Source organism: Vigna unguiculata, chromosome 5 (assembly GCF_004118075.2).
Source record: "Vigna unguiculata cultivar IT97K-499-35 chromosome 5, ASM411807v1, whole genome shotgun sequence".
NCBI lineage: Eukaryota > Viridiplantae > Streptophyta > Magnoliopsida > Fabales > Fabaceae > Vigna > Vigna unguiculata.
In genome coordinates, this window is record NC_040283.1 from 42,759,374 (window position 1) to 42,821,299 (window position 61,926).

The window sequence follows — 61,926 nt, forward strand, 5'->3', positions numbered from 1 at the left end:
AAATTTTTTTTTCTAGAAAATATTTATAAATTTTGTTGTGAAAAAAATTGCAATAAATTGTTATCAATTTTTTTCTCAAATATTTTGTATAAAACACTTTTCACAACAAATTTTGTAGGAAATACTTGTAAATTTTATAATTTTGTAAAAAATAATTACCTACAGAGGAATTACCTGTCAATTAAGATTCTTAGAAAAAATGATAGAAAAAAGTCTATTCTTATAAATTTTTTAAACAAATTTACAAGAAAAATTTTATATAATATGAAAATTTTTAGTAGTGTAAGGATGATTGAAATGATAAATTAAAAGTTGAGAAGAAATAATAGGTCAAAATATCATTATTTATGTTTTTAGGGAGTTTTAAAATTTTGATTCTTTACTGATTTTTGTTGTTGTTCCCCTGTTATGCCTTAAAATATCTTGATGACCACTAATTTCAAACTTTTAAAATATATTAAAATTATTTTTAAATTATCAACATAATATATTTTTAATAATATATTTTTAATGTTTAACAAATAATAACCCTAAAAATACAAAAACTCATAGAAAATTTAAACTCGAGTTTTTGTTTGTATTAATCATTACCTAGAAAGATGGGTTTGAATTTTCGTTATGCATTCATATTTATATATCTTCAACTAACAATCCAAAATTTACCATTGATATTATAATTTAAAAGCAATAACAATATAATAGGTTTCCACAAACTTTCTTATCGATTTCTAAATTATATTAAAAAATTATTAATGTATTGAAAATAGAGAAACATTTGAAAAGTGATCCGATTACGAGTTTCATTCAAAAGATAATAGTTCCACCAAAATTTAAATGCATTATATATTTAACAAATACATGTAACACTATAGTATAACATGAACTTTTTTATATTAATTATTTTAAACATTTTATATGTAGTATAAAGTGGAAAGTTTCAAGTATCATCTCATATCAAATTTAAAAAATAAACACAACACAATAGTTTATATTGAAAATTAATATAGTGTCTTTAGTTTACTCAAAATGATAAAAAAAAAAGGTGGCCCATTTTATAAATATTTTGTCCACAATTAATATATACAATAGACAAGCTACATTATTTGTGACTATATAATTGATGTAATGATTATATACTACTTTGTTTCTTAGTAACTATAGTATAATCTTGTTTTACAAACGATCTTATATTACGTTTTTGACATGATAGTAAACGCAAAACTGTCCCATAAATTTGTCAGAGAAAATAAGCTTAATTTTTCACACCAAATTAGGGTAAAGACTTTATATACAGTGATTTAATCTGAAATATAACTTTTAAATTAGTTATTATATAATATATTGTTGTAATATAGCTCACAAATTCACTCATCACACAAATGAAATCGAAAAACAGATATCAAACTCTCGTGATGATATAATCTACTGAATCTATAATTTACTCAGTTTTCTTACCTATATCAGTCATCTAGGAATTTTTTGGGTAAGATTATACTGAACCAATCTTCAAACACATATTAATAATATCAATATCAAATATCAATATGCTGATAAAAAAAAACTAATAATATCAATATTTAATATAAACCAACACAAAAATAGCTAATTTATATCTAACAATTAAGAAATCCATGTAAAAGATATCATTAATATATTATCATATTATTTAAATGAGTTGTAAAATGATTGGTTTATTTATTTTAAGACGGTCAAACTATTATTATTTTTGTTTTACTTTTTAATATGTTAGTCAAACAAGAAATCATTAATTAAGCAATAGTGGAAAGAAAAAGGACAAGAGTTATGGTGGTCTCACGTGTTCTACCGGCAAAATTGTTACCGGACTTGCATGCAATTCAATAGACAAAAGAAAAACTACAGTTCTACTCTGTGAGAAGAGACAACATTGTGATTCTCATTCACTTACGATCTTGTTTGTTATAAATAAATTGGACGAAAATAAATTAATAAAAATACATAACTAGAAAATAAAGTAGTACTTATAATTTTTTTAATTAAAAAAACAGGATGAAAAATAAAAGAATACAAAATGTAAAAGATAAATACACAGATTTTAACATTTTTTCTATTTCCACCAATATATTACATTATGGAAGGGAAAAAAATTATACCATTAATAAAGGAGATTTTTTTTTTGTAAACATCTTTTTTTTAATTTTATCCTCTCAGTAATTATTTTTTTATTCAAATAATTATTCAAAGTAAAAACTATTTATATAATAAAAAATTAGCTATAATGAAATAATAATAAAGACATTTAAACAAGAATAGAATTATTTATAATACTTTTTTGAAAGTTATTTATTTTTATAACTACTTTTTTCTGAAAATTATTTTATAATGTAATAAAAAAATTATATAATAAAAGAAAGTAAATATACATAAGCATATGTATTTCCTTTAATATAAAGAAAGAAAATAAGCAGACGAAAAGAAATAAAAATAATTTATTAATTATATGAAAAAATAATATAAAGGCAAAATTAACTTTTAAGATTATTTAATTTTAAAACTAAATATAATTTTCATTGGATTTTTTCATTTCTAATATATTTTTATTATGTATTATTAGCATATGTTTTATTATTAGTATTATTTATTATTTCAAAAAGAATACAGGGATGGGGTAGGTCAGTGTTAGAGAAGGAGTTTAATACAAACAGAAGAGAACATGAAGCTGTCTAATTTATTGAGCTTTATTCATATTCAATGATGACAGAACTTCTCCACACTTCCATGCTTAATATTTATATAATAATACCTCTCCTTTCTTTCTTTTTCTTTATTTATTCTCTGTGAAATAAATAATAAATATGTGTTTCCATGATAGTAAACAAAAATTATAAAATTACATTTATTTTTATACATTACTAAAACTTTTCATGATTTTTCTTTTTTAAAATCTACTAAAACAATTTGCAAAAAATTATTTTTTTGTGCTATTTTCTCTAAGAATCTTAGTTAACAGATAATTTCTTCATAAATAATTATTTCTTACAAAATTATAGAATGTTTAAATATTTTTTATAAAATTTGTTGTGAGAAGTGTTTTATACAGAATATTTTACAAAAATATTTACAACAATTTTTTATTTTTTTATATAACAAAGTTTATAAGTATTTTTTTAAAAAAATTAAAGTAAAATTGATATGAAATATGTAATTTTTTTAGTAATAATAGTTTATTGATTTAAGTATTAATAAATGAATTAGAATAAAGTTTTGTCTGAACGAGGTGAAAACTGAAAAATGAATGATAAAAGATATATAATAGTTTGAAGGAGGTAAAAGAAAGTGAAATGCTAAAAAAAGAAAAGAAAAATATTTACGGTGGAAAATGATGTTATTTAAAATAATATATTATTGGATTAGATAATAGAAAGTGATGAAAGAGAAAAAGAAAAGAAAAAATATAATAAAAATTTGTTTAATCGAAAGAAAATAAAATTGAACAAAAAATAAAATATTTGTTATTATTAATTATTAATTATTTTATTTTATTCATTATTATAATTTGTTTTATCATTTATTATCATTATTATAAACATAAACATAAAAAAAATACTTATGATATAATGAATTATATTAAGAAATTTAATTATGTGGACTTTTAATATATTTATTCCTAAAAGCTTGGGTTACGGATAGGTTGAGAAAGACAACTACTACAATACTGACTTGCAAATTTTTTTCTTCATTAGGGAATCTAACATTACTATTACTCTTTCTTTTTATTTTTGGTACTATGCAGACAGAAATGACAGAGAAAATCATGTTTTCATTTTACTTCATTTTCTACTTTTGTTTCTTTAATGCAAAAAAAAAATATTAATTTTCTATTGCATTCACTCGTTTCTAACATTTTTTTCACTGCTCCTATGCATTCCTGGAAACAAAACAAATGATAATAATCTCTGCAAAACTATCCATGTAAGATATCAAAGTGTGTACAAAACTTTCCTTATAAATATCTGTTACAGTATGTGATGAAAGTATGAAATTATAACCTTCTCTAATATTTCAAAAAAAGGAAAAAAGCATATCATGATAGAATATACAGTATTCACATGTACGTACATGGTGCTGTTCATCGCAGCACTGCCTTTGTTTTTTTCACCTGGCCAATCATCTATCTTTATATATTTTTTTAATTACATATTTTTTAATTTTTGAACTCAAAATTTAAAATTTAATTACATTTTAAATATATATCTTTTAATTTAATAGTATTTTCATATAACAGTTAAATAAAGGACAATGATATTTGACTACTAAATTTTGACAACTTTTTTTTATAATATAAAATGTTATTTTATAATAATTTTTAAATATTAAAAATAAAATAAAAATCATTTAAAAGATGAAGCCTAAAATTATAAAAAAAATTTAAAATTTAATAACAAAAAATTATTTCCATAAATAATATACACAGCTCAGCTTATGTTATTTAATATTAAAAATATTTTTAACTTTTTTTTTTCATTATATGTTATGTGTGTGGCTGTAAGGTGCTTCGGATTCAGGGCTTGCTGCCGCTTGTCCATCACCGTCACTTCAACTTAATTATGGTCATTAATATCACACTTCAACTTCGTACATCATGTCAAATAAATTACTCAAATACTGTTTGTTAGCTATTAATACACATAAATTTTAAATAGTAATTCAACAACTACCTCCATTTTTATTTTAAGTACTACATGCAATTGAAAACATTCACGTAAAAGGTTTATATTTTATGTCCTTATTTCTCTAAAAGTTATTCTAAATTACACTCATTTTTTTAATTTAATTTTTTTAATAGATTCATTCATTATTAAAAGATGAATTTTAAATTTCACACGATACCAAAGAATCAATTTATATAATGAAGTTTACATCACATATATAATCTAAATCGTTTATAATATAATATTTAAATTAATTTAATATTTAATCAATGTAAGATTTTTAACATATTTTTCCTCACGTGCACGATATATATATATATATATATATATATATTATATTATATTATGCGTGAGATAAGATATTAATAGATAATTTGATAATTACTCGATAACAAGTAAAATAATAACAAATTTTGTTTGAATAAGCTTTGATCATGACTCATATATTATGTTAAGAAATGAACTTTAAATTTAACTCAATCTTATAAAAATTGAAATTTATACCCATTTATATATTACAACAAATACTAAATTTTATTAAGATAAAATATAACTCATGATTATAATATTATATTCAAAATAAAATTTAAATCTAATTTAATCTTTATAAAATCGTGATATAAAATAAGATAAGATAAAATAAAATTAGCCCCAAATGTATATAAAAATTTTAACAATGTTTCTTCGGTTTTTATAATTCCCTTGGGAAATGGTCTATTTTTTTACTTTTTAAAAAAAAAAACAATTCTTATCGTCCGTACTTTCTTGTATATACTTTTGTATCGCTGGTTGGACATTGGTGATTTGGCTGTAAGTTTGTCCTTCATATTCACGAGTCATCACACCGAAACTTATGTTTTGACGTGTATGAGTAGTCCTAACAGTCTGTCCAATCTATTATTGGTTTTAACACCAGTACGGATTATTTGTTTTTGTTTACTTTTTTAATAATTTTTTTCGTATTTTTCTTCATTTAAGAATGTGATCGGTATTTGACATGTGTTTATAAATTTTAAATTAAATTTTCATCATTAAAATAATTCATTTAATTTTAAATTTTAAAAAAATATTTGTATTTATTATTATAGTCACTTTATTAATTAATGTAATGATACTTTTATGTAATTTGAGAAATAAAAGTTAAGAAATGTACCAATAACTTGAATAAAAAATAATAAGGAGATTCCATATATAAATAAACACGACTTGAAACTAAAATTGCTTATTGTTTTTTATGGGCATTTTTTCTTCTATATTATTCTCTCTTATAATAAGAACACATTTTTTATTTATTTTGAAGAATGAAATCGACTTTTGTAAACCTCTTGTAAAATATACAATCTTAAATTTCATTTTTAACCCTCACATATACACTAGATGAACAATAAAGATTACTAAAGATTACTTGTCTCCATAACGAAACGGGGATAGTTCAAAATAAGCTAAAACATTGTCCATTAAGATAATAAACAATTATAATTTCAAATTTTCATATGTTGTGCTGGATCTTCTTCTTATTATTTATTGAATGTATGGTTCTTAATCATCGTTATTTCTCAAATTATTCAAGTATCATCACTGTTAATAAAGTAATTATAATAACGAATCATCTTCAACTGCACAGTTTGAACATACATGGTCCACAGTTGTCTTTTTCTTTTTTAATTATGTTTGGATTAATTTTGAAGCGAAGTAAAGTAATATAGAGAAAGTGAAAGATAGATTTTGCTGAGAAGAAAAGTTGTTGAAGTGAGTATAAGCAGAGAAGTGGCATAAGCAGAGAAGAAAAAGAAAGACATGCATGCAGAAGAGTGGTGGTGATGGTTTCGAATACGACAAAGACCGCTTAGTTGACTTGACTGTTCCAAAAAGCCATATTTGGTACTACGTGGTCCCTCAAAATGTTGGCAGAGGTCATGTGAGCTTGGTGGGGGCGGTGGTAATTCAGTGCCACAGTGGTTTGGTTTGATATATCATTCATGAATTCAAACGACTCAGTAATGTGGGTCATTAGGGTTCTTAGTGAAGCTTCAAAACTTGCTCTTTCTCTTCTTCTTTTTATGGATGAATCACTTCACCCTCTCATCCTACAACAAGGGTAACCAAAAGTTAAAAAACCACTCAAATTGTGTACAATACCTGCTGCAAAATTGCAAAAACACTTCTTCAGTATGCACCAGAAATTGGAGCAGTAAACACAGGCCTGGGAATTGGACAATTTCTTTTTCAAACATGTCTATCCTCCAACAAAGATTATCTGTTTTAGTTCTATCACATCATTTATATATATTATGACAACTATTAAACTTCGTCCATGATTCAAACTTCGTTACATTTCGATCTTTTTTTATCTCTGTTATTTTTTTTTTCGACGAGTCAAATGCATGAATATAAGAAGGATCTGAAAACCAGATTAATCCAAATCTAAATCGTGATAGACTCTAAATAGCTTCAATACAATTTTAGGATAGTGAAAATTAATACTCATTCAACCATACTTACATAACTTGTTTCATAAAGTAATGTGAGATTTGTTCCACACCACCTCACGCCGCCTTATCTCTAGTCAAGATCTAGTTCGTTAGGATAAGTTCTAATTTGACTTTAATATTATGTTAAAAGTGAACTTTAAGTCTAATTCAATCTCACAAAATCGGTTTGTAAAGTGAGATTTACACCTCACTTATATATTATAAAATTATTTTATCTCTGGTCGATGTGAGATTTCCGACACACTTACATATTATTTTTTGGCCTAATATGTGACAACCCTCTAAGATTTGTTTCCCATGTATATTTGGTTTTTTCAACTTCACTTCTCCTAAAATAAGGTAACAGCTTGTTTTACAGTTTGATCCACATAATGTAGCTTCTTCTACAAATATATCTATTTCAGCAGACATTCAAGTACCCTTTGCTACATTTTTCTACTAAACCCTTCTGGGTCAAAAACAAAACTTCATTTCACAGTACATTCGTACAAATCAACACAATTGTCGTTAACAAACATATTCGTATGGTGATGAAGAACATACGAGGAACATATGGATCATGGACCAAAGTTATATATATATATATATATATATATATATATATATATATATATATATATATATATATTTGAGTCAAATATTAATCAATTTTCAAGTCAGTGATGAAGTTTTTATTTAGAATTGAGGGAGACCTTGACCCAATGTCTTTATTTAAATTAAAATTAGTATATAAATAAAACGAAATATTTATAATTATAGTATATTTGGTTTTTTAAATTTATATGTACTTATAAATAAAAAAAAATTTCATCCGTGACTATTTCAAGTTATAAATTACAATGACATATTTTAAGAAAGAAATCAAATTGACAATCTTTTCAAATATCTAAAGTTTAAAACCGTTTACAAATAAAAGTAATTTTAGAATTCAAATAATTTTTATTTGTTCATGATGTGTGCTATTTTCTTGCATGAAATTACTCTTGTTATTTCATTTATTGCGCATGAATAGCTACGTAGTGTATTTGGTAAAAAGAGTCAAGTAGTATATTCATCGCAAATGTGTTTATATACTACATTATATAGATTTATTTAAATATTCACAATTTATTACGAAATCATAGAAAAATAAATGAAGATATGAATTGAAATTCGTGCCAAAAATATACGTTGAATAAATTGGCGTTGTCAGTAACGTAATATTTTGTGCAGCTTTTGCAAAGTTAATTATTTGGTTGAAAGTCAGTATTTGGTGGTTTTTGAGGTGTACTGTTCCTCAATTGAATTGCAAGAAAAGATAGACGGTTTGATAGCATTTATGTGTATGGGGTCCTTTCTTTGTCTTTGGTATCAGTTGTCCATATTCTATAATGCAATTGATGCCGTTTGGTGTCTTTACGTTTCTGTATTTAATACATGCGAGGAGAGCTTTGTGTTTTCACCAATGTTCCTCTCACAATTCTACAGCTTTTATGGAAGAAAAACAAATAAAATTTTATATTACAAGGAAAAAAATCTGTTTCTTATAAGTTTTTTTTATTTATATATTTGTCTATCTTATTCTTTTATTTCTATTAAATGTGAAATTTTTTACTTATCTTGGATTTCTAATATTATATTCAATAATATAAATAATATAATAAATGTTGATTTTAATTAGTTACTTTGAGATCTATAAAACACTTATATTTCAATTTGAGTCATGCATTTGTATCTAACATGTATTTGTGTTTTGATACATTACCGATATTTACCAATGAAGTATATAATCTATAAAATAATAATACTTATGATGATAATAATTTATAATTTTTTATTGTTAAAAATGTATAAGCCATGAGAGAAAGAAGAAAGAATGTGTACAAAAAACGCACAAGAAAAGTTTGGTTAAAAATCAACTCAAGAGAGTTTGCTTGCTCACTGATTTATTAGGACCTTTTGTTCAATATATAGAGTACAATGTCCCATCATATAGAGGGAAAAGTAAAAAAAAAATAAAATAAAAAAGAATATTTGATAATAATAAAAGAGAATCAAATATATGATATCTCTATCAATATAAATAAATCAGGAGATATATAATACCTTTTGTTCAATATATGAAGATTGTAAAGGCCTAACTTGGAAGTAGCAACCCGGAAAGTAGAAGGATGTAAGGACTTAGTAAACATATCAGCAAGTTGACTTCTAGAAGGAACATGGAGAAGGTGAATAAGACCATCAACAAGCTTTTGTCGAATAATGTGGCAATCAAGTTCTATGTGCTTGGTTCTCTCATGAAAAGTGGAATTCTTGGCAATGTGAATAGCAGAATTGTTGTCACAAAAGGCGATGTAGGGAGTGGGAACAGAAAAATGCAAATCCTGAAAAAGGTATTGAATCCATTGCAGTTCACATGCCAGGGATGCCAAGGCGCGATACTCAGCCTCAGAAGAAGACCGTGAAAGAATGGTTTGTTTCTTAGACTTCCAAGCAACCAAAGAGGTGCCTAAGAAAACACAATATCCAGAAACAGAGCGTCGGGTAGTGACACATGTTACCCAATCAGAATCAGAAAACGCCTGAATTTTAAAAGAGGTGTTGGATTTATACAAAAGGTCATATCCAGGAGCATTGTTCAAGTACCGAATGATCCGTAAAGCCTGCTACATATGTGGTTCACGCGGAGAAGAAACAAACTGACTGAGTTGTTGGACAGCAAAACTAATATCAGGCCTGGTATTAGTCAAGTAAAGTAATCGTCCAATCAGATGCCGAAAGGAAGAAGGATCTGGTAGAAGAGCTCCCTCGTCGGCATGAAGTTTGATAGAAGGATCAGATGGTGTTAGTGCAGATTTACATCCAAGCATCCTTGTCTCTGAAATGAGGTCCAAACAGTATTTTCTTTGATTCAAAACTAATCCATCAAGAGAACGAGAGACTTCAAGACCCAAAATATACTTGATAGGGCCAAGATCTTTAATATGAAATCTTGAATGAAGATGAGCTTTTACAACATTAATTTCAGCAATGTTATTGCCAGTGAGAACCACATCATCGACATAAACCAATAAAGTAGTAATATCAGAGGCAAATTCTTCACAAAGAGAGTGATCAACAGAGCTTTGTGTGTAACCAAGAAGAAGTAGCTCTGAAGTTAATTTTTGATTCTAATTACGACTGGCTTGTTTCAAACCATATAGAGACTTGTTAAGCTTACAAACAAGATTTGGTTGGGGATGTGAAAGACCAGGTGGAGGCATCATATAGATCTCTTCATGTAAGTCTCCATGGAGGAAAGCATTGTCAACATCCAATTGATGAATAAACCAATCACTAGCAGAGGCCAAGACTAAAAGGATGCGGATAATAATAAGTTTAACAACAGGAGAGAAAGTTTCGAAATAATCAATCCCCTCGGTTTGAGTAAAACCCTTAGCCACCAATCGTGCTTTAAACCTATCGATTGTGCCATCTGGTTTATGTTTGAGTTTGTAAACCCAGCGGCAACCAATAAGCTTGATGTTAGAAGGAGGAGGAACTAAAGTCCAAGTCTGGTTTCTGTCAAGAGCATGTAACTCAGCATCCATAGCCTGTTTCCAACAGTCATGTTGAGCAGCTTCTTTAAAGGAGAAAGGTTCAGCTTGGGCATAAATATTATGACAGAAAGCAGTATGGTCAGAAGAACAATTATCATAAGAAACAAAAGAATGCATTGGATAAGGTGTGGAAAAAGTAGAGCATGAAGTGGAAGCAACACCACAATAATATTGATCTAAGTATCGAGGCCTGTTTTGCACTCTATGAGATGTTCTAAGATCAAGACCAGTAACTTCAGCATTATCAGAAACAATACTAGTAACATGGTCCGTAGTAAGGTCATTGGCATGTGAAACAGGTAAAGCTAGAAAATCATACATGCTAATATTACAATTAGGAGAATCATCAATTGAAGCAATAGAGTTATCAGAAGGCAAAAAGAATGAGTAAGGAAAAATATTTTCATGAAAGATAACATTCCTAGTCACAAAAATAGACTTGGAGTGAAGATCATACAAAACATATCCCTTTGTTCCACATTTATAACCAAGGAAAACACATTTTAAGCTTCGAGAATCCAATTTAGTTCTTCTAGTATTAGCAGAACTAGCGTAAGCCAGACAACCAAAAACTTTTAAATTAGAAAAATCGGGTTTAGTAGAATAGACCAATTCATAAGGAGATTGATTACTGAGAAAAGGAGTGGGTAACCTATTAATTAGATGAACAACCAATTTAAGGGAATATGACCAGAAAATGTTGGGTATTTTTTCTTGAAAAAGAAGAGCACGACACACATTAAGAAGATGTTGATGCTTCCTCTCAACAATCCCGTTTTGTTGAGTAGTTGCAACACAAGAAGTTTCATGAAAAATACCCTTGCTATTATAAAAATCATTAAGAAGAAACTCTTTGCCATTATCGGAACATATAATAAAGTCTTGAAGAAGAGATATGACTTCTGTTTTATTTTTAAGAAAAAGAATCTAAGTAAATCTGCTATAATCATCAACTATAGTCAAAAAATACTTGTGTCCATCAATGGAAGAGACGGAAATCGGGCCCCAAATATTAACATGGATAAGTTCAAAAAATTGAAGAGATTTACTCGTGTTGGAAGAATATTTCAGACGTTTTTGTTTCACAAAAGCACAAGCATCACAAGCAATAATAGAAGGAGAACAAACATCAGAATGATCAGAAACAAGAAGCTGTAAAATTTTATCAGATGGATGACCAAGTTTCATATGCCACAAGTTACAAGGACTAGCATTATTAATAAGAGTAGAATGTGGTAAAGAAATATTTGTGTTAGATATACTCAAGTTACGTCTGTCTTGATAAATATCTAAGAGATAAAACAGGCCTTGATGTTTCCTAGCTGCTCCAATTGTTTGGAAGGTATTTGTCTGCATAATAAGACAAGTATCTTGGGAGAAAACCTTAAGACAAATAGTAGAATTAAGCAATTTTGGAATAGAGATGAGTTAAACAGAAAATTCAGGGACAAAAAGAGTGTTATGAAGGATAAGATTGCCCAAGACAATGGTACCCGAGAATTTAGCAATGAGAGAGTTTTGGTTGGGTAATTGTATAGAACTAGGAGAAATTGGTTTGAGATTTTGAAATAAAGATTTAAAAGGACAAATATGGTCAGTAGCACCACTATCTAAAATCCAAGAAGAAGAGGAAAAAACAAAACATGTGGGTTTGGTAGTACATTGATGAACAACAATAGCTGTGGAAGAAGAATCACTGGGAGACTGCTGAATCAAGGCGAGAAGAGCTTCAGACTGCTCTCTAGAGAAACCAAACTGAGCTTCAGCTTTGTCATCCTTCCCAGCACGAAGATCAGCAGTAGAGGAGACGATATCAACCATACTAGCATGAGCAGAGGGCTTCGAAGGAGGAGGTTGGACTTTAGTGTGTAGGTTAGAGCCTTGAGGCACACCATGCTTAATCCAACAAGAATCAGATAAATGTATGATTGGTTCAGTGACAATGGTCACAATATCTAGGATTGTGACCACCAGACCAAGGAAAGCGGCCTCGTCCACGATTGCTAGAGCTGGAAATCAACAATAAAGGAAAAAAATGCGGAAGGCGATTTAAATCTGATACCATGTTAGAAATGTATATGCCATGGGAGAAAGAAGAAAGGATGCGTACAAAAAACGCACAAGAAAAGTTTGGGTAAAAATCAACTCAAGAGAGTTTGCTTGCTCACTAATTTATTAGAATATATAGAGTACAATGTCCCATCATATAGAGGGAAAAGTAAAAAAAATAAAAAAATAAAAAAGAATATTTGATAATAATAAAAGAGAATCAAATATATGATATCTCTATCAATATAAATAAAATCAGGAGATATATAATATCTTTATTATTTATGTTGATAAATTTAATACATATGATTTTAATTTAGATTTACATGATAACAATTAGAGATGGCAAATAAACCCGTCTCCATAGGTATTGCCTGAACTTGTCCCCGTTTTGACAGGGAATCCCCACATTGACTGAGTATAGATATGGGTATGGGGAATCCCCGACTTGTTCAATTGGGCATGGGGATGGGTATGGGGATGTACATATCCCCGCCATAATACCCATCCCCACCATATCTCCATTCTCATTTAAATTTTTAAAATATTCACAATTAATTAAGTAATCATATATATATATATATATATATATATATATATATATTATTTCTTCTAATCATTTGGTTTGTCATGAAACTCATTCGCATCTCCAATATATTTTTCATCTTATCAATACGTTTATGTAATTATGATGTATGCCAATTAAAATTTTATTATTATGTTTATTATGTGTTCTTTGTGTCATTTTAATCAAGTAATATATTATAACTTTTATTCGTATATAAAAAAAGAGATTCATTAGAATTTAAAAAATTGAAGTAAACACATTTAAAATATATTTTAATTTGAATATTTTTTTCCTTTTATATTTTTTAAAATATTTTTTAATTTTATCAACTAAGTTTCATTAATGTTTGTAGTTTGCAAATTTAATAAATATTTTGGTTCTCATGAAATTTTATTTAGTATTCTAATCTAAACAATTATAATTTATTTCAAAGTATTTGATATGGAAGAAACAATCATCCTCCTAATATTGAATATTTGATAATATTATGTTTCCTTTACCGTATTTTTTTTTATAAAAATTAATATTGAAGTAGTTAGAAAATGGGTACGGGTATGGGTACGAGATTATACCCGTTAACAATCATGTATTTATCATGTTTTCAAGAATTATTGTACATTTTTTAATATGCATATATCACATATCGTATCCTATTTTCAAAATAAACATAAACATATTTAGGGTATCAGATACAACGTATTGTATCGGTGCATCATAGCTTAAGATAAATAATGTAATAAACAATAACAAAAAAATATTTATTTTGTCACTTAATTTACATCATACTCATAACAACAAACATAAAAAGGTGTAGTAATATTTTTGTAGAAAAGGGTAAAGAAATTTATAGTGGACTTATCATAGTTAGATATAAAACAATTCTTTCATGTCAAGACCCACACTAGTTCGACATAAAATAGCTTCTTTCTTTTTACATCCGACCATGATAGGTTCCACGTAACTTTTTTTTTACTTTCAAAACCACCCTTATCATATTTCTACCTAGTCGAAAAAACTTGTGTTGTATGTCTTCTTCTTTTGCAACAAAGTTGTGTGAGGTGAGGGTTGCATTGTTGACCAAAATAAGGGTTTCTTCCATCTTTTGTGGTCAGTTTCCCCTGGAGCAACTTTTTGTCTGATTGGTTTTTGCATTAAAGTTAATTGTTAAACCTTTCATTCCCATTGTGACTGAGACTATTTTTGAGAAACTTAGTCATGATTATACACGAATGTAATTCTCACACATGCTCAAGGTACTTATGCTATGTTATCAGGTTGGACTACAAGTAAAAAATTGGCATGTCTTGTATGTAACTACCGCACATGCTTAAGGTACATAACAATAGTAAGAAGATATGTTAAATGTGTCAATGATGATGACTAGACTCAAAACATAGGTGGCGAAAGGATAGGAAATGTTTTGATGGTATCCAAGAATTGAGAGGAGCTCCTACTCCATTAACATGTACTAACATATTGGATATATTAGGTGATAGAAAACATTGCTTTGCAATGCTAAAAAAAGAAAAGAAAGAAGGGTGATTCTTGGTCGAAATTAAGTATATTCTTTAAGATGGATATAAGGAAAGACCTTCATCCTATAAATATAGGACCAAATAAAGTATTTCTTCCACATGCAGGATTTTCACTTTCATTAAAAGAAAAAGATATCTTCTATCATGTTTTAAAAGAAGTGAAAGTTCCAAAAAGTTATGGTTCCAATGTTTGTTGGACTAAAAAGTCATGATTTTCATATATTGATGCAAGACTTGCTAAAAGTAGCTATTCGAAAAGTGTTGCCAAAGGAAGTTACAAGAGTTCTATTGAAGTTAAGTTCTTTCTTCAAAATGTTATGTTCTAAAGTCATCATAATCGAAGATTTTGAATCATTGGACATACAAATTACATTAATTATGTGTGAATTAGAGATGATTTTTCCTCCATCTTTTTTGTCATAATGGTTCATCTATCCATATATCTAGCATATGAGCCTAGAATTTGTCGAGCCTGTACATAACCGGTGGATATATCCAATTGAAAGGTAATTATTTTTCTAAATAAATCTTTTTTTGTAAATTTATTTCCTCCACTTGTATTCCTAATCATAGTTTTATATTATTATAGATTTCTTAATAGGTTAAAGTCTTATGTGCATAATAGAAATTATCCAATAGGTTCAATTGCAGAGGGATATTTAAAGGATGACTCAAGATATTTGAACGATAATGTACAAACAAAGTTCAACACCCCACCAAGGAATTTAGATGGTCCAATAGGGAATGGAGTGATTACTACTTTGAAACCTTTTAAGTAGGAGCAAACTCATCATTTTGTCTTGTTTAATTATGAGCTCACCAAGTCATTTGTCATGTAAGACAATATTCATATTTTCGTCTTTTGTGTGAGATTTTAAATTCTATGAGCTTATATATTCAATTTTTTTTTTGTAGATAACATGAGGAATTTCTCTCTAGTAATGCTTAAGAAAAATCAACAAGAAATTGGAATATGGAAAAAGATCAATGTCTTATATTTCACAAGTGGTTTAAATACCATGTCAAAAATTTGGTTGAGTGAAGAGGTTCAATGGTTGGTTAAAAGGCCTAATACTATTGCTAGAAGATTTTCAACTATGTGATAAATGGTTACAGGTTTATTATTGAGAGTTGTAGACAAGAAGAAAATGTTACCTACCATGGAGTTTCAAAAGATATAATACAATTAGATTATTATTGACACTATGAATTTGTGTTATTTAAATGTGATTGGTTTGAAAGTAAGCAAGATTATTTTAGGTTAACATTTGTAAATTTTGGGAAGTTGATTTACAAAAGTGACCATTTCATACGTGGAACTTAAGTAAAGCAAGTATATTATATAGAAGATCCAGTTGATAATTAGTAAGTTATTACTAAAACCATCCCTAGAGATTTGTTTGATGTATATGAAGATTTAGAGAATAATGATTTGGAAAACTACTTGGGAAATGAATTATTAAAGAGTCCATTTTTGTATCAATCTATGATTGATGAAGATGAATGTGAGGATGTTAGTTGGTTTAGGGATGATGTGCCTGGAACAACAATTGATACAGGTACCGGATAATCATTGAACATAATATTAATGTTTCTATGTGCATAATTTTTGTTGTGTTGTTTTTAATGTACCAATTTCTATGTATATTCTTCTTTGTTTGTTGGTTATTTGAACATAAAATTTCAAAGTCAAGTAGATTTATGGCTAGTGGTTAGAAAGAAAAACCACTCTTGTTGGCCAAGAATGTTAAAGTGTCATTTTCAAGTGGTTCTACCATTGAAATCCTTGATGAGTTGGAAGAAATTGCATCAAGACCTAGTCAAACTCCACCACATTGGTTAATTTATATTTGTTCAATAATAAATGTAGTAATTTATTATATATGTAATAAGATATTATTTCCTAATTTTATACTTAATTAATAGGTTCTACTAGTAAGAGAAGAAGAGGTCCTACCAAAATTCTCAAGACTCATGGCTTGAGGTATGAAGAACGTTTACTGGCTCCTTGGCCTACCTGTTAAGCACTTATCAAGTACATTGAACAATTATTTGGGGACATAAGCTAGGAATGCACATTTAACTCCTCTAACTTTTACTAATTGGAACAAATTGAAAGAACATTGGGATGACATGAGGAAAACAATCTTGGTAATTCATTTCACTAACCTTTATCTTTGATTATATATATTACCTAAATTTTAATACTTATTAATTAATTATGATATGCAGTCAAAATTTGATATTGAAGAACATGTTAAAAGGTGGGATTTATGAAGCATATGCTAAAGTTGGAAGAACCATAAATGTCGATTAAAGATAAAATATTTTTTTCCAAATATGCCAGATGATTACAACTTCAAAAATTGACCCCAAGTGTTCCACTTGAGCAATGGAAATTTCTTGTTAAATTTTGGAAATCTGACATAGCTAAGGTCATTTGATTATTTAAATTTTATTATATGTGTACTTGTACTCGTATACCTTTGTTGCTTATAACTTCTGTCATTTCATATTTTTATTATAAAGGTTCGTTGTGAGAAGAACAAAACAAGTAGATCAAAATTTACTAATGTACATACCACAGGAACAAAAACCTTTGTTGAAATACAATACGAAGAGGTTAGACTAATTGCATAACTAATGTATTAAGGGTTGTACTTTTTTTACACAAATAATTTTTTCTTTTATATGGTAGGTGATGAAAAATATTGATGGAAAAGAGCCATCTCGTGCAGAAATGTTCATCATGATACATAAGCCTTGATCTCATTCATTATATGTATTTTTATAATTAATAGTTTTGTTTGAATAATAAGTTTAACTTTGATTCTTTTTCCTTTTTTAGTCGAAGCTTGAGGATGTAATTTCTTCTCATTCAACATGGCCAAAGAAAAACTCAACCCTAGATGATGTATTTTCTCAATTCTTTGGAAAAGATCGACATGACTATGTGTGCACATATGAAAAAGGGATTGCACTTTCAGATCTTTGGGGATCTAACTCTCAAGTTAGAATACAAAAATTAATTGATGAAGTTTGAATAAATGTTTAAGTTGAACTACAAAGCATGAAAAATAGAATGTAAGAGAAAATAGAACTAAAGCTAAAAGATCGAGTGAAGGAACAACTAAAAACCAAGCTGAAAGAGTTGGAACTAATGAAAATTGAGCTTCTAAACAACTTCAAACTCGCTTTTACTTAAATACCAAGCTATCCTCCAGAAGTAATGGTTTCAAATCAAATTTGAGAATGATTCGAGATCTAGAAGAGAGGAGGTGGTTGTTTAGGTAGTACATTTCTCTCTATCTAATTTTCTGTCAGTTGTACGGAATTGATGATCTAATTATTGATGCTTACATTGATTTTTACTATTCATTGGACATTTTAATGGATTGAGGACCACCCTTACACCTTGATTTGCCTCTATTATGTTATATGAATAAGTTAAACACAAACTTCTAAGAAATCAAATATCCTTTTTGCTGTGTCACACTCTAAGTGGCATGATTGGAAGAGAATGTGATAAATTTGATAATTGTATTATGCTAGTTATGGAGGGTTTTCTTTTTATCCTTTTGATAGTTCTTGATAGAGATATTATATTTTTTATTCTCTTTTATTATTTTTAAATATTATATTTTTATGATGATACATATTAGATTTTCCTTTTCCCCTTATATCAAGGGATTTTGTACTCTATATATTGGAGAAGTTTCTAATAAATCAGGAGACAAACTCTTTGAGTTATTTTTCACCAAACACCTCTTGTGCGTATTTGTACGCATTATTCCTTCTCGTGGCTTATACATATCTAACAATTCTTTTAAGATTACTATCAAAGTATAATGCTAATATCAAATGGGTTATGAAAAGGTTGAAGCATGTATAAAAAGTTATAAAAAATTGACTTATTCCCTAACTTAGGAATAAGAATACATTGTAAAACTAAAATGTGTATGTGTTAGAATGAGTACGATTGAATTTTCCAGGAACAAGTTTCAGATCATGTAGTGAGGTCATCTCACTTAATTGCCTTATGTTTCGTTATATGATTCGACATTGAAAATGATGGACAACGATGACAACATCTTTCATAACATGTTTATTTTCTTCATAACAATAATTATTGATGTAGCAGTAAATGTTTTTATTTTTTATCTTTGCATTGTTACTTTGCTTTTGTAGCTATTCTAAGTGAACTTTTTGAGAAAAATGCACATGCCTTGAATAACATCTCTTCTAATCTTGTTTCTCTTTACGTGAGTTTTATAAATAGACAACTTTAAATTATATTTTTATGTAAGAATTTAGTGGTTACAATGATTATTTTATTTCTTGTATTTATTGTAAGAAAAATATTTATTGTATTTGGGAAAATTTTCTTGTTTTTCCTAACACTTGGAAACCTTTTTGTTTTTTCTAACACTTAGAAAATCTCCATTTACTCATGCTAGTCCTAGGAGAAAAAAAAAGAGAAATGGAGAAAACTAACACAAAGTTAACTAAGATGTAATTAGCAAATTTTTCTTTATTTTTTTTATTTTATCTATCAATTGATTTTGTTAATAATATTTTGGAATATTTTTTTCTATTTCTTTTATCCAGGAAATTAGAAGATAATGTTGAAGTGGTCACCTTTGAAAAAAATCTTAACATTCTCAAATATCCATCCAATCTCTTTGAGCCTTTCTTGTAAGTCTTAATTCTCTAAAGTATGCTTATAATTATGTTCTTTTGGTTTATTGAGTTATAAACAGGAAAGGATTTGCAAACAATTATAAAGATATAAAAATTAATTCAGATAATTTTGAAAGGGTATATGAAGTTCAATACATTAATAAAGCTTAATCATTTAAATCGTTTATTAATTAACATTTCTTTTAAAAAATAGGTCCAGGAAAAAGTTGTTAAAGCATGGAACTCTACGACAAATAATGTAAGTCGCTTTTTATTCATTCTTAAAAAATTTAATATTAATTGAGCTTCTTATTTATGACATTTGAATCAGGAATTAGAGTCTTAGTTCCATACATTAACTAAACTCAAAAGAAAACTATATTTGAGTACATTAAAAGAAAGGTTATTGGTGTAATTTCTCATTTTATTTATATTTTTGTTGGTTCTATATAAGTATTTTTTTTTTGTTTCGTTATATTGATTGTTTGTTGATGAACTTTATCTAAGTGTTGTTGTTCAAGGAAATTGAAATAGGAGAAAGAGAACGTAAACCCAAAGTTCATTTTGACGGACTGACTTGAATATGGTGTGAATGTTTATGTATTTGTTAGACCAATTTATCAATGTTAACTATCTTTATTTACACTTGTTAGATAGTGCACATATATTGTTACATGCAAATGAGTGAAAAAAAATGACTTAAATAAGGTGTGAATGTTTTCTATTAGATACAACAAATTATCATAGCATTATATTTCAAAAGACGTTTTGCAAAACAATTTGATTTTGAGTATACAAGAAGAAAAAAAAAAGAGATTTAAAGTCAGTTATATGAATTTCTTCATACTTCATTTTTACATTCTGATAAACACATTGCATTTTTTGGTTGTAAGAAAGAACTAGATTGTATTATACTAACTGAATTTTTAGATATCTTATATGGTTGGTTGTTTTGAAAATAGGAAAATGATATGTTAACAAATTTTTTCTTAAAACTTTTTGACAAACTACTAATTTGGATAAAAAAGATGAGTTATCATCAAGTTTGAGGAATAAATATGTATATTTGTTTAGTCTGAGATAATTTGTAAGAAACATGGTATACTATTTAATTTTTACTCCTTTTGTTCTTTTGAATTATCATTAAGTAACATAGTATATTATAATAAGGTGAAATATTTTTCTGATGTTTCTTATGGTTCAGAAAATGAGTTCTTGTTTGCTAACACTAATGAAGATAATCCACCAACCCATCCATACAGTTTTCTTTGATTATTTGCAAGAACAACTAAAAATAACGAGATAAGTGATACAAATAGTTGTAGAGATTCAAAAGAATTGATCTATAAAAACTAAAATCAATTTTTTTATGATTTTAAAAGATCAATTGGTCACAAAAAAATGTTGGTGTGACTATTTATATTAGTGGCATTTTTATAATGTTGCCTTAATAAAAAAAACTATCACTCAATTTTTTTAGTAACAATTTTAAAATGTCCCTTTATTTCAAAAAAAAATATGTTACCAAAGGTTTATAGTAACATTTTTGTAATGTTACTTATTTATAAAATAAATTATTATACTAAAAGAGTTTGGTAACATTTTTTAAAATGATACATTTTCATTAAATAAATGTTACTAAAGGTATCTTGTAACATTTTTATAAATGTCTCAATTGATATCTAAAAATGTCACTGATGGTTATTAGTAACATAAGATATACATAACACGTGGTATATTGTTATTAAATCATATTAGTAACATTTTTTAAATGTTACTAATATATTTTTGTTTGTGTGTGTGCATACGTTTGTGTGTGTGTGGATTCTTCGTCAAAACGAGAATGGATTCCAACAATACACACGGAGACATGTTTATTTCGTCAAAACAAGAATGGATTCCAACAATACCCAGGGAGACATGTTTATTGTGTCATCCCTAAATACAATGAAGGACTAAAATTTTAGTTTTAGTAACCTAACAATATTTTTACGTAGACTTTTCGGTCCACTAGTGCAAAATTATGTTTTACAACAACGTTAGATAATTAACTAACCTTGCGAATTTAATGTATTTATTTTACAAAGTGATTGTTTCTATCTACTTTATATGAAACCAGATACAAAAAATTCATTTGTTAAAAGTTTTGTGTGTCAATATGGGGATTCTTCGTCAAAATGGGAATGGATTCCAACAATACCCACGAAGACATAGTTATTGTGTCATCCCTAAATGCAGTGAAGGACTAAAATTTTAGTAACCCAACAATATTTTTATGTAGGTTTTTCAGTCCACTAGTGAAAAAATATATTTTTACAACAACATTAGATAATCAATGAACCTTGCGAATTTAATGTATTTATTTTACAAAGTGATTGCTTCTATCTACTTTATATGAAACCAGATACAAAAAATTCATTTGTTAAAAGCTTTGTATGTGTGTCAATGTGGGAATTCTTCGTCAAAATGGGAATGGATTCAAACAATATCCACGGAAACATATTTATTGTGTCATCCCTAGATGCAATGAAGGACTAAAATTTTATAATAACCCAACAATATTTTTATGTAGGCTTTTCGATCCACTAGTGCAAAAATACATTTTTAAAACATTTAGATCATTAATGAACCTTGCGAATGTAATGTATTTATTTTACAAAGTGATTGTTTCTATCTACTTTATATGAAACCAGATACAAAAAATTCATTTGTTAAAAACTTTGTGTGAGTGTCAATATGTGAATTCTTCGTCAAAACGGTAATGGATTCCAACAATATCCACGGAGACATGTTGATTGTGTCATCTCAAAATGCAATGAAGGACTAAAATTTTAGTAACCCAACAATATTTTTATGTAGGCTTTTCAGTCCACTAGTGCAAAAATATATTTTTACAACATTAGATAATAAATGAACCTTGCGAATTTAATGTATTTATTTTACGAAGTGACTGTTTCTATCTACTCTATATGAAATCAGATACAGAAAATTCATTTGTTAATAGCTTTCAAGAAATATAGTTGAATATTTAGAGAAACAGAAAACAACCATTTGAAAGTTAAAAATGATAGTAACTATAATGTCCCTTAAATTTCATTTAGACATCTATACAAAACTCTGAAACTTATTTAATACGCTACCCTACAAAGAAAATTACATGGAACCATGTAAACAAGCAGTATTATTGAAATCCTAAACATGCGTAAGGAATTTTATTTTTACATGTAATTTTCTTCTATAACAGAACAAAACAAATCTTATATGTATGTTGTATGTATTTAACCACCCTCACTAGCTAGAACTTGGTGGTTGTTTGGTTGGTGTTTTGGTTGTTATTAAGAAAATGAAGCAACACAGTACTCTTGCACCTGGGGCATTTGGGGTTGGGGTCATCCTTTGAGAACAAAACATACATGAGGCATCGAAGACAACCTACAAGGAGCATCGATCTTATCTCTTCATTAGTCTCTGAAGACACGCATGACTCAGGATCCGATGAATACAAACACAATGGTGACGATGATGACGGGTTCGCTAATGATGAGTTTGCAGTTGTTGGTGGGGACAAGCTCAGCTCAAATTCCAGCTTAGCACTCCTTCCTCTTTCATTACTCATCTCTGTCCTTTCTTAACAAACAAATCTCCAAATAGATCTATAACAACATAGAAGTGTAAGAGATGAAAGTTTTATTCATATGAAAGTACAATATAGAAGTTCTAGATTCACTTACAATAAGATAATTAAAATAAATTGGTATGATGATGATGAGTCTGAAATAATGATTGAAAAGAAGCACAGGACAAGCCCAGAAGAATCAGACAGCTAGGTTTATTGTGTTTGATATAACATGTCCAAAACAGCCATGCATATATATATATATATTGCAGCAAGCAGCAAAAGGGTTGGTTTTTCTAGAGGATGTGTTTGACCTGAAATGTCAAATTTAATTATTGTGGTTAGTGAAGGAGCCAACCGTAAGATAGAAAATTATAACAACGAAGGTTGCAGGAACATGAACAGGATTAAAAACAGGTCTGGTATATCATGTGAATTCAATGGAATTTGGCTGCGAAAGATACTGTTCCATCGATGTGAAAGCTGCATGTTTATCCTCTTACTATTCCTCTTCTTTGATCCAATTAACACACGAGAAAAAAAGGGATTTCTTACACGCCTGTTTGTTTAATTATGAGGATAGATTGAAAAGTCTCCGATTCGTATTTATTCATTTCATTGAATAAAGATTGGTTTGGGCACATTGAATCAGAAAAGCTGTTTGGTCCATACAATCCACAGGATATTTTCGTTTGGTGAAGCCGATTGGATCCATAAATTGCCAAATTTGACTATTCCTTGCGTATAGTTGAACAGTTGAACAAACTATAAACATCGTCAGATCCAAATTTAATATTACATTTTAATTCAATCATGTGTGGGAGCTGTCAGGTTACAAACACTTACAGTAACGTCCAGGTCTCATTTGCAGTTCATATTCCCTACTGAGTTTTTAGTCTAATGCTTATTTATTGGTTCAACAATCATTTTTTTTTACTTACCGTTCAAATTTCTATCTATCATTGTATTCTTACTTTTCAAAAAACAAAACTTGTATTAATCTCTGCAGAGGTTAAGTTTTTGTTTTGTGTTGTTTCCATATGAATGTTTTAATGATCAACTACTGCTACGTACAGAACATAAATATTGGTGTCAGTTTTCGATTACTCCATCTGTCCGAATCGTAGACCATTTATAGATTGGGTTGGTGTGGCACTTGATGCCTCTTATCTTGCTCTTTCTCTTTGTCTTACCTTTGTTAGGGTTTTCCCTGTCTCTCTTCTTAAATGCATTTTCTTTCACTGTCAAAACAGCAAATGAATCCCCAAGCTTGTAAGCACATATATTTACCACAACTACTGTTTATTTGATTAAGTATTTGCAAATTTCATTTAGTTATCATTTGAATTGTGTTAGAAAATGCTGCAGTTTATGACTTTTTTTCAATATTAAAAGCAAGTTAATGTCAATGAATACAAGATTTTGTGGCAAACATTGTATCTTTGACCAAAGAAACACAGACATAGATGGATATAAAGAATCTAATCACGGGATATTTCTCTCTTTCGGCGCAGATTAATTTCCTTCATGTGATTAAGCGTTTTCCTAATTTTTAATCAATAAAATGAAACCATAGTTATTTTCCGTGGGAAAACTCTCATACCATTAAAAACTGTTGATACCAAGAATCATTAAAAATCTCAAAGCAAATTATGGTTTGAAACTTGAATTGGTCGATATAACAGCTTGGAGGAAGTAGAAAGCATAAAGTCTAAAGAAACCAGACTCAGTTGTTATATATAAATAGAAAAATAATTTTTTGACTACTAAATTTTAATAACTTTTTCTTATAACTTTTGAATAATATTTTTTAAGTAATTTTTCATTTTTTTATTTTTTTATTCTCGATATTTTAAAATCACTTAAAATATGATATCTCATATTGTAAAAAAAAAATTATCAACATTTAATAGTCAAAATATCATTGTGAATGTAAATAACATGTCAGATACGTCTCTTTGTCAAACTAATAGAAATCGTTGAGTTTTATTTACTTTGTTTGTTCACACTGTTCTCTGTATTTCAACTAATGCTTGTGTGATTATAACTGGTCGAAAGGTGGTTGAATGTTTGACTTTTAGTATTTTTCAAGTAGAAATCTGATTTGAAAAAAACAACTTTGTTCTGGTTTTCATGACACTGTTATGCATTGCGATTTCTCACTGTTTCCCTTAAAACTTTGATTTATGTTATCTTAATAGGTTTGAAGATTCAAGCTTGGAAGAAAATCTCTCAGTATTCAATGCAGTCACTGTCATCATTATCATATTTTATGTTTTGTACAATATTTTGCTCGAGGATGCCCAATTGGGCTTTCCTAGCCCAACCTAGCCCGTTTAGAAGTAACAGAAAACCATTAGACCAAATAGATGTAATTATATTTGGGCCTACATTTTCTGGAATTAATCTAACCCATCATGGTAGACTAATACTTCTTAATACATAAATTTCTTAATGGGAATTAAGCGAATTAAGAATTAATACATAAGTCATTATTAATGGGAAACTAAATAAACTCAAAGTTTAGCTAGTTTGACGACTTAGATATTTATGATACATTTATTTCATATTGTGCTTACAAATGTCAATAGCTATTAACTATACATAGCTTTCTCAATAATTTCAGGCCATAAATAATTGACATATTTGCTTTATGAATATACAATCATATGTAAGCAATAAATAATAATTATTTGGTCATAAAACCATTTCTATTTTGTTGATATTTAAGAATAATTAAAACTTCACACGTCAGGTTAAAAAGGAGATTTGGAATCCAAAAGCACATACTGATTCTTTCCTTTCCCTTTGGATAACATACTTTTTCCAATTATATTATTATACCAAACTTTCAGACTCCGCACATGAACTTGTAATACAAAATCAATTAAATGACCAAAGTACAAGAACTTTTGATGGTCCATGTTCAGTGAAAAAAAAAAAATATGCATACATTTATGGTCCAATATATGATGACGTGAGTTTCAAGATAACTTTCGCAATTCGAAATCAATTCTTTTTCATACACGAAATACAGAACATTAATAATGGCAACAAAATATAAAATCTATACATTTCATAATTAATTAAACATATTCAGTGCAAAATATCATATAATAAAGGATATTTAATTTACAGCGAGAACAGTACAAACTTAACAATACCGAGAATAGAAATGGTCTCCAACATATCAGTTTGGGAAAGTGAGTGAATCGATCTGAAAATATTTAAATATGAAGTTTGGGTTATTTGTTCTAAAAGATGAAAATAGAGAATTGTAAAAATAAAATTTCTGAATGATTTAATTGATAAAAAAATATTTTAATAGATTAAAAGTGTAATTTATATTTTTATTCTTATGGTTAAATTTAATATAAAATAAAATACATTTTCTTAAAACCAATTGAAAATTAAATCTGAATGATAAATTTATAAAATATATATTTAATAAGTGTAATTAATTTAAAATATATTTAATTGATTGAAAATAATTTTAATTAAATATTACATGGTAAAGAAACGAACCACCACGCCATGGTCAAAAGCACACACGAGCCACAATAAAAAAAGGTCAATGTTGTAAAACGAAAATTTGAGCTGGCTTCTTCACTCTCTAATCTTCTCCCTCAGAGGATGGACGGTGGATAAACTTTCGCAAATCATTGCTCTAACATCCTCTATTAGATCTCTTTCGAGTTTAAATATCGTAGATAAAATACTACTACACTCAAATTTGCTAAAGAAATATGAATTTAAATCTTATACATGAAACAAACATGTTGAAAATGATATCCCGTTTAAGACAGTCATTAAATTTATCAGTAAGCAGGAGGAACCAGTCATCACATCTAAAATATCACAAAAAAAGATTGACAAACCAACAATTTTGATTTCATTTTTTGGATGGGTTAAATGGGTCAAATAAGTCCGTCTGATTGATTTAACCGGTATTTCCACCCATACTTGTTAATAAGAAACGAGCAAACCAGTATACGATGATCATATTTCTATACCATTCAACAACTTTTAGAACAATATTCGAACACTACACTTTTCATTTATATAGAGTTAAAAATCGTTATTCAAACGAGGACCAAATCTTCTACAACGTTCCCTTCAAATGAATTCGGGAACAACTTCACAGGTTGAGCATAATGAAGAACATCATTGCCGCACTTGCTGCGTTTGCTTAATCCTCTAAAATTTGCTGTCGCTCAAGCTCCAGAATCCGATCAGCTAGAGGGCTTACAGTGCCATTTATAGTTCCATTGCGTCCTCTACACTGTTGCAGTTGTTCCTGGAGATGCCGCACTAGCTCATTCAATCTTTGAATATTCTTCTCTTGAACTAAAATAATCTGCGGCCAAGAACACCAAATTCAAGAAAAACATCAGTAAATATCCTATTAAAATAGTATAAGACAATTCTGTCGTGATTTTTGGGAGCTCGGGATAGGCACGTAATTCATGTTATAAATGGTAATATTGGTTCAGAGGTAGACTTGGGGAATGTGGAAGATGAAGAGGATAACAGAAACGAGAAAATGGGAACACAATTAGTACAAACAGGGAGGAATTGAATCACAACTGAATGGGACAGGTGACATTCAGGATAAAAGAAGACTGAGATTGGATGGGGAAGTAGAATATTTTTGTGCAAGGGTAAGACGGGTGGAGTGCACCGCTGAGTGGCAAGACAATAGCTGAAATTTGTTCTTTCCTGGTTTCTAGTTGATTTTCACCTGTGTAAGGAATTTGGCTCCGTTTATGAAAATACATAATGCTGATCACTTCTTAATCTCTATTGAGTTTGATGTCAGAGCTCCTAGTCCTAAGAGCTGAATGGTATCTATAAGGATGAGAGGTCAAGTTTGAAGCTTTGAAACGAATGATGACATGTACAAGGTAAGTGGCAGGGCTTGAGGTACCTTATTTCACCCATAAGATCCACATTGATATACTAGGCTGAGTGATACAGAGATTAATCAAATTTCAATCGATGACTAAGAGGTGCTTACTGACGTCCAGGTTGTCTGGATGACAAACAACTATATGAATCTGAAACGTAGTTCAGCAGACCGGGGGACACTGATGAAGCTGTATCAACTGGGGCAAGATTGAAGTTGGGTATCGGGGAGGTTTTTTCAGTGCGAAGAACAGATTTTCCAGTACATGTGTCAGAGTAAGCAACTACGTATACCATTGTTGGAATTTATTCTTTCCTAGTTTCTAGTTTATTTTCTATGCTGTGAGGAGCTTAGCTCCGTTTATCTCAGTAAATAATACTCATCACTTCTTAATCTCAATTATAGAGAAATTATAACATCATAAATGGGGTAAGACAAAGGTATGTGAATATAATACTAGTTACGCACAATGAAGATAAGCCACAATAAAACTACCTAATTTTGTGTCTCGTTAAATGTTACAGTTTCAAATTTACTATATAATAATCTTTCACATAACAATTGATCAACATACATTGGAATACCCAATGGAATGGTTGCAACATTATAACGAATGGATGCTCCATAAGCCAATAACAACTAATAAATCTCCTAAATGTGCACCAGTGAGTTTTAAAAATGAGACATTCAAAACTATGCCCATACATGTATCGCCGTACCACTCTTCCCCCAGTGAGTTTTTAATTGGCATATTGTTTCCAGTTATAATTGTATGAAGTACAAACATGAAGTCTTTAACACAGAATGATAACTTTGGAAGTTGGGAACCTCCAACAAACCACAGAAAGGGCATAAAACTTTCTGTCACACAAAGATGACTTGTATTTTTTTGAAAAAAAATTATATGGAACAGAAGCTGAGCACTCCAGATGAATCCAAACCAAACATATGCAGGAATTTACCAAAACTTCCTTAGCCATATGCAGAAGATGACAGATGCCACAACAAAGCACATCAACAATCAGGGGTGGTTAGAAAGGAAAAACCGGTGATTCATGGCTGCAGATCCAAGATTGAAAAAGAGCTAACAAAGGAAAGCAACTAACACTAGCTTGAGGGATTTTGAGTGAAGCAATAAGGGTTAAATCACTATATGAATGGAAGTGAGAGAGTGCCCATAGAAAGTATTCCACTATCCCTTCTTCCTTCCCGCCAATTCCTTTCTGCATCTTCTTTATACACACTTAGCTTCCAAATCTCTACAACTGGAAAGCACTCCTTCATTGATATTTTATCAGTAATATAAGTGCAGATAAGAATTGTACATATTTATGTTTTTTTATTTACAGGTTCCTTACATGCTGCTAAGCTCAGATCACTCATCTTGATTTCATGAAATTTATAAAATTCTGGAAACATACAGTCTCAACTGATTTTGCAGGGTGTTATTTTATTCTTCTTCCTAAATGGCCACAAGACTACATAAAACGATTCTTGAAAAGTCAACACTAAACTCCCCTTCATCCCTCGCAAAAAACCACCAAAATATTCTATAAAAAAAATGAGTGAACCAAAAATGGAACATGGTTGAGCACCTTGAACCCACCCACAATGCCAAATTCATGTACAGCATAATGACACGAATAGATCCAACCTAACACAACGAAGTACACAAACACTCATCCAAACAAATATATTACCGTAGCAACAGTAACCATCTGTGTTACAATCTCAACACCTCTCAGTGGGAAAATTTTCCTCACTCGACTTTTATAATTGAAATGTACCTCATGCAACTTCAGCGCAAAAAGAGCACAAATCAAAAAACTGTAGGCAGATGAGTAAAATAAGCACACCACACGAAACAGATGCTACATCAAACAACACAAGTTACTAGTTATATCAACATAGAAATGCAATTTAAAGCATAAGACCTTCTCCTTGACGGTTTCCTCAGCCTTAGAAATTTGATGCTGCTTCTGAGACACGTTGGGGTTGGAGTCAACATCGGCCACAAGCTGCTGCTTCCACTCGAACTGCGAGGTGATTATGAGTATAATCAGCAAGAAGACAAGCAACATGGGCCTCGACATGGTTCCTGATTACAGACCTAGCACCTGGTCAACATTCAAAGTCAATTACCCACAAAATATACTCAATTAGTTGAATTCGTGCTTCCAAAAGCTAGCATCGAAATTAGGGTTACTGGGATCGAGGAATCGCACAGAAATCATGATCAGCAAAGAAGAGGAAGAAGAAGAAGTGGAAGACTTACAGATGGATGTGAGGGAAGAAACCCTAAATTCATTATCGGTTGGTAACGGTTGGGAGTGCAGGGTTAGGGGAAATGGAAAAAGCAATTTGTCGAGTGAATTGGGAACAGAGGGAGTGATGCAGTAAGCAAATCAAATTTGGAAGTTAAGAGATTCTTTACCGGCAACGGCAAGAGGGTACCATAAACTGCACTGCACCTCGATCTTTCTCTCTCTTTCAACTTTCCACTTTTCTTCTTTCTCTCAACCATTTACGGAAGTAATTTCCAAGATAAAAGCCCTGATTCGTTGCGGTTGGGAACACCTAATTCTACCCTATACCGCACTTCTCAATATTCATTATGTATGTTCACACGTAACAAATCATTGAAGTTGAAAGAGGTGTGTCGATTATAATTTTAAGATATCAAGGAGTTGGATAAAAATGTGATTTTTGTTGGTGTGATTATAGAAAAAAAAAATGTTTATGTCAAGAATAAATTTAGTGTTTTTTATTTTTGGATTATCTTTTGAAAGAAGATAATTACAATTACAATCAATAAGAGTTAAAGAGACAAGAGTTAGACTTTTATTTGTTATATTTATTATTGACATATGGTCAAGAGTATGATATTGTTTTTTCAGTCAAAATAAAGAAAGTACTGAAAATTATAATTCTGGATGAAAATGAAAATGTTAATACCACAATTGAAAATATTGTGTATAAAAAAATCTTCAAAATTATTTTAAAAAAAAAACATAAAACATTTTACAATAAATAGATTTAAGGTATATATATCTTCTTATTTTGTTGCTTTATTTCAATTATAAGGTATTTTTATTAAAGTTACATTTTAAGTTCCTTAATGAATTAATAACAGATAAAAGATTTCGATAAAAGCTCTCGTTACTAATAAAAGCCTTCTTAACATTCAGATTTATAACCAATTATGTGTATTTTAATTTGGACATATAATATGAATGATTGTATAATTATGTTATTAAAATATAATATTGCATATTTATCATGTACTTACAAAATATTATAATTTAAGTTATCCCGACATTCACGCGGGTAAAAAAGAAGTAAAAAAAGAGTTTATATTTCATGGTATTCTCTTTTCTATCAAGAATTCGATGCAATGAAAGTATATAATTTTACTTTTCTGAAAAATCTCATCCGCTAAGTTTCTTGCCACGTGTGTAATATTTTTATGTACTGAAAAAAAGTCCTTATCTTTTCCAAATTCCCAATCCTCATCCACTACAAACCCCATCATTCATTTGTACACGAAATCTACAAGACTACGCTAATGCAACATGCTATTACGAAATAAGCGGTTTAACAAATTGCCTAAACTTGCGTAGCACTAATCATAGCTTACAACCCCTTAACATTTCGCTTGTCTGACTCCACCCAACAAACACCAAAAATATGAGAGTGAAAACCAAGAAAAGAAGCGCCACCAAACTGTTGCTTATTCCGGCGAAGAAGCTACTCTTTGACGACTGCATTATTGTGCTTCGGAAACCAACCACTGCAGGAGAAGAACGCTTTGAATTCCCAACCCTTAATCTTATTCTCCGTTGTGCTGTGCCTTGCGCAGGATGCATTTGTGCAGCTTCATTTGCTCCTGTGTGACCCTCTGCTGAGATTGATGATTCGTCTAGTTTTATGATATCATCCTTCAGTATCTCTGCATAACAATCCTCTTCATACACCTCCTGCAACATAACAGGTCAAAAAAATGGATAAATTTCTCCATGAATGTAAAACCAATTAAGTTTTCTATTAATATGTGTATACCTTTGCTTGATCTGAAGATTCTGTCAGCGTAGCTTCGTTAACTGGTCGAGGATTGGATTCTGAGACAGAATCAATTTGCTCATTGGAAGGAGAACCGTAACTGCTACTGCTCCTCTTGGAGCTACATCCTACCTCTTTGTCCTGCTCACAAACATCCCTTTGATCTATACCACCACCTTCTGAAATGGCACAACCACTTTCGTGTGAATTCACGGGATGCCTTTGACTTGAAGAAGCTCTATTCGAATGATCACTCAAACGGAACTCTGTGTTCCTCTTCAGCCGACAAATAACCAAAGAATCCTGCAGATACATAGTACAACAAACATACAACTAAGAATCCATGAATCTGAGTCATGTCATGTGACTTTTTCTGTCTTCACAGCTAGTTTTCTATAAATTCCAATCCTTAAAGGAATACGTTACTAACATTTCTCTTGGAATATTGCAACAATTATTCACCTGAGACTTGTCATTGATGCAGTACTCGTGCATAATCCATTCAGTCCTCTCCCCTTTAGGTGCACGCCCCAAGTGAAACACCAATGTCCTCTTTGTTCCTATAACGTTGGAACCTGACTTTACATTACGCTCTTTGCCGGTGGCCTTCCAATATCCACATTCAGTTGCCCTTTTACTTTGTGAACCATTTGGGTACTTTCTTCCACGGGGAGAGAAGAAGAACCATTCGTTATCTGATTGAATGAACGATTTGGCTGGTTTCAAACCAGTACTATATCAGCAAGTCAAATCCATTGGTGGCAGATTTAAACATGCTTAACAATTTTAAACTTTTACATGCTGTTTTTTAAATTTACTTAGAACATGAATATTGATTGCAAACAGACAAACTCAATCTACATATCTTGGTTTCTTTCTGGTTGTTCTGTTTTCACTTCAGCATGAAAGTAGACAATGACGGAGGAGACACATGTTTTTCATTGTTCAACCAAACACACGACATTATGCATCAAACACTATCAAAACCAAATCAAATTCTACAATGAGGCCAAAGTGCAGAAAATTAACAGTTGGTAGAATAACTAGGACTTTACAACAGAATATCGTTGTTGTTTTAACTATTTATACAAAAGAAAAAACGCGTTGCTGAATAACTTTTACATAGGGGTTTTTAACAATTTCAACACAGCAAGCAAATTAATTCATGTCGAATATGTGTGGGTTTTACATAGGGGTTCAACACAATGTATGACTTCAATTCCAATTCACGCAATGCAAAAATTAGGTGGAATGCCCCTCCTTGCATAAGAAAGATGTTTGTATTAGTATATAAAGTTGACAAATTTCGATGTACTTGCCACTGTCCTACTTACACACAACATAAACTACAAGTTTCACCCACCCCACATGGATCATTTTGATTTTCTATTTTTCAGCATCACCTGTGATTAGTCAACAATTGAAAAACTCAGCTTTCAATTATACCAAAACTAACTTACTCGCACGGAAATCTCCAACCTTATAACTCAGTTTTTCAAAACGAGACATGTTTAAAATCTAAAACGGTATCAAATCATCTACCAACTAAACCTAACAGGGTTGTCTTGTCTTGGACCCCATACGTCCATAACTATGACCAATACGCGTATGGAACTATATCCGACTTGTTACATGTGACATGGATATAGACATTAGTTAATTAGTTAAGACTAAAATTACACAACTAATTCTCCACCTAAGAAGAAGAAGTATTGAAAAAACAAGACAATAATCTAAGACACATGCAATCAGACAAAAAGCTTTGATTCAGAGAGAGAGAAAAAGTATTAACCTGGTAAATCCCAAGGCTCGTATTTACAGAGCTCAACCTCAGAAATGACTTGAACACTCTCTTCATGGCCATCCAACTTCTTCCTAAGGTAGTAAGAAATCAACTCCTCATCGGTGGGGCAGAATCTGAAGCCAGGAAACATGGAAGAAGCAGCGATGGACATCTGGGCTTCCCTGGAAACCCCTTCCATGATCCAGTGCTCTGTTTGTGGTGAAGCAATCGGCGAGAAAAGAACAAAGAAAGGGAAGCTAGGGTTTAAGGTGAAGGTTGTGCATGGTTATAAAGGAACAGGGTTGGTGGTGGAGGAGTTATTCCTTGGGGGAGGAGTGGCTCTGTTTGGGAGGTTGAATGCTTTGCTTGGTTGTGTGTGGCACGCAAACTGCCACGGGTTCTGGCGTGGTCGTAGAGCTTTTGAGAGAGTCGGCCAAGAATGTATGAAATGGAGAGGTGAGGTAACCAAGGTTCGCTTCCATTTCCTTCTTGTCACGTGGCCTCACATCATCATCTCCTTCTTTCTCTCTTCAAACTCTTCCACCGTTTCTTGCAATCAACACACTCACTTCTTGTTGCTTCTAGCACTCCTCTTTCAGACACTTCTTTTTATATTTTATTCTTTCTTCTCTCCTTCCTTTTCTTTACCCTTCATGTGTATTCAAACCTTCGCATTCCAAAACTTACTTTTCATACAAAAAAGTTAACCTCAAACAAAGGTTACTCTTTGCTTGCGTACCAGGTTTAAAATGAACAATTTCAACTTGGTAAATATGTCTCTCTCTTTTTCTGTGTCTGTCTTCAGAAAATACTGAATACACGTAACGTGACTCGTGAAGCCAAAAGTTATCAGCTTCTGTAATCATGCAGTGAATGACCGTACACTAGATAAATCCTAACCAAAATATGTATGGAACAGTTTTATGTTGTAGAAGAGGGACATTTTTTTGAGAGATTACGAAAATGTTTGGGCGGTGAGAACAACAAACATGGAGTGTGAATAGCAGGCCCAAATCCAGAGTAAAGCTCTGTTTTTTAGTTGGACACGTGATGTAGGTCCAGAACATATATAAAGAAATGTTGAAGGAGACTAAAGAGAAAAGAAAGAGAACAAATATAAAGTCAAACAAAAAAGGGTCAAATCTGATTCAGAAAAAAAAAAGTGAATACTTAGAAGAGAAAGGAGACACGTAATACAAAAAGCAGAAGAGAAAAAAGAGACACGTAATAGAAAAAAAATAAGAGAAAATTGTGATTCATTTTATGCTGTACGTACAGTTGTATGTCAGAAGTGCGTACGGAATGTTTTGACGAAGCCAAAGCGCGGGACCACAAGGTATGGGAGAACAAAATTTTTATCATTCTCTTCTTTTTTATTTTCTATTTCAAGTAATATTTAATTTCTAAAGATGCTTTAAAACATTTAGTTTATAAAAATTAATACGTGGATTTGTGTAGTGGATTCGCCAAAATTGAGATTCCTGAAGTATAATGATATTTTTAAAACCTTACAATTCAATCTTTTTCATCCTTTCTATGTTTATGATGTCCAACCCAACACATAACATAAAATATCTTTAAGAATTTCTCTCTTTTCTGTATGCACATCAATTGAATTTTTTTCTTCATACCTTAATTATTGACACTCTTCATCCTTCCCAAATCTTAATATTATAGGTATATGTATCTTCATTTAAGGCTTGACTTTTTCCCCTCACAAAACACATTTTTTTCTTCTCTCAATTTATTTCTTATTTTTGTTTTCCAAGTCAATAGTACTGTGAACAAGATGATTTAAATCTATCTCAGAAACTTATATCACTTTCGCATGTGACATTTATTTTTCCATTATAAACTCCTTTTTTTATAAAAGTTATTATTTTTGAATCACATAGCAATAACTTGATACAATATTATACATATTGTATCGAATGGGTCGGTTGTGTCCTAGTCAACTTGTCAACCATCGTGATGGTAAGATTAATTCAAAAAAGATTTGCAAGTTACGTGTAATGTCAATTAGTCAACCAGATGAAATTATTTCAAAAAAGATACACAATTATGCATTTTACAACGAGTGTGTGCCAATTGGATTCTTACTTAGTGTCAACAATTGAATTGTCCTCATAATTCCACCCTAAACTCCATTTATGTAAGTTATGTGTAACAAGTAATAGCCGAGCGATCCCCTTACAGGATCAGCAGTTGGATTATCCTCAAGATTTTATAAATAATTTGAATTGTGTTAAGACAAAATATATTGTTTAGAAAGGGGATTTTAAAAGAAATTGAAATTCTAAGAATTTACAAAAGTAACGTAAAAATTCTTCGTACTTTTTCCTCTTTCAAATTTATGTCTTTTCTTTTGTTCCTATTATCTCTATGAATTCATCTCAATTAGGATATTATTGGCCCGACTTTGGTTGAAACATCATCAACTTGGCTAAAGTGAAGACATTATTGATTCAACATCGTTTTTTCACCTAATGTCAACAAATGTTTCTTGTAGTTTAAAGTCAACTTGAATTATTTTTCGGCTGTAATTGTTAAAGTATATTTCTGTTGTTATATGCTAGTGTTATTTCTCAACTTATGTTAACAATTTTTTTTTACTAATATCAAATATGATTTCTTCTATTAATTTGATGTCATGTTGGGTTGTTTTTGAACAATGTTGATTACAACATAACTCAATGTTAGATCTCGACTAACATTGACAAACTATATTTTATTAATTCAAGCAGAAAAATAGTTAACATTGATATAAACACTAGTGCAGATTTGACATTTTACTTCGTCTTATAGGTCTCGGTTATAGCGGAACCAAAGCCTATAAGGAGGCGGTGGCATTTTTGCAATTTCGTCCAACTATATTGTTTCGGGTGTGTGCAAAACCGGTGCAGTAAGAGGTTTTAGGCCTCGGTTGCAAAAGAACCGAAGCTTATAAGGCAACCCAGTAACCAAAATTTCAAAAATGCCATCAGCGTCAACACTTTTGGCTTCGGGTGTTTCTGGACCGATGCAATATGAAGAGGTTTTTGGCCTCGGTTAAAAAAGAACCGAGGCCTATAAGTCAGCCAGTAACCCTAATTTCAAAAATGTCACCAGTGCCGTCACAATTGGCTTTGGGTCTTTATTGACCGAGGCCATAAAGGGACTTTAGGCCTCGGTTATTAATTGAGCCGAGGCCATATGCCCTATTTAGGTTTCCAAATTCGCTACTTCGCATTGTTCACCTTTGTCCCTGAGCGAACACTTTGCGCGCGGTGGAGGCATTCTCGTCTTCGTTTTCTCGTGCGGTGGTGTTTGGTTCGTCATTGGCGAAGGAGGCGTGCTCGCGGCTCACGACAAAGGCGTGATTTGGTGGTCACTCTCTTCCTTTGTCTACGATGGTGATGGCGGCACAGTGGTAGGGTTGCCCGCAACAGTGGCTTGAAGTTCAAGAGGTGTTGAATCTCTAGATCTCTTAGTTCTACTGGTTCGTGGTGGTTTGTCATTGTCGCATTCAGACCGTGCAGTGGTAGCATGGGTTGCTCGTTCAGTGTTGTTGAAGGTCTGGCCGCGACAGCGTTTGCCGACGATCTCGGTGGTGAGGACGAGCGCAACAGTGCTAATGGTGGTGTGAGCAAAGTACCCCTATGACTTCGGGTCCTCAGAGAACCGAGGCAGAAAAGTATCCCCTATGGCTTCGATTGACACCCGAGGCCAAAAACCACCATTTTTTGCCTTACCCCAATATGTCTCAGTTCTGGAACCGGGACAGAATATTAAAAACAACCGGGGTCAAAAGCCCTTACTGCACTAGTGAAATTAATTTCTAGTTGGTATTCTTGATTTATTTCTCTGTGAATTGCAAGATTGAAAATAGTAACTTTGTATATTGTCATAATTAAAGTGTTTTATTAAAAAAATTTAAAATTAAACCATTTGAACAAAAAAATAATTCAAATGCACATATTTAAATTTTTTACAATAGTAATTCCTTTTGTCCAAATACAAAATCATTGTCGAACCTAAAGTGAGACATATAAAAGTGTGACAGAAATGACATAGTCTATATTGTTGTTGTGATCCACCACTCAATAATATATATGTTTCACGTTCTAGTTTTCCCATATTTTTTCAAACTTCACACCCCATAGACAATACAATTTATTCATCACCAACTTGTAGAGAGTCTAAAAGTCAGAGCTTCAACCATAAATATCGTGATCAGCATAAAGTACAGGAAAAAATTTCTTAGTTACTGGCACATCAGTTCACGACTTGTCAACAGGCCCAATCCTAGTTGATCGAGTTGATCGAGGAGAAATTTTGCTCAACAGTCAAGAGTGACGCGTAACACGACAACATCATAATTTTGACCAATCCAACACACACTTACATGTGTTTTATCTGAATCATGAAATCATCATTTAGGAATATGCATAGGTTATTATATTGTTAACCGACATAAAAATACTAATCGATAAACATGAAAACCGTTAACTAGCCAGGATACATGGAAGGTAAAAAAATATGTATAAATTTATTTATAAAACGAATTAGGTGACATGGTATTGGTCAAAAGAAAAAATGAATTAACTAACCGGAATAAAATACACACGTTGTTATGTCGTATATGCTGTATATCTTCTCCCTATAACGTTTCTATTCAACTGTCTCTTTTTTCTTTTCCTTTTCCGTCCAAGCTTGCGTAGGTGGAACCGACCAAACTCAAAGAACAAACTCAAGAACTGTTTTTTTTTTTTTTTTGGGTCAAAAACCAAAGACCATGAACCAAAAGAGGGAAACGAAAATGGTGAAAGAGACCAACATGGCAACCATGTCCATTGCACTGTCTCTCCGTAGTTTTCTCTCTCTGATCTCTCTCTTCAAGCGGCAGAATTTATCGAACCTTGCTTTGGCTTCTTCGGGATCGGGTTTTCGTCGCGCGCCGTTCTCCATGGCGTCTTGCAAAATCACGAAGCTGTCCCTGCCGGTCACGTGTCTCCCCTCCGTGTCCTCCATCGTCAGACTCGCCTCCCTCACGTGCACAGCGCCCCCGGCCTTCCCGCAGCACGTGACCCTGATAACCCACTGGACCGTATCCATGGTCACCGCGAACAAAACCTCCAGATCCCCCGTCAGCCAGTGCCGCCGGGCCGCCACCGGCCGCCGGCTCGAGACGTTCGCCGCGCGCTTCCGGGTCGGGTCGATGACGATCCAGCTCATCCCCAGATTCTCCTCCAGGTGGGCCAGCCACGAAGATTCCTCATCGCACTTCGCGAATATCAAGGGAGTGGGGACCACCTCGTTGGGGTCGAGGAGGTCCACCCAGAGCGGGGAGGAGAGGAACCATCCCTTGTGGGTTTCGGTTGTGATGACGCGCGAAAAGACGGGTCTGCCCTTGTAGTAAAGGTCCACGGCGGATACAAACTCCGGCGGCAACCGCGTTGGGGTGGGGTGGGGAGGAGGGGAGTATTGGATGGAGGGAAAGGAGTCGGAAAAGACAGAGCGGTGGGCGGCGGGGAAGGTTTCGATGAGGGCAGCCGCGTGGGGTTGGTTGAGAGAGGGCCATGTGGCGGCGCAGATGCTCCGCCAGAGGCTGTGATCGGTGCAGAGACGGCGGAGGTGGTGGGTGGCGGAGGATGCGGAGGCGAGAGTGGGACCGTCGAGGCGATTAAGGATGTGGGATTGAATGATGTCGGGGTGGAGGATGGTGATGTCGGAAGAAGAAGAAGAAGTGGCGTCCATGGGTGGCATGAGAAGAGACTAAGAATAGTGAGTTTGAAATACTTAGTTGGTTGGTTGTAGTGAGAAGGATAAGGATGATGGATACGATGGTTTTGTTATATAGGTTGATGATTGATGATTCAATAAAGCGTGTTTGCAATGTGTGCATGTGAAGGATTAGGATTGGGATAGGTCATATATAGACTTGTTTTTAAGACTTTTTTTAGCAAAACAACAAGTTGAGATGAGAGTAGGGTCAAGCACTCTCATTAAACAAACTATCTCCATATTTCGCTTCTAGATTTCTTATTTTTTATAATTTACATACTCTTCAAATTCCAACTAAGGGGTCTCCACTCTCTAACACTTCCCTTATTAACATCTAGTTTACAATAAATTATACATTTTATCAACCAATTCCATTCGACTTATTCGTATAAACAATTACTTTATGCTTTACAGCGTGCCTGTTCTTTCTCTCTATATATATTTTAATTAAGTTGCGTGTTTTCTTTGTGCAGAGTAATTATGTTTGACTCATACCCAAAATATAAATATGAGATTATTTGCTTTATTGCGTATATTTTTATTAAAAATTGGAATTGTTTGAGTTAATTTTACGCCTCCCGTGCACAGAGTTAGCGCATAATCTGTAACGAATAACTTTTTAGCAGATTAGGTTCACAACTTGACAGAAATGAGATGGAACAAAAATATCCTGTTAATGATACAAATGTTTGTTTGTTCCTGCAACACATGCATCATGGTCCATCCAACAACCTGCTCCATCATTTCCCAAAAAAAAAAAAAAACCAACCTTATCCAATCTCACTTTCCGCCATCCAACTTTTTCCATTCTTTTTCAATTATATATATATATATATATATATATATATATATATATATATATACTTCATTTTATTTGTATTGTTTGTAGTATTTCGTTTTCGCTAATAATAATATATTTGAAAAAATATATATTTAGTTTATGTTCATAATGATAATATTTTAAAAACAACAAAAGTAAACAGTAGAGTTATTTGTCAATTTTTTTAACTAGAAAAATAAATATGTTAACAAATTTATCATTACTATTTTCTAGCGATTGACTATTTATTAGGGTAACTGAATTACTAATTGGCAACATAATATCACTGACTGTAAAATTGTTGGATATTAGTAACTGATTTGATTTCAGCGACCCGAAAATGGTAACTGATTTAAAATGCGGTAACATTTTGATGCGGATGGGATTTTAGGTGTTAAATAAATGAATCAGCAACTGAATTGGTGTGGTGTATATAACGAGTGCCATTTTTTAGTCTTTATTCGTAATTTGTGTGTAGTATGTATCTTAGTCAATTTTGTGACCATTAGTATTCATCGAGTTACTTGAAGACTCAATCGGTGTATAGTACATACAATTAACAAATTTAATCCATATTAATTATGCTAGAAGATAGAAGTTTTAAACCTTCTTAATTATCATACAAATTCCACTACTTTTCCATTTACACTTCTTTAACGACGGGGTCATTATAGGTTTAAATTATAATTATATTGTTTTAGATATGAGTAACTTATATTTAATCTATTTAATTAATGAAACCGTATTTTTCATAAATATATATATATATATATATATATATATATATATATATATATATATATATATATATATATATATATATATTATTCTTCTTTTTATTCAATGTATACAAACATCATAACACAAATTTCTTTGAGATTTACTTACTATATTTACTAAAAGAGCACTTACTAGTTTATTGTCTCATTATCAACATTTGTAGCATTTTTTGGAAAATTTGTCAATAGCATATACTTCAAATAAAACTTAATAGTTTCTTGATCAATGTATATTTCGATCACGGACGGAACTAAAAGAAAAAATTGAGGGGTGCCAAATTAAATTTTATACAAAAGTGTAACATAAAGTTTATCATCAAAATAATATAGAAAAAAAAAGTCACTCTTAGTCAAAGTGATACTCTAAACTCTTTCGGTGACTTGAAATTTTCAATCATTCAATAATTATCGTACTACTTGCTAAATATTTTTAGATCACGCTCTAAAGAATTTTTAAATTCATTACATATAACTCTAGAAATTTTATAGAGATCTTTGTTTTTTATTTTATTCAATTCTTGGACTCATGTAATTTCTCAAATTTAGTTGACGTAAATGCATTTTTTTCATTTTTATCACAAGTCTTTCCCTTGAAAAAAGATTAATATTTTTATTCTTTATCATAACTTTTCTATTATAAATTTATCACTCCTCACCTATTTACAAAAATATAAATTTATCATTTAATATAGATTTATTATCTTTCACCTATTTATAAAAATATAAGTTTATCATCGTAGTATACAATAGACAATTTTATCACAAGAATAAAACAAATTGCTTAAATAAGAAAGAAATAAAAAATGAACTTACTCAAAAGAAAAAATTGATATCCAAAATGTTTCATAACTCTTCAATTTTACGGTATTCTAATTTAATTTTGAAAAGGATGAGAGATTAATGATAAAATTTGGGATAGAAATAAAGTGTAAAAAAAAGATAAAGGTACATGGAAAGGGAAAGAAAGAAAAAAAATAGGGAAAGAAAGAGAAATTAAGAAAGAGGGAGAGAGAGATAAACTAAATAAAGAAGAAAAAAAGGGGAAAACGTTTAGAGAAATAAAACAAGTTTTGAAAAATATTTTCTAAAATTTATATAAATAATATATATATATATATATATATATATATATATATATATATATATATATATATATAAACTACACGACAAAACAATAGTAGGAAATTTGTACTTCAAGTTCTTGATCAATGTATCTTTCAATAACATGTTTTTTACTATGATCTTACTTTTGAAAATCAATAATATTAAATTAAAAATGAACATAATTGAATACAATATTACACTTTTTCACAAGATTATACGAATGACTACAAATAATATTTGTTGTATAAAGACGTAACAATTATGATACTTTAGACCATTAATGTTGAATAAACACAAAACTATTAACATTTGAAAAGCTAATAACTTTAAGACAAAAACTTGTTTTCTCTTTTTAGACCAAGTATCCCAAATTGGAGGAAAATATATATGCTTATCCATTTCCCTTTTTCGTCTCAATTAAATCCATACTAGCATTCACACCATTCTTTACCTTGTTTATGAAGTTGGTAAATGTTCTAATTAAGTTGCAACACATCCCGTGAACAATAATTTTTCAATCAACAAACCAAGATAAATGTTTAATTTTAAAATCTAAAAAGTAAGGAGTGGAGGCCCAAAATAATCTCATTGTTTCCTGATATGATCTTTAAAAAATGGATTTAGTACTATACTGTATACGTGGACCACATGATTTGGCCGTAATGGAAGAAAGTGAAAGCAATATGATTTTATAGAATATTGTAATGAAAAAGAAAATAAATCACATGTCAAACTTCACTTCGTACACGCTCTATCACTAAGATGTTTTAAAAAAATTACATAAATAAAATATATGGTATGGTACCTCAAAAAATTAAAAAGTTGCACATAAAAAGTTAATATATTGAATTTAATATCAGTGTCCAAGTTTCATCTTAGAAACTAGTTAATCATGTTCATGAAAATGATAAACTGCATCACTAAAACCAGTTTCATTTAAAAAGGATCGCAAAGTCAAGTATTCCTTTATACTCTTTCGTCCTTTCACTTTAGTTTAGTTTGGTCTACACGATTTTTTTGAAGTATAACACTTCGACGGTCAAATTAATTTCTGTTTCAATTAATGTTATAGTAAATGTTTATGAAAAAAATTCCAACTATTTTATCTAGGGCATCTATTTATACTATCTATAATAATGGACTTTTTCCTTTTCACTAGGAGCTTAATCATTCAATAATTAACATAGTATAAATTAATCGAGATTAATAATTTAATTAAGATATTTGTTAATTTGTTGACTATGGTAGTCAGTTCCGGTTAATACACTGTCTAAATGAATGTTAGAGACAGTATATAAAAAAATTATATTAAGATTTTGAATCATAATTTTCATGTCTCATGTAATTTTGGTTAACGTTTCATTATTGCTGAATCTATCTGGTCAGTTCAAATTTTATTATTTTTAATTCTCTCGAAAGAACCATCGTATTTTAATTTATTTTTTAGTGTTTTTGTTTTGAAATATAGGATTTTGTTCACTGAGAGAATTATTGTTTGAGGAGACTGATCGACGGGTAAGCACCTCGTTAGGAATTTGTGTGTGAATGTGAGCACGAATATGTATGATATCGAAAATCCATAATCCAGTTACTCACCAAGAGATTTGCAGGTAAATAATATAGTATTTTTGTAATTTTACAAGAATAACACTATCATATGTGGTGGGGAATGACGTGAGTGAAGGATTCTATCCTAGCAAAGTTGGAACGGATCCACGACATGGCTTAAGAGAAGGGATTTGATTCCACATCACTTGGATCCAATCCCACATTATTTGTTTTTTTTTTCAATTTTAGTGGTTAAAAAATAATAACAAAATAAATTTACTCATACAAATATCAAATTATATTACTTTTTTTACATAAAAGACAAAATAGTAATATAATCAATATTTATATTAAAATATATTTTTAATTTATCACATCAATTAAATTTTTCATTAATTTTTATAAAATTTATTTTTAAATCTACTCATAACCACCTCTAAATTCTTTAAAAAAAAATAACATATAATCAACTCTCGAATTCACTGAAACTCGTTTACTTTCTTACTTTCAAATCCTCTTTCAAGTGAACACGGGTAAGTGAATAAAGTTGACGAATAACGATAAGATGAGAAACAGTTAAATGTGTGGTTGCAGTGTTTGTGAAGTTTGGTAAATGTGAATGTTAGCAGTCACAGGCTGAGGCCGGAGGTTAAGGTTTGTTTGGACCAATCAAAAGTCAAAAACGTAAGATAAGTAAATTTGTGTGGGTCGGCCAAACTGATTCCATTAGTAGTAATTAATGAAGAATCACCATTTTCAAAATCTAATTAACCAATACTAAGCCGTCCCTCACAACATTACATTTACATATTTCCAACATAATCTCAACTAACAAACTTACTTAACCAGTTTGGTTTTTGGATCATAAATCAAATCAATCAGAATTATCCCTTAATCACTCACTACGCTAGTATAGGTTTTTTTTTTTTCTTAAACACTGGTTCTGATACCATGTTAGGAGTGTACTTTAAGTCTAACTCAATTTCATAAAAATCGATTTTTAAGATGAAAATTGCACCCACTTATATACTATGAATTGTCATTATCTCTAGTCGATGTGAAACTTTCAACAACAACACCACCCAATAAATTGAACCTGTCTCTTTCAACATTTAAGATTTGAATATGTGTTCAAGATTTTCGATAGCTGTTCTGATAAAAGCTTTAATATTTTTTTGTCAATTACACCATTGTTGATGCAACTAGCTGTTGTGCTGTGTCACTGCAAAAGGTTAGAAGGAGTTAGAACAAAATAGGAACAACTAGGAATGCAAATTGGTGATGGTGGTTCATTTGTAGTTGACACCATTTTTTCCCTTGTCAACTGTTTGCAATTTGCATACCATTTTTTCTTCCACCAAACACATACTAAACCTTTGAACTGTGCATTTTGGTGCTGAAAAATTTGCAGTTACCAATACTGTCTCAACTCAAATTTGAATTTTTTAGCAACATGTGCATTTTGTGCTGAAAAGTCTTGGCACTAATGAATGAATGAATTTTGAGCAGGGGTGAGTTTCAACTCAAGACTTTTGAAATGTGAGGGCAAATTAATGCATTGTGGTATTTTATGGACTAAACTCTGTTTTTTCTTTTCTTTTAAATATTAAATTAAGTAATTGCCGGCTCAAACTGGTCCAGCTTTTTATACATGGATAATCATTTGACCAACTGAGTCATTCTTTGAATTAATTGAAAAAGTGTTCATTTAGTATTGAAAAAGAGCTTTTTGGTTGGGAGATGGTTTAATATAAATGATTATAGTTACGTTTTTATTTTTCATATCTTTACTTTAGAATAGATTGATAAATTAGAATTTTAGAAATTAATTAGACGATCACGGTAACATCAAATTAAAAAAACATATGGGTAAATTAAATTTCCATCTGGTGATGAGAGTTTTGGGTTGGTTTATAAGAGTGATTCTTGGAAAAATTTTCAAAAGTAACTGAAAAATTTATGTTTAAAAAAGTTAATTGTTCAAGAATTTATATTTAAGACTCATTTGATTATGTGTCAAACTTAAGAGGGAGTCTCGTAGGAGTGAGAGATGTGTCATTATAGTATTTTAACGTAAACGTAGACTTCTGTTAAAGAGTTTCAGAGAAAAATGAAAAAGAGAAAAAAGAAACCTTGCCAAAATGGAAATTATTCAAGAACCTATCAATCAACATCTAATATTTATAGGACCAATTTGAGTATTTATTAATTAAGAGACAAGCACCAAAAATACCTTTCAATTTAAATGGTTATCAAAATATCATTTAATATGCGATTATGTGTATCCTAATATCTTACATTTGTTAATGAATTCAATGAAAGTTTAAACACAAATTTTAGTTACAATATATATGTGAATAGAATAATGTCTATAATAACTTGGACAGTCAATTTCTAATATAATATTTGTCACTGTCTAATTTATAAAAATTAATAACTAGTATTTACTTATAAATAAATTATAATCAAATCAATATAAATGGAATGCTAATAAATTCTTTTATTAGAAAACCAATCATTGATATTGTTGATGGGTGGACCAGCCCACCAGCTCACTAGCCCACCAGCCCACCAGCCCACCAAGGACAGGCCCACTTATATCGGACTATAGGGGCACGCTTTGCCAGTTTTCTCTGCAAGATAAAATAGCAATTGCTAACTGCATTTCTCACTGAAAATGCTAAAAGGGAAAAGGGAATATCAATGGCAGATCAAGAAAACTTCTTTAACTGGTACAAATTCAGATTAACAACAAAATCACGAACTAAAAGCATAGCAAAAGTACCCTGGATTTCAGAAGCAGAAAATAGCTGAGATGCAATGAGAAATCTGACAGCAGAGTCAAACTAAAAAATAGTCTTCAACTTCTTGAGGACAAGTTTTCATGCATCAACATATTTCCACATGTTATCATCACTCATCACCCCATGTTGATGGCCCTCCATTTCCAAAATCTACTACTGGAAATGAAAATGAAAGAGACTCCATATTCTGCATTTTAGCATTCTTAGGTTTGGTAAATGAAGTTACTGTGATTCCTGCAAATTTCACATCCTTAGACACTTTCTCCTGTGTTTTCATTTCATCACCATGATTCTGATTTTGAACATCATTGATTTTAAAAAGCTCTGCAAATGAAGCCTCTGCATCGTCAATTATGTCAAGTTCACTTTGTTCCTCATTCTTACGTTTCTTCTTCAGCTTCTTTCCAACCTTGGAAACATTCTCCTCAGAAGCAAAACCCTTGTTGTCCAAGGGCTTGTCATCCTTTTTCACCTTTTTCTTGGTTGATTTGTTCTCCATGTCAGGATCAACAGTAACTATAAGATTGTCTTTCTTTCTATCTGCCTTATCCTTTTTCCGAGCTTTACTTCCCTCAGCAATCACCACCATGTCTTCCTTCTTGGATACATCATCAGTTTTCTTCCTTTTCTTACTTGATTTTCTCTCCGAGTCAAGATCATCTGTGGCTTCAAGGTGATCATACTTCTTTTTATCTTTTGTATGAAATCTTGCACTCTTTTCTTCGCTGCTGTCTTTCAAATTTTGACCTGTCTGGTCTACTGAAAAATCAGGAGTTCCATCAACTACGCCACCTTGCTTATTCTCAGTATCTTTATCTACTGGTCTAGCATTGAATATCTGTAGTTTTGGCAGTGCCTTCTTAATCTGTACCATTACACATAGTAAGAACGAAATTCAATAATCATGTGCGACTTCACATAGAATAAGAAGCACAATGAGATCACCTTTCTCGTAATTTTATCAACTGTGGCAACAGGATTTCCTTGAAGATTAAGATTTCTCAAATTTGTGAGCAATTTGACCACCTATAAATGTAACATGATGAATGAACATGGTAAAGGGAGTTCTAGGAAATTGTAGAATATGCCAGAAAACGTGAAAACTCTAGATATGAATATCAAACCTTTACTTCTGACCACCTCGTGATCACATTATTCCCCACATCTAAATTCCGGAGCTTTGAATTGAGCTTTAACTCATCCGGAAGAGACTGAAATCCAAATTAAAGAATATTAAAAAAATCTTAAGCAATGACTTCATGAAATAAATATGAATTCTGCATCATGTATTATTGATACATGATATTGATCCAAAGTCACATAAAAAACACACCTTGATCTCATTGTGAGCAAGGCGGAGCTCGCTCAACTCAACACAAGACTTGAGTGAGGTGTCAATACCCTGAAGCTCGCAATGAGAGAGGGAAAGCTGGAACCAAGAGAGATATCATGAGCAATAGGAATACAGTGGTGAAATAGGCATCAAAGGAGTTCAACATATTGGGGCACTTCTTACCTTCGTGATAGATTTCACCTTCAGCAGAGCATCACCAATATTACGGATAGGATTTTTTGATAGAACTGCAGAAGTAGATATTTGAAGATTATTCAAGGTTTTTGGTTACAATTATGCACACCTTTTGTACATATTCCAGTTCTAACCATTGTGAGTTGATGAGATATTATCTGGCGAAAAATAATCATGCATTTCAAACATACACAAACATCTGTAAAAGAAAAAGTAAAATGGTATTGGTTTCCAAGTATCCATATCAAACAAGATTGAAAGCTAAAAGATTAACTTCTTAATACGTAATATGCCCCATTTACATAAAATTATCAATGACCTTTTACAACTTGAAAATGTGCTGCTAAACCTCCTAAAAAATAGAGCAAAAATTACACTGACATCCCTCTTTCTTTAAAATCATACACAAACGTCCTCTTTGTGTTAAAAAATATTACATTATCACCTCTTTCTACATTACACGTGCACTCTCTAATGTAGAAAGGGATGTGAGTGTAATTTAAGAAAATCTTGGGAGGTATCATTGTGATTTAGTCAAAAATATATTTAATATATCGGTATCTATCAAGAAAGTACTTTCAAATTTGCAATTCATTTCATCCTCATTGGTACGGGTTCTTTATTACTCGTTTCCATGTAAACTTTGCTTCAAGAATATAGAATAAAATAACTAAGAAACTAAATAAAAAAATAATACAGCCTATTGTGCATTTGTGAAAGAACCATAACATTATCCAAGACATATCAGACAATAAAATGATAAAGAACAACCAAATCTTATCCCACTATGTAGGTGCTGAAAGCATCAGACTGAAGGTACAATTAATCATACCAAGAGTGTTCAATTCTTTCAACTGATCCAATTTGCAAATGGAGGAAATGTTATTTTCTGCCAAAGCCAAAAAGAAAAGTAAGAGTAAAGAAAAGGGAAATATAAATAATAGAAATTATCACTGCTAATATTCTTCACATTGTTCTAAAATAGATGTGGTTAGCAGGTGATCATGTAAAAATTCTCACCATTCAAAATAAGAGCTCGGAGACTAACAACTGAAGCGATCTGATCAATTGATTTAAGCTTATTTTTCCCTGCATTTAGCACCTGGTTCACATATTCATATATTACGCAGGTCATTTGACCAGATTCAAGAAATTGTTGAAAGGAAAAAATATGTACCACCTTCTAACAACTAACACACCAGTAAGTTTAAGTTGTCACTAAATTTACTACTTACTAAACCACTTGAAAAAACAAAGCACACATGCATAAGATTGACAGTTAAAACAAAAATGTAACGAAACAAAACCTAAAGCAGCTTACAGTGAGCTTAGTTAGTCCTTGAATCCCTTCCAAGCTTTCTAATTTGTTTTCTACAACGGATAGCCACTTCAAATTAGCACATGATCTCAACCCCTGGTGTAGCATGCAGAACACATCACTCAAACGCGCCAATAATTTAAAACAGATACAAAATGCCTTTTCTTTTCTTCAATAAAGAAGATGAAGGAAATAAAGTACCTCAAGTGAAGTGAGGTTGTTGAACTTAAGGTCAAGCTTTTCCAAGTTTATGAAGTTGGCCAAGCATGTTATCTGGGTAAATTCCAAAGTAAAAAAAGTCAATAACTTTGGTCGTTATAACCACAAAAACGCACATAAAACAAAAGGGTATCGAATCTAACATCGGAAAGAGCTTTGTAAGTGAGATGCAGAGTTGTGACGGAAGTTGGGTCGGAGACATTGTTGTCCTTCAAGACTTGTTCGGAGCTGAGGCGAGTCATTGCCTCTTCTCTTTCACGGCACAAACAGTCATTCAACGAAGTTGCCACTAACCTGCAAAGGGTAATCGAACTTCTAAACCTATATTCACATAAAACCCTATATTTTTGTTCTGGTAATAAAAAAAATATATCAATGATAATTATGCCTTTGTCCTATTTTTTAAAAAATATCGGTATGGTCCTCCATATATTTTTATTTTAATTTGGTTCTTGTTTTGAAAGATGTAATGCAATTAAGTTATTTTTGTTACTGAAACAATAATAATGTTAAAGAGATGCTACGCGTAAAATTCTGAATTTTTTAAATTTTTTGAATTTTTTTGAATTTTCTTTTTATTTATTTTAAAAAAATTTTAAAAATATAAAAATTTGTAACGTGCTACGTTGACATTGTACCACGTGACAATGATAATGTCACATGTCATTTTCTCATTCTTAATTTGGTTCGTGTGTTTCAAACAATTGGATAGAAATTATTGAACTTTACACATTTTAAAAATATACAATTATTTGAAATATAAATTCAAATAAAAAACAATATTAAAGTATGATGTAATAAAATATCAATATAATTTATGAATTTTTTTTCTTAACATTATTTTCTATTAACAACTTTAAAATAATTTTAAATAAAGTTCAATGTAAAATATAAATTTAAATAAACTTAATTTTGTTAAAAATATTTACTTGAAATATCAATTTTGGGTAGAAATATTTTTGTACATTTATATAAACATTAAATTTGGTTTCAATTTGGAGAAAGACAAAATTGCTTAATTTTTAAAAAAATTAGGACTAAATTGAGACAAAAATTAAAATACATGACCAAATTGAGAATGAAAAAATGACACCTAACATAATAGTGACATGTGGCACTATCACTACTACATCACGTTGTCATTGACACGTGGCACGATGTCAGCATGACACATGGATAATTTTTAAATTAAAAAAAATAATTCAAAAAATAAAAATCAAAAAATCCTGACATGTGGCATCCCCTTTAATGCTGCTACTATACCACTAACGAAAATGACTTGATTGCATCATATTTTCCAAAACAGGGACCAAATTGAGATAAGAAAAAAATAGAGGGACCAAATCGATATTTTGCTACAAAAATGGGCCAAAGACATAATTAAACCTAATTTTAATAAATTTATGGGTTTGATATTTTTCGTCCCTATGTATAAGACATTGTATTGAATTTATTTATTTCATTTTACAAGATTATTTAAAAACTATTCCGTACATTAATTTTTTTCCAACAAAAAACTTAAATAATTTTAATCGTGAATAACAAAAGTTATGGATAGAGATGTCAACTTAATTATCTATAGGTTAGTCCTTATTCACCTTTCCTTAAATCCTCTTTTAAAGGTCCCAAATTAGGGGGCCAAAGAAAAAGCCCTAACCCTCAAAATCCTCTCAAGTGGGTTTGTCTCAAGAGTAAAGTGACTTGGCTCCTTAAAAAGAATATTTTGAGTCTCACTCAAATACCAAGCCGAGCCCTCTTGGATCGATTCAAATTGAAATTCAAGACTGACCGACTGGGTCGGGCAAAGGACGGACACGAGTCGCCCCGAGCATACATTCGAGACAAGCCTCCACTGGTCGTCCCAGGTCGACTATCAAGATGGGCCATCTGAGTCGACTGTCGAGATGAGCCATTCCGAGTCGAAGACCACAACAGACCACCCGAAACGACAGTCAAGACAAGTTGATCCGGACTGACGGTCGAAACGGGATGCTCAAGGCCAACAACCGAGATGGACCTGTTGGCAGGGGGAGCCTTTCTTCCATAAACGAAGAACAATTTTGATGATGTCTACTGATCTAGGATAAAACATAGCTTGGTCCAGTTAGGTTATGCATTAGGAAATTAGCTTCTCTTTATCATTTGTATTTCAGGCTTGCTGTGTAACTCTGTATATGATTAGTTCTTTAACTAATGGATTAGCTGTGAGTATTGTACTAAGTGAAAATATACTCACGATAATCGATTAGGTAAATAGCTAATTGAATTAGTGACAGCAAAAACCTTTGTATAAAAGCTGTTTTGTAATCTGTTTTGGGTCTGGAATTTTTTGAGATAGATCACGCAGTCTGCATCTGGAAAAGAGCAATCTGAGAGACACAAGAGCTTCAGAAGATTCTGCAATAACCCAAGCACAGATCCAAGAATGATTGATGGTTGACTCTACCATGATGGATCTTGCTTGATTCAAGGAGCATCAAGTCAAATCTGCACAATTTAGGTGTTTTCGTTTCTTGTTCTGTTTTCTGTATCTTTGATTACAGTAGCTTCAGTGGTTGAAGTGTGGACCTAGGTGCAATTGTGTGGATGCATTGCTCCTAGGGGGAGTTCTTGATTGTTGAATCAAGTTCTTGGGTTTTGGGGGTTAGAATTACATAGGTGTGCTTGTAATTCTTGGAACCTTTCTGTTTAGTGGAATCCTCCTAAGTGTGTTACTTAGGAGAAGACTGGATGTAGATTCTTTTTGAATCGAACCAGTATAAATTGTGTGTCTTGCTTCCTTCTTCCCTCTCATAATCTTTCTTGATTGATTTAAACAGTCCATTAACCCAGAACTGCAAAATTGATTAATTGAGTTTTAAACCTTAAAGACTCCTTCAAGATTCACATTAAGTAAGTGAAAAACTCATTAATCAATTCAGATCCCTTTGTGGTTAAGAGTATTAGACAGAACTGTTTTTAACAGGACCAACTCAAGCTGACAACCGAGACGAGCGGAGTCAGGCCGACCTGAGCCGACAACAAACATGGGTCGGCTCAGATTGGCTGAGGTTGATAATCGAGACTTGTCAACCCAGGCCCACGACCAACACTGGTTGGCTCAGGCCGATGGCCAAGACAGGTCACCCTAGGATGACGACTAAGATAGGCTAGCCCGGATTGACGGTCGAGATGAGCCAATACAAGTTGACCCGAGATACAGGCTAACTCATTTCGATCGAAGTTGACAACCGAGATGGGCCAACCCGAGCTGACTGTCGACACAGGCTAGCTTGGACCAATGAATGAGACAGATTGGCCCGAGTCAACAACTAAGACAAGCCAACCAGAACCGAGAAAGTTGACCCAGGTCGACAACCAATGAAAGGGTGTTAGATTTTACACTAACTAAAAATAAAATAAATTTATAATATATATAATTAAACATAAAATCCAGCTTAATAATCAATTTTGTAATATTGAATTAAGCTAATAATTCTTTTATATTTTGTTACTGTAGTGCAAGATGTGTTGGTAATGGAGTGGCTTGTTGCAGTAGATGTTGTTTGATAACATTGTCAATGGAGGTAGGCTTTCCCTTTCCCTTCATTGCTTTGCAGAATGCTTTGAAAAACAATGTCTCACTAACTTGGTATTATAGTTTATAACTGGATCAACCACAACTCCTTCTAATCGTTCAATCTTTTTCTATCTTTGTCATAGTAAAACCAACTTTGGAGGCTTCCCAAGGTTACTGCAATGATTTAGCCTTCATCCTTACCATATGTGGAACTTTCAAATAGTCCCATTATGTCAAAACAACAGCTAAAACTCAAGTGCATGTTTCATAATCAATCAATAGACGGTTTGGGTATTGTTTTATGAATCCATGAATGAGAAGACCAGAGTACAAGAGAATAGCGACTACTGCTATTGATCTTTAACAGTGACCCTACCCGATTCACCGGATAAAACTTTTCAAATATCAATGCCAAGGAGTTTGTTAATATTTTACAAAATGTTTAAATATGGTGTGTATTCCGAGAAGCAAAGTGAAATGTTTTAGGTGTTCCTTCATATCCTACTTCTGGGGATTCAGTCCAATCCTCTCCCCATCCTTCTCCAACAGTGTACCAAAGACCAAGATGGAAAAAAAGAAAGGAAATTTAAATGTTCCGACTCAAATGAATGTTAGGGCGGTTTCCGCTCCTGTATATCATATACTGAAATTATTCCTCGAATATTCACAACAAGAAAGTCTTCATTATTACGAAACATATGAATACTTTTTAAAATAATGAAAAAATGTTTCCTTTCTCAAAATCAATATGAAAATGTGAAAAGTATTGTGTCCTTCATTAAGTCTTCCAATAATAAGTAAATCAGAAATTGATACTTATGTTATCATAAAAATTACACCTTAATTCAAAATAGAGCCCAGAAGTTGTGTTTTGCAGGCAATTCTGTTGGTGAGTTCGGTTTTATTATATAATCATTTTTAAAAAAACAAGAATTGGCATAGGTGAGGAAGGAGGACCTTCAAGATTTGTTTTCGTGGTGGATCATGATAGGTTTGCGATTCCAGCTACAATTTTTGGACCTCCAGTTGTCTCATCAGTAGCATTTTAACAACAATTTCATTGACTTTCTGATAGCCCTTGAAGCAGTGTGCTAGCTATGTTTGTCAACTCTAACGAATCAAATGTGCCTCTTCACCACGGCTTTTTCCAGGCATGTTTGGGATCTTCATCGACAATGAAGAGTTAAAACTCGTATTTCAAGGTAGAATGTATTACTCAAGTGAATACAAAAATATAAACGTGCCGCACCAAATGCGAATTTGTGGTCGCAGCTTAAGGTTGGATTTAATTTCAGTATCAGTCAAGAGTTTTCTACCTAAACGAAGTGATCAGTCAGTATTCATTTTGAAGCGAGTCTACGAGTACCGGCTGGTTGATTAACACCGCCAGATATTACAATACGGTGAGGAAAAAGGAGCTGATTTGTCATCAAAAGAATGGTTCTCAGCTACTCTCGTCATCCATCAAAAAAATTGGGCTGATTATATATACTTGCATTATGCAGCAGTCCATTTTCTTTGAAACACTGACCAATGGTGCTTGCTATACAAAGTTTTCTCGATATAACAATTTATAAAATACACAATAAACAAGGCTCAATAACAACCTATGCACCCCCTACACAATTTGGTGATTTGTTTCAATCTATCAACATAATTTGTGAAATCGGTTCCGAATCGCTAACATCTGGACCCCACCATTTCCTGTCACGTCACGCCACTACAATTGATATGCCAGTTAAATTGCAACGCCTTCTCTAAAAAACTGTGACATATAGGAAACTAGCTAGACCAAAATGGTAACCACAAAGCACAACCAATTTTACAAATTGAAAATGACTGAAACATTTCAAAGTTCAGGACATAATATAGCCTGGCCTAAAAATTATAGCAAATGTAATTCAGCCCAAAAAAAAAACAATTCATCCAGTGAGATGCTAATTTAAAACCTCTTGAAAGTCATGATTGATGAGCATTCAGCAGCGCTCTATAGACCATATCAATGAATTGATTGTCCTACCACACAGCCAAAAACAACAAATTATTAGTATAATAATAATTTACCTTGGTAGGAGATAAAATGACTGGATCATACAAAATTATCCACCACAGACAGCCATTTAAGATCACTAGCACAGAATATTAATTACACAAGCACCAAGCAAGTAGACTAACCTGAACAAGCACCAGAAGAGCATCTCGAACCTTTTCTCTAGAAATAACAGGACTGTAGTTTGGAGAGGGAGCAGGAGCAAGTGATGGTGGTGGATTTGGTGGTGGAAATGGCTGTAGCAGTGGAGCACCGTATGGACGTTGTACATTAACAGCAGGATGAAGTGGAGGGGCAGTAGGTGTGGATGAAGACGCTGGGGGTATCATCATTGCTGAAGAAGGGGGAGGGGCGAAAAAAGAAGGCTTCACAAGTTTTGTGGTTCGATTACTGCTGATGGATTCAGAAACATCATGATGGGGTATTGGAGGAGTAGATGCTGAAAGCGGGGGTATCTGTAAGGTTGGCACAGTAGGTGTAGCAGCATGAGTTTGCACTGAAGATGAAGAAATTGTAGCAGAGGACTGATAAGGCTGGCCAGTAATTGGAACATTTGAAGTATTCCCAATAGCCATGGCTGCCTGCAATAATAATGTGTCAGGACAAACCATTCTCTCTTTGCAAAGTTACAGTTCAGCAAGGAATAGGCTGAAAATTTGAAAGCTAATTGACGATCTAATTGTCTATAATAGTGTAGCAAAGAAAACGCTGAAAAGTTGAGAATCGCTCAGGATTTCACAGTTAGTTTGCAGGGGCTACTCTTTTGTCAATTGAGCAGCTTTTCAAAAGATAAATGTAAAACTGGATATCTTGTAACACTAGACATACTAAAATTGAACCATGTAGTGAAAGAAGAATTCAAAACTATAGATGGAATAAGCCAAAGTTGTATAGTTTTATGTCAATGGAATCCCTTTGTTCTCCAACATAAATTAGCAGGAAAAGACTATTGGGATATAGCTGAAACTGCTATACATCAATAAATGATTAAAAAAGAAGCACACAGGTACCAGTAACCAAAGGACAAAATCATGCTAAGCACACATGCAATTATCCACCTCCACTGAGCGAATGTTGTGACATTTATTTGTCAAGAAAGTTTAAAAATAAATGAATGGATTGAGAGATCAGAATAACATATATTAGAAACAAATAACATTGCTAACAGTGGCCCATACACTGAAGAAATTTACAAAGGACGGATCATCAGGAACATCAACCACATTGGAAGTAGTTGATGATGGTGGCTCAAGAGGACCATCCATAACTGCCATAGTTGGTACTGCTTCTAGCTCCTCAAACTCACTGCAACAAGTAAAAGCATAACCTCATTTACTCAGATTCAAAGTATACTGCGTGCAAAAATATATGGCTAATGAGTAATGTCTACGGAGTGCAAGCTAAATCTGTCAACAAGATAGTAATCACCTATTGTTCACGCAAAAGAAAAAAGAATCCCTCTTTCTAGAGAGAAAATGACTACAGTACAATGAAGTTAAAAATTTTCTCCAAAGCATAAAAATAGAAACCAACGAAACTGAGGAAGCAACAATGCTGCCCAGTATGTCTACATCAAAGGCAGGATCAATGCAAATGCCCTTGAAACAGGCATGGGTAGGGCACCAGAGTATAGGCAAAACCATAATCCTGTGCAATAGCAATGTGATAATGTGACTAGGTGTAAGTTGCATTCATTATTTATCAACATGTATGCTCATCATAATCCATTCATTATTATGTCGTACTAAGTGAATTTATGTCGCATGCTCTTTCTTGTCACTATCTCATGGGCTTCGTCTTCCATGGTTTCTCTCCAAATAACTGACATGCAACAAAATGCTCGAGAGGTAAAACATATCCATCTAGATCAGTTCCATCCATGGAATTTGAAAGGAACGTGGATATGATTAAATTTTCAAAAAAAAAAAAAAGATAAATGAACTAGAATTAAAAAAAAAAAAGATAAATGAACTAGAATTAAAAAAAAAAAATATCATGGGGGACCAGGCAGATGCTGGCAGAGTCATTTAACCAGTTGGGAGCACATTATTACCTCTTTGTAGAAGAAACCTTTGACTTTGGTGGAACCTTGGCATATGCATTAAGTATCCTGAAAATTATGCAAATACATATGAATCAAATGGAGACATGACTTTTACCAATTCCAACCAATCTATATGCTAAACATCAACAACTAAAACCACTGGATGGGGCTGCTAGTTAAATCTTTGTTTTCCAGTTCTTTGTATATGTTCAACATTTCGAAAATTTTCTTGCAGTTTTTATGATGAAAATCATCTACATAATAGAGTAGTACTATTGTTTAATCAAAGTTTTACTACTTTTAGCAAGTGACATCATATTTCAAAAGTCTAAGTACATAGGAACATGTCAAAAAGCTATATAAAGTCAAGTACAACTAAAATTCATGGTAATGTGCAAAAGAAATGACAAGCAACGCAAAAGAAGAACTAAAGCTAATTGTTGCACTTAGCTTATATGTTATCTGCAATATCATTACTAGTTTCAGGATTCTTTCAAGGATTCAACGGATGCAAGAAAAATTGAACTTTGACTGTCATACTAAACATCACATTTTGGTTAGGAACCCCTGCGTTGAATTAATCATCCATTAGGAACTGAACTGGCATGGGGAGAGTTGACCAATTCCATACCTAATAGGTACCACGACAAATATGAGAAATATGTCATGATATTACCTACCTTAGAATATTTTAGAGTATTCTAGATGATCTCTTAGGCTTTTTTATTCTTTTAAATTTTATGATTACATCCCTCAATTAACTAGGATTTTGGCATACCATATCATGCATATATGATTAAAATCTCCTACAATTATTTGCATTAAATTGGAATAAGTTTTATATAAAATGGATTCCATTGTGTAGTTTAGACAGATACATCAGTGTCATAAGTTTCAGCCCAGTATGTTCTTTTTTTCTCCCCTTTACCAAGTGTTCTCCCAAATCAACCAAAACTTTACATTCCATCAAGTTTAGAAGCAATACACATGTACGAGGAATTTGCTCAATCTATTGGGGAAAAAAATTCTCTTTTCCTCTTTCAAAAACTCTCATAAAGATTATGCATTTTTATCACAAAATGAAGTAATCCAAACATGCAAAACACTCCCTTGATTGATCAGAATCACTAAAAATGACAAAATTTGACAATTTAACATGAAAAAAATCACAGGAGAAATAGCGATTTCATAATTAAATACATACTAAGAGCAATACCTGCTAAAAAGATTAGCAACCTCTTCACATTCACGGGAATTATAGAACCAGATACCATTCACTTCTTGAGCAGCGTTTCTATAGAGTAGATATGGCACCTGAACTTCATACTCGAAATCCCCCAAGAGATTCTCCACTAAATTTTCTGCTTATGCCATCATGGAAAAGAGCGAAGTGCAAGTTACATGCAATGACATTAGGCAGTTCTCTAACACAAAGTCTAGTATCAACAGTCAGCACAGTATCTATACCACATTTTCCCATCCTTAAAAACAGGTCAGAAGACATTTACAGTTTACACAATTACTAATTCGTAATAGTCACAAGATTGAGTGGAAGATGATGTACGCAATGTCTATCGATAACCAATACCCCAGCCCCAATTATAATTTTAAGGTTAAAACCACACCCACATACTGGAACCATGTTACTATATTGCCTTCATGAAATAAAGAGGAATAAAATAACTAGCACTTAATATATAAATTTTCAAAACCAAACCCAAAAACCGTACAATCAATTGCCACAGATTCATATTATGAACGAAGATCAATTGCACAATACGCCAGCTTCAAAAAACACCTTTTACTTTCCAGTTTTTTTAAACAAAATGACAACAAAAAAGGCAGATTGGGTCACTAACCAGTATTGCGACGGTTCATCACAATAAACTGAAATCGAGGTTGTGTGTTCCTGAAATTAAACAAAGCCATTAACACGAGATAAACCTCGAATCGAAACACCAGGATCGTCGAAGCGATGAATCGCGAGATATCAATAATATTCAAAGGAGGAAAAGTAAACGAACCTCTTGACAACGAAGAGAGATCCTTCGACGTCCTTGCGACTCTGCAAAGCAATCAGAGCGATGAGAATGGAATGAAAAAGTAAAAAAAAAAAAAATGAAGGGAAAAGAGATAGAGCGAGCGAACGAACCCATTGGCTGAGGTCGATGTTGAACTCGTAGAAGGTGACATGTGCTGCGGTGATGAGAATTTCTTCGACGAAGGGGTCGATTCGTTGGAGAACAGTGAGATTGAGAAGCTTGGTGCTGTGCTGGTCTAGATTCGGCATCAGCTTCCCATTCTGAGACATTTTCGGTTGTTGTGTCTGTACCAAACCCTAGAAATTTGGGGTTAGAGTCTCTGCGTCTCTGAAACCGTGAGAGAGAGCACAACAAAACGCAGGAGAAGAAGGTTGAGGTTGAGTCGATCAGACTCAGCTTCTTCCCAAAGAAAATCCTTGCTAAATGACAAAATAAACCTTCTAACTAATCCATACGCATGAATTTTAGTTTCTTATATAAATTTCAGAAGAGAAAAAAAAAATCATCTTCTGATATAATGGAAATTTACGTGAAATAAATAATTTTGAACTTATTTATATTATATATATATATATATATATATATATATATATATATTTATTATACTATAATAGTAAAGGATGTGATAAAAATAAAAATATCAAAACTTCACTTTTCAAAATAAATAAAAATATGTGATAAAATATATGACGCGAAGGAATCCTCTGTGAGTGTTCTTAAAACGCTTATTAATTATGACTTTTTATAATAAAATTAATATTTTTTCTATTTATGAGAGAAATTAATTTTTCAGAATATCAATCTTCTAGTTTCTTTTCTTAAACTATACTTGTTTTCTTTTTAAATTGATATTATAGTTTAATGATACTTTATTAAGTATTCATATTTTTATTTAACACTAAATTAAATGTTTATTTAATGATTCTTTATTACCTTGGGATTTATTTCAGATCTCAGACAAAAAAATTTATCGACATAAACTAAAAAAATAAATTTTCACGTCATACCAAGAAATTTACATTAAATAAACTAAAACATAGCTTATATGATTAATTCTTCTAAACCTTCTATGAATTTAATTATTCACATGAATGAAAGTGTTTTCAGGGGTTGAGTTATCATAATCCTTATTATTAAGTCACACGATGGCTCTTATTAAGTATTTCGTTTCCTATATTTAGTTATTCTTATTAAGTGTTAAATTTAGTTAACTTGAGTAAAAGAATTGTCAATTTTAGGTTTTAATTCAATTTCAAATCATAGGGTATATTTCTAAAGAAAACTGAAATTTGAAATTGCTCTAATATTAATCAATTTCAATTTTAACCTATTTTCACATTGTTAATTTAACACCGTATGTCAATTTAATAGACGAAAAAAAATCCATTCAAGAAATTGATATTATTAAAATGTATTATTCTTTAAAATATGTAACTTTCAGCAAAGTTACTTTTTTATTATTATTATTATTATTATTATTATTATTATAATATATATATATATATATATATATATATTGTAAAATATTAAAATTTATAATCACCCGTATAAATATATCAATTATACATATATATTTTTTTAACTTTAGTTCTTAAGAACATAATAAACTCATCATGTAATTATTTAATATAAGAAAAAAATGACAAGTTAAATTTATGATGATCTTAAAAGAATAAATACAAGATAAAATATCATTGATTGTTAATAAGTTTTGTGTGATAAAGTGAATTTTTTTTTTATTAACAATGGAATAATCTCTTATTAAAATTTATTCTTCTTTAAATTATGTAATTTTCAATGAAGTTACTTTTTTTATTATTATTATTACTATTATTATTATTACTGTTATTATTATTACTATTGTTATTATTATATTATGTATGCGTGTATAGTAAAAATATTAAAATTTATAATTATCTCTATAAATATATTAATTATGGGTACGTTAGCTAAGTTTTAGTTCTTAGGAATGTAATGAACTCGACATGTAATTATTTAATGCAAGAAAAAAAATGACAAGTTAAATTTATTATGATCTTAAAAGAATAAATATAAGAAAAAATATCATTGATTTTTAATTATAAGGTTCAATAATATCTTAAAAAATTAAAAATGACAACCAATTTTTAGTTGTTATTATTATTATTATTTTCTAATTGTGGGGGTGTTTTGATATTATGTAGGTTGATAATTATTGAAAGCATTAAATTCAAATTATTATTAACTCAACAGAATTTGGTAGTAATGCAGTTTTAAAAATTAGGTAAATTTTTTAAAAAATGTTGAAGGGTAAAATTTTGAGAAAATCAAGAGTAAATAATAAATAAAGACGTTCTTACTTCGTGTATACAATTTATAATTATCCTTATAAATATATTAATTATTCATATG

General features: G+C 31.3%; 4 protein-coding genes and 1 long non-coding RNA gene across 6 annotated transcripts; all 5 read right to left on the reverse strand.

The window, feature by feature from the left end:
* Nucleotides 1-22,658: 22,658 nt before the first annotated feature.
* Nucleotides 22,659-23,765, reverse strand: LOC114185934. The gene is made up of 2 exons (XR_003604932.1): nt 23,325-23,765; nt 22,659-23,246 (listed from the first exon to the last, which is right to left on the reverse strand). It is a non-coding gene; the product is annotated as an uncharacterized LOC114185934 (long non-coding RNA).
* Nucleotides 23,766-27,078: 3,313 nt separating this feature from the next.
* Nucleotides 27,079-34,516, reverse strand: LOC114184747 (NAC domain-containing protein 40-like). Its single transcript, XM_028072058.1, has 6 exons — nt 33,967-34,516; nt 32,637-32,890; nt 32,175-32,477; nt 31,747-32,092; nt 30,050-30,213; nt 27,079-27,566 (listed from the first exon to the last, which is right to left on the reverse strand). The coding sequence occupies exons 1-6, from the start codon at nt 34,154-34,156 to the stop codon at nt 27,399-27,401; spliced, it is 1,425 nt and encodes a 474-aa protein (XP_027927859.1). The 5' UTR covers nt 34,157-34,516; the 3' UTR covers nt 27,079-27,398.
* Nucleotides 34,517-38,455: 3,939 nt separating this feature from the next.
* LOC114186254 (F-box protein At2g27310-like) lies at nt 38,456-39,861 on the reverse strand. The gene has a single exon (XM_028074298.1). The coding sequence runs from the start codon at nt 39,700-39,702 to the stop codon at nt 38,716-38,718; it is 987 nt and encodes a 328-aa protein (XP_027930099.1). The 5' UTR covers nt 39,703-39,861; the 3' UTR covers nt 38,456-38,715.
* Nucleotides 39,862-46,341: 6,480 nt separating this feature from the next.
* On the reverse strand, nt 46,342-50,177 carry LOC114183350 (leucine-rich repeat protein soc-2 homolog). Of its 2 annotated transcripts, XR_003604346.1 has the most exons (11): nt 49,984-50,177; nt 49,823-49,894; nt 49,625-49,717; nt 49,324-49,405; nt 49,136-49,192; nt 48,292-48,356; nt 48,109-48,204; nt 47,900-47,986; nt 47,721-47,801; nt 46,757-47,640; nt 46,342-46,604 (listed from the first exon to the last, which is right to left on the reverse strand). XR_003604346.1 is itself a non-coding variant. In XM_028070354.1 (10 exons), exons 1-10 carry the CDS (start codon nt 50,080-50,082, stop codon nt 46,885-46,887), a joined length of 1,488 nt encoding a protein of 495 aa, XP_027926155.1. In that variant the 5' UTR covers nt 50,083-50,177; the 3' UTR covers nt 46,674-46,884. The 2 variants fall into 2 exon arrangements, 1 of the variants encoding a protein (XP_027926155.1); XM_028070354.1 differs by lacking the exon at nt 46,342-46,604 and having other exon boundaries at nt 46,674-47,640.
* A 4,682-nt stretch (nt 50,178-54,859) lies between these two features.
* On the reverse strand, nt 54,860-59,982 carry LOC114185255 (mRNA-decapping enzyme-like protein). The gene is made up of 8 exons (XM_028072877.1): nt 59,646-59,982; nt 59,518-59,558; nt 59,353-59,402; nt 58,710-58,854; nt 57,503-57,559; nt 56,628-56,754; nt 55,575-56,030; nt 54,860-55,415 (listed from the first exon to the last, which is right to left on the reverse strand). Exons 1-8 carry the CDS (start codon nt 59,802-59,804, stop codon nt 55,359-55,361), a joined length of 1,092 nt encoding a protein of 363 aa, XP_027928678.1. The 5' UTR covers nt 59,805-59,982; the 3' UTR covers nt 54,860-55,358.
* Nucleotides 59,983-61,926: the final 1,944 nt, after the last annotated feature.

Bases quoted from the DNA above. Each gene is read 5' to 3' on its own strand.
- LOC114184747 (XM_028072058.1), bottom strand. From the start codon at position 34,156: ATGGAAGGGGTTTCCAGGGAAGCCCAGATGTCCATCGCTGCTTCTTCC. The intron at 32,093-32,174 runs GTATACACATAT...GTTATGTTGCAG, and splicing joins AATCTTCAGATCAAGCAAAG to GAGGTGTATGAAGAGGATTG. The intron at 27,567-30,049 runs GTCTTATGCTTT...TCTTGGCCGCAG, and splicing joins AGGAAACCGTCAAGGAGAAG to ATTATTTTAGTTCAAGAGAA.
- LOC114186254 (XM_028074298.1), bottom strand. From the start codon at position 39,702: ATGCCACCCATGGACGCCACTTCTTCTTCTTCTTCCGACATCACCATC.
- LOC114183350 (XM_028070354.1), bottom strand. From the start codon at position 50,082: ATGACTCGCCTCAGCTCCGAACAAGTCTTGAAGGACAACAATGTCTCC. The intron at 49,193-49,323 runs GTGAGAATTTTT...TGGCTTTGGCAG, and splicing joins CCGAGCTCTTATTTTGAATG to AAAATAACATTTCCTCCATT. The intron at 47,641-47,720 runs GTGATCTCATTG...GTAATGGTACAG, and splicing joins TTGATAAAATTACGAGAAAG to ATTAAGAAGGCACTGCCAAA.
- LOC114185255 (XM_028072877.1), bottom strand. From the start codon at position 59,804: ATGTCTCAGAATGGGAAGCTGATGCCGAATCTAGACCAGCACAGCACC. The intron at 59,403-59,517 runs GTTCGTTTACTT...GTTTAATTTCAG, and splicing joins TCTCTCTTCGTTGTCAAGAG to GAACACACAACCTCGATTTC. The intron at 57,560-58,709 runs GTATTGCTCTTA...CATAATTTTCAG, and splicing joins GTTGCTAATCTTTTTAGCAG to GATACTTAATGCATATGCCA.